This window comes from Eriocheir sinensis, chromosome 66, assembly GCF_024679095.1.
Source record: "Eriocheir sinensis breed Jianghai 21 chromosome 66, ASM2467909v1, whole genome shotgun sequence".
Classification (NCBI taxonomy): Eukaryota; Metazoa; Arthropoda; class Malacostraca; order Decapoda; family Varunidae; genus Eriocheir; species Eriocheir sinensis.
This window is the reverse complement of record NC_066574.1, coordinates 6357531-6429109: the sequence shown is the minus strand read 5'-3', so window position 1 is coordinate 6429109 and position 71579 is coordinate 6357531. Positions and strand designations below refer to the sequence as shown.

At 43.6% G+C, this 71579-nt stretch overlaps 3 protein-coding genes across 6 annotated transcripts in view; all 3 read left to right on the top strand.

The window, feature by feature from the left end:
* Positions 1–1517, top strand: part of LOC126987770 (uncharacterized) — a 79361-nt gene extending 77844 nt beyond the window's left edge. For all 3 annotated transcript variants that reach the window (XM_050845076.1, XM_050845078.1, XM_050845077.1), the window contains one exon: positions 1–1517. This exon is cut by the window's left edge and continues 2688 nt beyond it. The gene's annotated coding sequence lies outside the window, so the exon portion shown is untranslated.
* Positions 1518–14918: 13401 nt separating this feature from the next.
* LOC126987769 (troponin C, isotype gamma-like) lies at positions 14919–25859 on the top strand. 2 transcript variants are annotated; one of them, XM_050845075.1, is made up of 7 exons: positions 14919–15098; positions 16476–16500; positions 18084–19014; positions 21344–21487; positions 22470–22589; positions 24455–24586; positions 25246–25859. In XM_050845075.1, exons 4-7 carry the CDS (start codon positions 21346–21348, stop codon positions 25272–25274), a joined length of 423 nt encoding a protein of 140 aa, XP_050701032.1. In that variant the 5' UTR covers positions 14919–15098; positions 16476–16500; positions 18084–19014; positions 21344–21345; the 3' UTR covers positions 25275–25859. The 2 variants fall into 2 exon arrangements, with proteins under 2 accessions (XP_050701032.1, XP_050701031.1); XM_050845074.1 differs by lacking the exon at positions 18084–19014 and having other exon boundaries at positions 14920–15098.
* Positions 25860–38383: 12524 nt separating this feature from the next.
* LOC126987768 (troponin C-like) lies at positions 38384–68356 on the top strand. The gene is made up of 6 exons (XM_050845073.1): positions 38384–38553; positions 58021–58051; positions 59270–59413; positions 62462–62593; positions 63510–63641; positions 68285–68356. Exons 1-6 carry the CDS (start codon positions 38551–38553, stop codon positions 68308–68310), a joined length of 468 nt encoding a protein of 155 aa, XP_050701030.1. The 5' UTR covers positions 38384–38550; the 3' UTR covers positions 68311–68356.
* Positions 68357–71579: the final 3223 nt, after the last annotated feature.

Here is a 71579-nt window from a genome sequence, read left to right as displayed (position 1 = left end):
TATTTGTAGTAGGTGATGCGGGAGAAGATAAGGAGCTGTGGTGAGTGAGGGATAGTGTGAGGTGAGACAAGGGATGGAGAAGCTGTGTGTATCAAAGTCTATATATACCAAGTCAAGTCACTTTGCTTCAAAACTGCGACCGGTACGCGCAGGAGGCGGTTTTGGGGCGGAGCAGCGGGATGACGTCACTTGGAGCCTTTCCTCGTTTTCTCTAAATCCCTGTTTCTACATTCTCTAGTTTAGTTCCAAGCAGTGTCACGCATAAACCATGACTCGGCCGTGTCTCCTCCCACAAACCTGCGTATGACTTGACTTGCTGTATATAGACTTAGGTGTGTATGGCGTAGGGCGGAAGGAAGGTGCTGTTTGGGAAAGGTTACAGATGAGATGTGACCGGAGAACCTTTATTGTGTACGCTCTAGGCAGGAGAAGACGCTGTGAGAGGAGATGGTGGTGTGTCCAGGGGGAGGAAAGGGAAGGTACCAGGATTGCAACACGCGAACCTCTCATCCACTACTGTCACGTAACGACGGGCAGAGGAAACAAAGAAACTGGAGAAAGGTTAACCTGGTAGCTGCGGGGATCATGTTTCTTAAAGGCCTCTCTAAGCGAGAAAAATGAGAAAAAATCCAATCACGCAAACCATTTCATAATATATAAACGCATTTGGGATCAGTTTATGCATCATCTACTTTTTGGGGGTTTATATCATGGCAAAACTGTGGCCCGTCGCTGGTACACGGTAAAGCCACAAATTTGGCCCGTCGCTGCTACCGGGTTAATGAATCTCGACCTCGCCTGGAACGAATCTGCAGCCTTACGATTGTGCCTTGGCCGTGCTGACCCGTCTCGTGCTATCCCCTATTACAACAACCCAATCCCAGCAGCTGATTGGAAGATGGGGTCACGCACACGCACACACACACGCACACCATCCTTCCTGACCATGCTATCTTTTTTTTTTTTTTTTTTTTTACACCAGAGGAGACAGCACAAGGACACACAAAAAAAGGAAGCAATAAAAAAAGGACCGCTACTCGCTGCTCCTGTAAAGAATCCGAAGAGGTGGCCGAAAGAGCAGTCAATTACGCTATTTCGCGACCTACTTATCCTATCCTGCTGGTTTTCCCGTGTGGAGGGGGTGGGGAGAGTGTGGGTACCGGCCCCTTCCACCCCTTCAGAGGAGCCTACAGCGGAACACAATAGCTTCCCCCTTCTCTCTCTCTCTCTCTCTCTCTCTCTCTCTCTCTCTCTCTCTCTCTCTCTCTCTCTCTCGCATCTGAAGGTCTGCCGCGGCGCTCTGATGTAGGAGCTCCGGTGAAGGGTCAAAGGTCACGCGAGGGAGGGCACAAACAGCATGGTCATCCCCCCTCTCTCTCTCTCTCTCTCTCTCTCTCTCTCTCTCTCTCTCTCTCTCTCTCTCTCTCTCTCTCTCTCTCTCTCTCTCTCTCTCTCTCTCTCTCTCTCTCTCTCTCTCTCTCTCTCTCTCTCTCTCGTTCAATAAAGTGCAGCATTACCATATAGTCTTTCATTCCCCCTTTAATTTGTGTCTAAGAAAAAAAAAAGGGAAGAAGAAGAAAAAGAAGAAATAAAAAAAAAGCTTGATTCTGTTCCTGCAAATAGTGGATAACGCGAGCTTCTGAAAGAGAGGATCAGATTCGTTTATAGAGGATTGGCAAGGATTTTTTTTTCATCCTCTGCCTTCTTCCTTCCAGACTCGACCACAACGACAATAACACACTCCGCCTCGGCTCATCACAACAAGACGCAATTGCACTAACAAAGAGACAAAGGTACAGACTTACAGGTAAAAAGAGGAAGGTAAGTATAAAACAAAAGGAGGAGAAAGAATGCCTTAAAGCTACCTAAAATTTATAAACGAAAAAAGAAGGATGGCAGACTGAAATATGTTCAAGGCAAGAGGTATCAATTTAAACCCAGACTTCTTAAAAACAAAGGCAAGTAAGTATGGTAAGTGAGTATATACGAATCATGAGTCCATTAAAATCCATGAACTTCTCAGCATAAAGGAAGGAAGATACTCTGTCACCTGTAATATAAAAGAGGAAAACTCGTACACCAAGAAGCTAAAAACGGGGACGCGACCATCTCGAGTTTCAAACAAGTCAGGCTGCCAACACGCATTAATTATTCCTCCTCCTCAAAGCTACCTCGTCAAACCCTCCCGTCTCCGCGTCCTCCTCCTCCTCCTTTGTATCCGTCTCCGCCTCCACCCCCGCCTTTGCCCCCTCCTCCTCCTCTTCCTCTGCCTCCGTATCCGCCCCCGCCTCCTCCTCCTCTTCCTCCTCCTCCTCTTCCTCCAACTTGCAATAGCCACGCCTCTCTCGCAACACACTGCCATTTCTCAGGCGGTCCATCCTCCTGACAACACAAATTGCATGCAGACATTTCACCCTCGTGGCACCAATCTGTGTTCCATTGTACATGGGTTTTACTTTGCCTCCGTGGTGTAATGGTTAGTGCGCCTAGGTAGGAATCCGTTGGCCTGGGTTCGATTGCGGTTCTGAGCTATTCGCCTTTCCTTCGAACTGGTCGATTAATGGATAGTACATGTAAGACGGGAGCGTTGTTATGAGGAACACAAACTCCTTCATTTGTGTATAACGAGAATGGGATAACAAGACGAAACAAGTAATGGATAACAACGCAAAGGATAACGAGAGTTCTGAGGCGGGAGAAACAAACAAACAAACAAACAAGCGGGCAATAAATAAAATAAATAAATAAAAACGTAAAAAGGCGAAACAATAAATAACTGGAAACAAAAATATAAAAAAAGAGAACAAAGGAAAAAAACCCGGAATGTAAACGCGAACTGACACTATTAAAACACCGATAAAACAAACAAACAAACACAAAAAACATGTCCATACCTGTTTCAGACAAGCGCACAAACAAACAAACAAACAAACAAACAGGCAGACAGACAAAACTACCCCCTATAAAAGCAACTTCCACGCTATCACCTGAACCCAAAATGAAAAATAAATAAATAAATAAATAAAATAAATATGAACTGGGAACGCGCGCTGGCGGCAACATAAACTCAATGGGAGGCAATTAAGCGAGCGAATCATAATTACAATTTGTATATTTAAATGGTAACGCAGAGGTGATGGTGGCGGTGGTGGTGGTGGTGGTGGTGGTGGTGGGGACAGTGAAAGTAATAGAGGTGTTTTGTAGAGGTAGTGGTTATGATTGCCAGGAACAGTGGTAGTGGTGATTGGGGTGGTGATGGTAGATGTTGGTGGTAGATGTTGGTGGTGATGGTGGTGGTGATAGTGGTGGTGATGGTCGTAATAATGATAACGGTGGTGGTTGGTGGAAGATAGTGGTGGTGGTGGTGGTGGTGGTGGTGGTGGTGGTGATGGTGGTGGTGGTGATGACGCTAACATACGAGGAAAAAGGAATAAAAAAAAAACGAAAAAAAAAAAAAAGTGTTCCACATCCTCAATTTTTGGCAACAAGGTTTCAACAAATAGGTTCTAAAGATTAATGGCGCGCGAATACCTCTCTCTCTCTCTCTCTCTCTCTCTCTCTCTCTCTCTCTCTCTCTCTCTCTCTCTCTCTCTCTCTCTCTCTCTCTCTCTCTCTCTCTCTCTCTCTCTCTCTCTCTCTCTCTCTCTCTCTCTCTCTCTCTCTCTCTCTCTCTCTCTCTCTCTCTCTCTCTCTCTCTCTCTCTCTCTCTCTCTCTCTCTCTCTCTCTCTCTCTCTCTCTCTCTCTCTCTCTCTCTCTCTCTCTCTCTCTCTCTCTCTCTCTCTCTCTCTCTCTCTCTCTCTCTCTCTCTCTCTCTCTCTCTCTCTCTCTCTCTCTCTCTCTCTCTCTCTCTCTCTCTCTCTCTCTCTCTCTCTCTCTCTCTCTCTCTCTCTCTCTCTCTCTCTCTCTCTCTCTCTCTCTCTCTCTCTCTCTCTCTCTCTCTTCATAGTCATTGTTCACGTCTCATTTTTCCTCTTCCTTTAGATTTATTGTATGATTTATTCTTCCATTTTTCTTTCCTGAGTTGATTTATTAGTTCATTTCCACTCCCCTCTTAGTTTTCCTTCTTTTTGTTTGTTGATGTATTGCACATATAATATTCTCAAGGTTCGATCTGTAGCCTTATTTTTATTTTTCATTTCCTTTACTCTTTCACATTTTGCTCCTTTTCCCTTTTCTTCTCAAACGTTTTCTGTTCCTTATTTATATGTAAACTTTCTTTCGGATTCTGGTATGTTTTCTGTCTTCAATTCGCTTGTAATGTATTTATAATATATGCTTATACTATAATAATTATCCGCTTTTTTTAATTTTTAGAATGACTTGTTCCTAATTCCTTCAATTAAAAAAAAATGCTGCGGATCACATTTTTCATCCTTAGCAAACGCCATATTTAACGTGTGTCAGTGTAGAGGGGAAGTTATTCGTCAGTATTTATCGATGTCATTTAATAATCCTCTCTCTCTCTCTCTCTCTCTCTCTCTCTCTCTCTCTCTCTCTCTCTCTCTCTCTCTCTCTCTCTCTCTCTCTCTCTCTCTCTCTCTCTCTCTCTTATTTGGCACAACATATAACTATTTTTTAATAATTTTATTACTTTGTGTCTGTTTTGATTGATGACATTTTTTTTCTTGACCTTTGACCTCATTTTCCTTAAACCTTACTCCTCTTTCAAGTTTTCTTTCATATATATTTTTTAATCACTATGAATCCGCATGTTTACCGTAATTCTCTCTCTCTCTCTCTCTCTCTCTCTCTCTCTCTCTCTCTCTCTCTCTCTCTCTCTCTCTCTCTCTCACCTGGCTGTCAATTTAGGTCTCGCTACCCACCCGGGGCCGGCATGGCAGCGTAATTATATATAAACACACACACACACACACACACACACACACACACACCTTCGCATGACTATAAGCGACAGGACGCATTCCGAGCCGCCCCATTGGTCAGTCGGGGCACCACGTCATCAAGTGGCCGTGACGTGAACGCCCGCCATTGGTCAGCGCCGGGCACCAGGGAGGGCGGGCGGTGGTTGGTCACGGCGGCGTTATGTGGCTTATAGCGGGTTTCGACGCCTGGCTGCCAAGTGCTGGGCGGGGAGTCAAAGATGGACTGCGCGGCGTGTCCTTCACCCGCCTGACCGTCCGCGGAGGGGGAAGCAGCAATAGGGTGGCGGTGGTGGTGGTGGCGGCGGCGGTAATAGGAACACGGAGACTATGGGCCAGTTCGACAGTCCACCCCAGCCATTGTTGTAAGCGCCCAAACCAATCCATATCCACCACAATGATCCGTTATTTCTATTCAAAACCAGATACTAATAAAGAAATTTCCTGTGTGGTTATCGAAAATTCCCTCCTCCTTTTTATATCAACGCCAAACACAAGAACTACAAGGAATTTCGTCGTATTTTGTGTTTGGTTAGGGAGCTTACGAACTTCCTCTATTGGACTGTAAGACTGGCCCAATGAGCCGGTTTTACAGTCCAACACAGTGTCTTCGTAACAGCCCGAACCAAACTATAGAATCCCATACAATCCAAAACGGTGAGGTCTTCGATGCCACACTAAATACACAAGACTTTTCCTGTATAGTTTCATCAAATTTGTGAACTTAAATACAAACACCAGACACTATACAAGGAAATTTCGAAGGCTCTGGTATTGGTTTGGGAGCTTACTAACCCATCATGGGGAACTGTGAAACTGGCCCTATGAGCGTAATAATGATAATAATTAGGATTGCAACAACAACAATGATAATAATAACAACAATATATTTTTGTCATTCACAGTTATTTATATTTTCAGAAGTGTTGTTACCATTCTGATTCATATTCTTATCATTATTAGAGTTGATACTATTTTTCATAATGTTAATATAAACAAATACAACCAATGCAACAACTACTGCTACTACATCTATTTGGCACTACTACTATTGCTATTACTACTACTACTACTACTACTACTACTACTATTAATACTACTACTGCTACTATTACTACTACTACAATAGAATAATAATAATAAATAAATAAATGATAATAATAATAATAATAATAATAATAATAATAATAATAATAATAATAATAACAAAAACAAGAGCAATACTAATAATGGACACAACATGAAAAACATCACATAACACAAATCACACCAAGGAAAGACAAATACGACTTAGTGGACTAAAATAAAAATAAAAATAACAACGAAAAACAAACAAAACAAAAAAAACTGTACATATACGATGATAAATAAACATAAAAATACCCTCGACACTCTCCGCTGCTTCTCCCAAAACTTCTATCCGTCTTAATCGTCTGCCTCAGCACCCCGACCCCTCCCCCAGGCGCAGAAAGGAGGGGGGGTCACGATCTATAGCGGCGGCCTTGTATTCTCCGCGACGCCTTGTTCTGCTTGTTAATGAAAGGCGTCAGTTAAGCGTCGGCTAATAATACATGTGATGGCCTACAGGAAGGGTCCGTGGGTGGTGGTGGCGGCCGGGGTGCGGAGACGAGCATTATGTGTTAGTGATGATGATGTTTGTCCCAGTATAAGAATAATATTGGTGATTACAACAAGAATTGACAGGGGACGGGAAAAAAAGTTGGAAAGTTTCGTTTAGTCGGCGCAACATCTGTGGTCATATGCCAACAGGGGATAGGGATGTCATGATCACCTTGCTCATCACAATCCCCACCCCCATCACTACCCCATCACTCCCATCAACCCAAAACAACAACAAAAATTAACAGGGGATGGGGCTGTCATGACCACCTTCCTCATCCCAATCCCCACCCCATCACTACCCCATCACTCCCATCAACCCAAAACAACAACAAAAACTAACACTAACCCAACCTAACTCATCACCTTCCTCATCCCAATCCCCACCCCATCAGTACCCCATCACTCCCATCAACCCAAAACAACAACAAAAACAAACAACAACCCAACCTAACCCATCACCTTCCCCATCACAGTCCCCATCACACACACACCCTCAACCCCAAACCTTAACAAATCTAACAATAACCTCACGAAAAAAGTAACAAATATTCACATGATAAAATAAAAGATGCCTAGAAAAATATATCACGACGAATTTTATTTTTTGGTATTCGTCTGCGTTGGTGTCTATCACGGCGACGGGTCAGCATTTCAGATTCTCTTCATATAAATATATTTCAAGCTATTTATATCAACGCTTATTTAGTTCCGCATTTTTTAGAGGGGAGGGGGAAGTAAGGGGGGGGGGTGTGAGCATCCTTTTTAAGACTATTATTCACCGGCGTTAATATTTTGGTTGTAATATTTGTTGCTATTAACCTGATTGGGTAGTTTTCATTTTGCTTTCCTATGTGTGTGTCTGCTTGCCTCTCTCTCTCTCTCTCTCTCTCTCTCTCTCTCTCTCTCTCTCTCTCTCTCTCTCTCTCTCTCTCTCTCTCTCTCTCTCTCTCTCTCTCTCTCCAATACATCCGAGAATATCTTCACCCCACTGTAATGAGTCACGGCTTCTCCTCCTCTTCCTCTTCCTCCTCTTCCCTCCCTCAGTACCGTTGTAAATAGAGCAGCAAGCCATATGGGGAAGGGGGGGAGGAGGAGGGGGAAGGGAGGAAGGGGGAAGGGAGGAGGGAAGGAAGGAGAGAGAGAGAGAGAGAGAGAGAGAGAGAGAGAGAGAGAGAGAGAGAGAGAAGGGGGGCCTGGGGGGGTCGTTATGAATGCCAAGTATCACGACCTCGTAACGTCAGGTGTTTTACGTTACCCCCCCCTCCCCCCTCCCCCCTTTCTCCCCCCTCCTCGCCCCCTCCCTCTCCCATTCCCCCCCACCCCTTTGCTCCCCTTCCTCCCCTTCCCCTCACTCTTACCCTCCTTCCCTCTACCCCTCTCCATCCCTTCTTCTTTTTTTCTTTTTTCTTCTTCTTTTTCTTCTTCTTCTTTTTCTTCTTCTTCCTTTCCCCTTACATTTTTTTCCACTTCCCCCTCCTCCCCTCTTCTTTTCCCCCTCCCATTTCCATTCCTTCCCTTCCCATCATTTACTCTTCCATTCACCTCCTCCATTTCGACTACCATCTTTACTCTTTACTCTTCACTTTCCCTCCCTTTTCCTCTCCTTCTACATCCCCTTCTCCCTTCCATCCACTTGTTCTTCCCCTCACATTCCCTCTTGATTTTCCTCTCCCTTTCCCCCCATACACACCCATCCCCTGTTTCCTTCCTCTACGTCTACCCCCAAAACCCCTTTCTCATCCTACCTTCTTCCCCATCCCCGTCTCTTCTCGTCCCTTCCTATTTTCTCCCTCTACAGTCTACTCCATCACACCTCTTCCTTCTTCTTTTTCCTCTCCTACATTGCTTATTTTCACCTTCTTCATCATTCGCCATCTCTTTCTCAGTCCCTTTCCTCCCTTCTCCTTCTATTTCATCTCATCCCTTTTCTTATTCCTCTCCTACATTGCTTCTCTTCTCTTCCGTACCTTTCCTTCTTTCTCCTTCAACTCCACTCCTTCTCCTTCCTATTCCTCTCCTACATTGCTTCTCTTCTCTTCCGTACCTTTCCTTCTTTCTCCTTCAACTCCACTCCTTCTCCTTCCTATTCCTCTTCTACAGTGCTTCTTATTTTCTTCCCCATTCACCGTCTCTTTCCGTACCTTTCCTTCTTTCTCCTTCAACTCCGTCGCTCCTTCTCCTCCTTCTTCCTCTCCCACATTCTCTCTCTCTCTCTGTCTCTCTGTCTGTCTGTCTGTCTGTCTGTCTGTCTGTCTGTCTGTCTGTCTGTCTGTCTGTCTGTCTGTCTGTCTGTCTGTCTGTCTGTCTGTCTGTCTGTCTGTCTGTCTGTCTGTCTGTCTGTCTGTCTGTCTGTCTGTCTGTCTGTCTGTCTGTCTGTCTGTCTGTCTGTCTGTCTCTCTCTCTCTCTCTCTCTCTCTCTCTCTCTCTCTCTCTCTCTCTCTCTCTCTCTCTCTCTCTCTCTCTCTCTCTAATAGTTCATCAATCAGTCAATACTTATATGTATGCATGAATCTATCTATCAGTCTATCTATCTATCTTTCCATCTATCAATTTGTATTTGTCAACCGATCGCCCGTCAATTTATCCATCATAATAACTATCTATCGTTTTAATTCTATCTATCAACCTATCCATCTATTTATCTATCAAGGTGCAGAAGGAAAGCGCAAAAAATATATATTACACCGACAAAGGTTTAGCAAATAATAATAGGAAGGAAAGAATGCGGATCTTGTTGTTGTTGTTGTTGTTGTTGTTGTTGTTGTTGTTGTTGTTTATGTACAAGTGTAGGTGGTGGAGGTCGAAGTGATGGACAGCGTCGGAAATGACTGTGAATGCCTGTGTGTGTGTGTGTGTGTGTGTGTCAAAATATATTGTTGTATTTGTTTTACTTTTCTCTGTGTGTGTGTGTGTGTGTGTGTGTGTGTGTGTGTGTGTGTGTGTGTGTGTGTGATCCTCGGTAAGTTATTCGTCTATAAATATATATAGCTTGAAAGATACACACGTGACACTATATGTGTGTGACACACACTTTAACACACACACACACACACACACACACACACACACACACACACACACACACACACACACACACACACACACACACACACACACACACACACACACACACACAAGAACAAAACAAAAAATTTCCACAGCAACTTTATATAAAATAGAAGTAAAAACACACCTGGTACTAGAAAAAAAAGTCGTCAGCCAGGTGAGATTTAAGAGAAAACGAGCAGGTAGATTCATACAAACCAGGCAGGTGAGAGAGAGACAGACCACACAGACCCCATGGTCCAGACTTGGTGGTCTGTCCTTAAACCTAAGTGATTTTACATTAATCAGAAGACTCCAAAACGTTGCATTTCTACTCTAGTTGATATTAAGTTGAAGGAGAGAGAGAGAGAGAGAGAGAGAGAGAGAGAGAGAGAGAGAGAGAGAGAGAGAGAGAGAGAGAGAGAGAGAATGCTATGGGGCCTGCACAGTTACGGATGGTTAGGAATATGTTATTTTGGAGGAAGAAAAGGAGGAGGAGGAGGAGGAGGAGGAGGAGGAGGAGGAGGAGGAGGAGAAAGACGAGGAGGAATATAAGAACAATAACTTTTAATGCCAATCTTAAATTAGTCATGTGTTAAATTTTATTCTCATGCTCTCTCTCTCTCTCTCTCTCTCTCTCTCTCTCTCTCTCTCACGCAACAAAAACGATAAAAAAACGTATATTACATCCGAACGTTCCATTTTCATCGCTGGAGTATTATAACAAATTTAACGTTTTTTTTTATCATTACTTTTTACGTTTTTTTTCGATTGAGGTAAAAAAAAAAAAAATTCACGTGTGGGTCACCTGTACATGTTTTCATCGCTGGAATATCATGACAAATTTGGCGTTCTTTTTTATTGCATTATTTTTTTACGTTCTTTCGGTGGAGGGAACGAAAAAAAATCTACCTCACCTGCGGGTCACCTACACGTTCTACAGACAGGTGAGTTAGCGGCGGCGACATTATCTCAGGTGGTTGCATTGTTTCGCGTCATTCACACGGAGTTTTATCGTTCATTCTTTTCATTATTCATTTATTTCATGCAACGCTTATTTTATTTTTATTTTTTGTCGCTGTCACGCATTGCTCGAGTGTTTAACGAGGTTCGTTGGTTGGCGATTGGACCATTACACGAGGAGGAGGATTAGGAGGAGGAGGAAGAGGAGGACGAGGAGGAGGAGGACAAGGAGTTAAATGGCCAGTAGAGATTCTATGAGTTGACAACCTGCTATAAAGTGTCGAGAGAGAGAGAGAGAGAGAGAGAGAGAGAGAGAGAGAGAGAGAGAGAGAGAGAGAGAGAGAGAGAGAGAGAGAGAGAGAGAGAGAGAGAGAGAGAGAGGTATTAATAACAGCGGCTCTCTTGTACCTGGCATGAGTGAGGGGATCATTGCCTCGGTGCGCATGCGGAGGTGTCGGAGGACTGGCTGAGGTTGGGGTGGGTTGGGGGGAGAGCGAAGGAAGGGGAGGGAGAGGGGAAAGGATGGAAGGGAAGGAGGGTGAGGAGGATGGAAAGGGAAGGAAGGGAAGGTTGAGGGTAGGTGTGGGAAGGGGAGGGGTGTAAAGGGAAGAAAAGGAAGAAGGGAGTGGAGGGAGGGGAGGGTATGGAAGGGAAGGAAGATGGTGGTGGAGAGTGGAAGGGAAGGAAGGGAAGGAGGGTGGAGGTGAAGGGGAGGTGTGAGGGGAAGGAAGGGAAGGAAAAGAATGTGCATGGAGAGTGGAGAGGAAGGAAGTAGTAGGGGTGGGGAGGCGGGGAGTTGGGGAATTTGTAAAGGATAGGGACGGGGGGAGAGAGAAGGGAAGGAGGAAGATGTGAGCGAAACCAGATAGAATAAAATAGTAATAAAGGGAAGGATTGGGAGGCACGAATGTTAGAATAGAAGGAACAAGGATATACAAGGGTGGAAAGAGAAAGATATGATAATACACGAGAAATACACGAAGGGAATAAAGGAGAACGAAGAGGATAAGGATGAAGGGAATGGGAGAACAGAGGAGAGGAAGAGAGTAACAGAAAACGAAGGGAGGATAAACAGGCAAATAAAAGAGAATGGGAGGAAAATGGGAGGATAAAATAATGCTAGGAAGACGAAAGTACAAACATTGAACCAAGAAAAAAAACAAAAACATCTGAAGGAAAAAAAAACAATAAGAAATAAAAAAAAAAATTAACGTTGCTACGAAGAGAGAAAAACAGCAACAGATATAACGGAAGAAAAAAGGAAAACGAGGAAAATAAAGAAAATAAAAACGAAGATGTAAAAATTTAGGTAAAACAATAAATAAAAAAAGACGAAAATAAAAAAGAAAATTAAGAGAGAGAGAGAGAGAGATAGACACAGAGAGAGAGAGAGTGAGAGAGAGAGAGAGAGAGAGAGAGAGAGAGAGAGAGAGAGAGAGAGAGAGAGAGAGAGAGAGAGAGAGAGAGAGCAGAGGAGGGGGCAAAGAGATAAGCGAGTAAAATCCTGCTGCCCTGATCCTGCTGGCTTTAATGCTTCATATTCGAGGTGGAATTGGCAATCTGGGAGCGCGTTCTTACCTACCCTTCCCGCCATCACAAGGGATCCAAGCGCTTGTTACTTTTTTTTTTTTTTTTCGTCTCCCCATCCAAAAGTTGTTAAGAGATGCAAAGTGACCAAGTGGGGTGATAAATTGCGCCCTCCTCCTCCTCTTCTTCCTCTTCCTTCTTTTTTTTCTTTTGCTTCTTATTTCTTGGTTTTTCTTTTTCTTTTTATTTCATTCTTTTTTTGATATTTTTTTTTTTTACCGTTTTCTCCACTTTTATCTTCTTGTTAACCATCATCATCTTCTCATCCTCCTTCTTTTCTTTTTTTTAATAAGTTTGCTTTTGTTTGGTAGTCAACTTATTCTTTTTCTTTGTCCCTTTCTTTTTCTCTCCTTCTTCCACTGGTTTCTGCTCCTCTTCCTCTTCCTCCTCCTCCTCCATCTTCTCTTTTTTAATCTATTCTCTATTTTTCTTCTTATCAATCAATCATTAGTCTATTATTTTTCTGGTCCTTTTTTTTTTTTGCTTCTTCTTCCGCTGTCTCCTCCTCCTCCTCCTCCTCCTCTTCCACCTTGTCGTACCCTTCATCCTCTTTGTCCTCGTTTTCGTCAGTGACCTCTCCTCCACCTACGCCTTATGCCCCTCCACCTCCTCCTCCAAACAACACACTTGAGAGGGAAAATTCCACTCCCTGACACGCTGACTCATTAGCGTCATGACAGACAGACTTATCACGTGACCGACTGATAGATGGGCTCCGTGATGCTGTGACGGATTGGCGGGTGTGAGATGAGCGTGTGACGATAATGCGAACGGTGGCCATTATTCTGCCGCGGCGAAGAGAAGTGAGACCGAGGAGGAAAATAAGGCAAATAATACGAGAAAAGGTCACTATTTTGGCAAGGCGAAGAGAAGTGAGACCGAGGAGGAAAACAAGGCAAATAATACGAGAAAAGGTCACTATTTTGGCAAGGCGAAGAGAAGTGAGACCGAGGAGGAAAACAAGGCAAATAATACGAGAAAAGGTCACTATTTTGGCAAGGCGAAGAGAAGTGAGACCGAGGAGGAAAATAAGGCAAATAATACGAGAAAAGGTCACTATTTTGGCAAGGCGAAGAGAAGTCGTGAGGAAAATAAGGCAAATGATACGAGGCAAAGAATAAGAAGCAAATAATACGAGAGGTCATTAATTTGGCATTGCGAAGGGAAGTCGGGGAAGGAAAAGGTGGCTAACGGATCTGCTTTCATTCCCTCAGTCATTAATTTATTTGGGCATTCTGTTATTGCGAATTTGTATACGATTTTAGAAGGGAATAATGGTGTTGGTTTTCCTTTTTTTTTTCCTGTCTCCTTTCCTTCTCCTTTTATTTTCGACATGGTTTTAAGAGAGAGAGAAAGGGTGGTGAGTTTTTTTTAATCGTGGAGTGTATATTATATTTTTATTTTTTCTTTTGTGAGTGCTTCTTATTTTCTTGCATTCTTGATTACTATTGACGGAAGCAAAAATGATAAGAAAAAAAATACGAACAATGATAATAACAATAAAAATAAAGTTCAGATTTAAAGGATGAATCACCAGGCAGATGCTGAGTGACAGACAGACACGGAGATCACCCCCAAGCCTTCTGCTGTGAATGTCTGGAACGCAGGTGACACACACACACACACACACACACACACACACACACACACACACACACACACACACATGCACACTAATGTAATATGAATCCTCTCTCTCTCTCTCTCTCTCTCTCAATCCATCATTTCCATCCCTTCTTTAATTTCTAATCTTTCCTATTTGTTTACTGCTCCACGATTTCACTTTTTCCTTTTAAATTACAAGCTCCCCTCCTCCTCCTCCTCCTCCTCCCGTACACACAGTTAAAAGATTCATGGCAGCCGGAATCGTAATAATTCCTGTCCGTATAACATGAATCGAAGGACTTCATGAAAAACGTAAATTAGCGTCAAACACGGACGCAAGAGTTATTTGATAGAAGGTAATGATCTATTTAGAGAATGTATGTATGTATGTAATTTAGCCTCCACACGCCCATCAAAGGCCTGGGAGTATGATGGAGGCGCCCTTCCTCAACACGCTTTTCCAAGGCCTGTGGGCGTTATGGTGTCTGGTTCGATGCGCCCAACTGCCTGGGGGCTTTTCTCTCTCTCTCTCTCTCTCTCTCTCTCTCTCTCTCTCTCTCTCTCTCTCTCTCTCTCTCTCTCTCTCTCTCTCTCTCTCTCTCTCTCTCTCTCTCTCTCTCTCTCTCTCTCTCTCTCTCTCTCTCTCCTCTTCATCTCTCATTACCCTCCTCTCCTCCTCCATGATTTCCACCTTATCTTCTTTCATCTCTTCCTTATTTGCCATCCAATCCCACTCTATCCTCTCTCCCTCTCCCACTCACCCTCAACACCTCCTTCCTTGTCTCCCCACGGTCACATCCCTCCCCTCTCCACCTCCTTAACTCCCTTCCTCACTTCATCCTTCTGTCCTCTGCACCTTCTTCCCTTTCTCCTTCTATTATTCCTCTTTCCTCTTCTTTTCTTCTCCCTCCCTCTCGTCGTTAGTCCTTCCTCATCTTCCCTTTCACCCCACTCTGCTCCCTCCCTCTCATTCATCATTCTCTCCTCTCTCCAACCTCTCCCATCGTCCTTCCTCCCTCCCTCCAACCAATCGCTTCTCTCTCCCTCCTCCTCCTTCCCTCCCCCCTTTGATGCACCTCTTTTCAGCCGTGTTTACTGTGGGTTACCTGCCCAGGGTGACGTATTTAGCACCGCTCCACCTGAGGCCACACGTTCAGTTCTCACCTACAGCAGGGAGGCTCGGGAAGGCTGCCCCGCCACGACCACCACCACTGCCACCACCTCCACCTCCACCTCCACTACCACCTCCACCACCACCTCCACTACCACCTTTGCTGCTGTTGGTGCTTCTGTCCCTAGCGTCTCCATCACCACCACCACCGCCGCCGCCGCTCGCTATCGCCTAGTCTCGTTTCACTTGATACTCGACTCGTCTTCTCTGCTTATTCTCCAGCGTAGGTGTTGTGTGTGTGTGTGTGTGTGTGTGTGTGTGTGTGTGTGTGTGTGTGTGTGTGTGTGTGTGTGTGTGTTTGAAGTTTGATGTGTCCGTGTGGTTGCCTGTTTTCTGTTAGTCTGTTCGTTTGTTCGTCCACGTGTGCATCTGCCTGTCTTGTCTGTCCATTTGTCTGTCTGTCCCCTTGTCTAGTTGTATGTCTGTCAGTCTGTTAGTTATTGTCAAGGTCTGTCCCTCTCTCTACCTTTGACTGTCTATATGTCTGTCTCTATCTCTTTATCTATATATGTCTGTCTGTCTGTTTATGTCTGTCTGCTTGCCTGTCTTCCCGTCCCTGTCGTCGTCTGGCTGTCTGTTAATCTCAAGGACTATAAATATGACTGTAAATTTATGACACCAGGAATACCAAACAGCAAAACAGCAGCAGCAATCTGGTCATGGGCTCAAACTACTATCTTGACCGAGCACGTTTTATTTATTAATTTATTTATTTTTTTACAGTAAAGGAAGCAGCTCAGAAAAAAAAAGAGAAAAAAAAAAAGAAAACTGAAAAAAATACGCTACTTATTTTCCTCAATTATCATTCACCATCATTTTCTTTTTTTTTACTGCGGTTACACGAAACTCAGTGCAAAGCGAACGTAGCAGCGGGACACGATATGGACGATGAACGGAGTATGCATATTTTTTTTTTTGGGGGGGGGGGAGAGGGAGGGACACAGTCATCTAGCCTTAATTATAGAGACCACTTAATTATAGAGCAAAGTCAACCAATTTAACTTCTTTACATGGGACAGATGAGGCACAGCACGGACTATATATGAAAAAAAAAGAGAAAAAATGCCACCCCCAAAAAAACAACACGCTGCCCTTGGTATAAAGAAAATGGACGCCTGAAGGGAAGTGTCAAATTATAAACTGAATGTCGGGAAGTAAATAATAATTCTCTCTCTCTCTCTCTCTCTCTCTCTCTCTCTCTCTCTCTCTCTCTCTCTCTCTCTCTCTCTCACTACAATTCAATAACCATTTTAACTTTTAACTTCGAACCTTTTTCTTCCTTTTCTTTGTTTTCCTTTTGGTTTGTTTATCTTATTCTCTTTTTTTCTTTCTCTTTCCTTCTTTCTACCTTCCCTTTTCTTTGTCTCTTTGTTTTCCCTTTCTTCCTTCTTCCATTATTTTTCTTTCTTTTCATTTCATTCACTCTTGTTTTCTTTCTATATTTTTCTATTTAACTAATTTATTTTTTCTTTCTTTTTCTCTATTTTCTTTATTTTTTTCAGTATTTTTCTTTCATTCTTTTTTTTTCCTCTCGATTTCTAAGTGTTTTTCGCTTTCTTTTTCATTCATTATTTCTCATGTTCTCCCTTTCCCTCCACAGGCCATGGATGAGGAGCAGATCGCCAGTGAGTACATTGAAACCTTCCTCTGTCCTGCAATGCGTTCCTTATAGTGCCCCCCATAGCAGAGGTTTAGAATGTTTAGTTAGCCGAGATGCCTTTAATGTCTCGCTCGTGGCGGCGCTGGGAACATGGAAAATAAGATAACAATAAAAATAAGAAAATAATAATAATGTGTTCCAATAGTCTTTAATGTCACGGGTCCTTTAGATTTTGGGGTTTAGTCTCGGTATTAGTTTTCTTATTTCAATGTTTCCTTCCTGCAGTTTAGTTCCGGAGCTGTGAATTCAGTTTGAGACGAAAAAATATGCTTGTAGATTTGAAAAAAAAAGTATTCATGTAATCAGACGTATTTTATCACAGCTCTTTTTGAGAACTGAGTTAGGCCAATTTTTCCATTTTTTTTTTCAATTTACTTTGGCCAAATCTTTCAAGTTTTTTTTTTTTTTGAGAACTGACTTTGGCCAAATCGTTTCACTCTTCATTTTTTCGAGAATTAAGTTTGGTCAAATATTTCTGCCTCTTCTTTTTTGATAATTGAATTCGACCAAAACTCTTAACTTCTGTATTATTTGAAGAATTGAGTTTGGCTATTTTTTTTCTTTTAATTAACTGAACTTTAACTTTTTTATGAATTGTGTTTGGCTATTTTTCTATTTCTTTTAACTGAACTTCAACTTTTTTACAACTCTCGGTATCATTTTCATGGATATGTGACACGTCCTATGAGGCCCCAGCATGGACACTAAAGGCATCTTCTCCGACTGTTAAAATGGAGTCCCTTGAACCACTTAGTCGAGAAGCGTTTTGTCGGCAATGCGAGTGGGGAATGACGGAAGTGGTCTAGAGGAGATTTAGTTTAGAATGCAACAATTGTCCTAGATCAGAATCCCTCATGTCCCCGTCGCCTAGACAGTGATGCATGGGTATATAATAGTGTTTTTCAGTCACTTTTTTTTCTGTGGAAGGGTATTTTTTTTAGTTAGTGTTGGTTCATATTTGGCGAAGGAATGGAGGGGACGCGGAAGCAGACGTCTGGCACTACTGTCACGTGACGCGGCCCTCTGGTGGCTAGTTCCGGCGATGGTATCTGTGTGTGTGTGTGTGTGTGTGTGTGTGTGTGTGTGTGTGTGTGTGTGTGTGTGTGAGAGAGAGAGAGAGAGAGAGAGAGAGAGAGAGAGAGAGACGTTTTATTTTAAAGTCACATAAATACTGAATTGCCTATGACGGAAACCATTATAAGGATGTCATGTTGATTTTCTTACATGATTCCGTTATTTCGCTTGTCTGCTTCAGAAAAAAAAAAATATATTGAATTTTCTTTGACAAATAATATCAGCCGCGTTCCATACTTAAACATGAATGTTCTTATAATTAGTAAATATAAGTATAGCAAAGTATAAGCAGTAAGTAGCGGGCTTTTTTTTATATTTTTCTTTACGCCCTTGAACTGTCTCCTTTGCTGTAAAAAAAAAAAAAAAAAAAAATTACAATGGCCAGACGTTTGCCTCCCGCCGCCTTCACATCCAAACCCTTCAGCCATGCACCGTCCACTGTTCAGCTCAGGGATCCCCCACTGCCTGTTCCAGCCCGCGTGTGTGTGTCTGCCTGCCTCATAGCGTTACCTAGCACCTCAGGACCCTCCAGGCCGCCCCTCGCCGCCTCCAGCACCACCACCACCTTCCTCCCGCCACTGCTGCAGCCAACAAGCCCACACTCGCCCCGACCCTCCACGATGGTCGGCTCTGAACAGTGAACTGCTTGGCTGAGATGACAAAAACTACCTTCCAGATATGGAGGCTAAAAGGAGAAAAAATAGATGACATGCTGGAATAAGGAAACCGTCCATTTTGTGAAGCAGCCAATGTAATCGCCAACGCAAGAATGCATATAAGGAAAGATGCAGAGAGCTTTGAGATGTGAAGAGGGAGAATACACTCATAAGATCGCGCCAAGCATAATGGATAAGAGAAAGGCGACGCTTCATCAGCCAAAGCGCAAAAAGGATCACAGTGACGCTCCACCCAACGAGGAAAGGAACAAGAACGAAGCCTGACGCGGTTTACAGACTGCCTTACAGATAATTCCCACTGGCAATTATTATGTAAAAGATATGAAGGGAAAAAAACAGCCTTGAGAAAAGAAACACACTTGCATTCCCTCCGGTATATTGCACTGAGTGGATGAAGGAGAAAAAAAACCTTGAAGAAACAAACTTACATTCCTTTGATATAAATATAGCACCGAGTTGAAACGAAATACCATAAAAAAGAAAACGGAAAAAAAAACTCGCATCAAGAACTCGTAGAAAGGAGGTGAAGGCAACTTATTTTGAAGAAGTCCCTAAGGATTCCACATGCCAAAGGGAAGAAGGGACGAGGAAGATTTCTGTACATAACAACCCCACTTCGAACCCCCTCTGTCGCCTCTTAGTCTCGTGGGAGGAGGGGTGAAGAGGAGGAAGATGAGGAGGAGTGGGAAGAGGAAGAGAAGTTTGGAGTGGGCATATAGGAGGCCGTCGTGAGTACTACATTTTCGTTAGTGACCTTTATTTACTTTGTTCACATTAGCTTTGAAAATATGCCCCGCCCCTTTTATAATTAGGTGTACATCATTGGCCAATCCACGAGTAGGCCACGCCCCCTCTCCGACTCTGGCTGCGTGTGATTGGTAGATTTCTGGACGGGTGAAAGCCAATTGGGGCGGGGCTTATTTTCCAAGTTATCGTGAACAGAGTATTGCTGTCTTTATGGAGTGTTTCTTTATGTTCGCCATTTTATTTTCTTCGTTATTTGTTGTTGTTTTCCCTTATAGACGGTTTAGTTTGATTCGTTTTATTGTTTATGATTCGACTTATATTTAATTTTGCCATGCCTGTTGGAGTGGTAGACTAGTTTTATTTTGTTGCTTATTATTATTATTATTATTATTATTATTATTATTATTATTATTATTATTATTATCATCATTTTTGCTATCATTATTACTATCATTTGCCATTATTGTCATTCCATTGTTCTTAATTTCTATTCAGTGTGTTTAATATTTTCAGGCTTATTTACGAATTTATTTCCCACGTGTTTCGTTCATTTAGTTCCTACAGACATACCTCCTTTCTTTTTCAATTTCTCTTTAATGCACAAACACCTGAGCGAAGCGAGAGTGAATGCAAGGCGTCAGGTGGTATTTAATAAGCGCTTCCTCCACAACTCGCAGCTTCGTCCCCCTCACAGACTAACACTCACGTCTTCAAAGCGAGGGAAACATAAGGAGGAGGAGGAGGAGGCGGAGGAGGAGGAGGAGGTAAAAGTGACGCATGGTTCGAGATGATCAACGGAGGAATGCCATGAAGGAACCGTCGATAACTTGCGTCGGGGAAGGATGGAAAGAAGGTTGGAAGGAGAGAGGTAGAGGCGGTGAGAGATAAGGGGAGGTGAGGCAAGGAATGAGGAAGAAAGAGAGAGAGGGAGAGAGAGGGATAATGGGGTGAGATGGGGGAATGTGAAGATTAATTTAGAAGGACAATGGACGGAGAGAAACATAGCAAGAGACAAATATAGATAGAGATATATTGAGAGAAAAAGAGAGAAACAGGAGACGAGGAGAAGTGAAAAGATAGAGATGAACGAAGAAAAGAATGAAGAAAAGGAGGAAGAGGAGAATAAAGTTTAGAAAAATGGTAAAGAGGGAAATAATAAAGAGAGGAAGAGAGATAAGGAAGAAGGGGAGGGAAGAAGGGAGGAAAGATGAGGAAATGAGGCAAGGGAAGGAGGAAGGGAGAAGAGGAATAAAAAAAGGAGGAAAAGAGCTGATGTAGAAGGGAGGGAGAGGAAGGAAAAGAGACTAGGAAAGGAGGAGAGTAAGGAGGAATGAAGGTAGGGAGAGGAGGAATAAGAAGCAGGGGAAGAGGTGAGGAAGAAGGGAGGGGAGGAATGAGATGGGGAAGACGAGAAGGGAGGAAGGAAATGGGGGTAGAGGAGGGAAGATGGTAGAGAGGGGAAGAAGGAAATCAGGCAGGAAGGGAGGGAGAGGAGGGAGGAAATCATGGGGGGGGGAGGAGGGCGAAGGAGTCTCAGTGCCAGCAGCTTCCCAACATTCCAACGTCACTCTTAAAATACTCTAACTTTGTCAAACTTTTTCACCTCGAAGCTCGACCCGAGGGAGGACAGTGAGTGTGTGTGTGTGTGTGTGTGTGTGTGTGTGTGTGTGTGTGTGTGTGTGTGTGTGTGTGTGTGTGTGTGTGTGTGTGTGTGTGTGTGTGTGTGTGTGTGTGTGTGTGTGTGTGTGTGTGTGTGTGTGTGTGTGTGTGTTCAGGTGGACGTATTCCTAGGCTCATTAACCTTCTTTATTTTTAGGTTAACATAAGTGTTTTTTTCTTTGTCGTCGTTCATTTGTCTGTCTGTCTGTCTGTCTGTCTGTCTGTCTAGTTGTCTGTGCGGTTGTTCTCTTTCTCTGTCTCTTCTTATTTTTGTTTGGTCTTCTCTTCTTTCTTCCTAATCCATTTTTAACTTTCTCTCCATCTTCCTTTCTTTCTATCTATCACATCCATTCCTTTCTACTTATCCTATTACTTCACTCCTTCCTTGTTTTCTTAGCCTTGTCTCTCCTCCTCCTCCTTCACTCTTCTTCTCCTTTCTTCATTCTCTCTGTCATCCTTTCTTTTAATTTCGTCCAACCCTTTCGTTATTCCTTCTAATCCCTCCTTTGATATCCTTACTCCCTCCCTAACGCTGTCTATTCCGTCTCTTAACACACACGCCTCTCTCCGCACTTCATCTTCCTGTACCCATTCTATTATCGCACTAACGCGTCTCTCTTCCCTCTTCGCTCCTCCTTCTCCCGCCGGCAGCGATGAAGAAGGTGTTCGCGATGTTCGACCAAGGCAAGACGGGCTTCGTGGAGTGCAGCAAGTTCGTCAACATCCTCAACACACTCGGCCAGGCCTTCGACGAGGATGAACTCAAGACCAGAATCGCGGAGAATGACCCAAATAGTGAGTTTTTTTGTTATCCTCACCACCTATGCCATCTCCCCCCCCCTCTCTCCTCATTATCTATCATTACCCTATTATGCCTTTTTGTTATTGATTTGGCAGCATTCATCATCTTCGCAATCAGTATTATTCTTTCCCTTCAGTATACCATCATATTTCAGCCGTAACTCACGAGGACTGGCAAATCATACAAGCACAACACATTCGGTCAAAGATAAGAGACAGTCACCGTGCTCAATCTTGTGCCACTCAACAAAGGGGAGTAAAGCAAATAATATAAAAAAAAGACAAACGAAATGGCAAGTCACAAGTCTCACAACGCACAATTCAAACACAAAACAACAAACATAATTCTATCCACGTCTTTTCTTCCTTATCGCTCATAACGTAGCCAGGCGAGGTGGACTAAATTAAACAAGTACAAAAGAACAAATGAAATAGCAGGTAACAAACAGCAATAAACACTAACGAAGGCAATGTCATCCACGTCCTTTCTTTCTTCCCACCAGTAACAAAGTGGGGAAAAAAATAATAAATAAACAAAATATCAAGTCGCAGCAAAACAATCAAACGCAAACACACAAAAATAAATCACATAAAACAACACGTAACTCCTTCCTTCACGCCTAAAGCAAAGTAAACATTAGTAACAGAATAATAATAAATGACGAACAAACTCACGGGTCGTATTTCAAGACATTTCGGCGCCCAAGAACACGTATTTGACAAAACTTTCGTAGGAGTTGTGGGCATTTCCTAGAGTAGTTGTATGACCCTGGTGGTAGTCTGACCCTTCTTCTGTAACATGAACCTGAAGAAACACTCATTAGAACCCGACTGACCCACTCTTTGACCTCTAGAAATAGCTGATGTGAGAAGCGAAATTGTCTTATAATGCCAATCTAAGTGACAAGTCGAAACAAACGAAGCAAATAACACAGTGCCATCCATGTCTTGTTTTCTTCCTTCCCGCCCGTGACAGAGGAAGGCAAGGTGGACTTCGATAAATTCTGCGCCATCGTCATGCCCTTCCTGGAGGAGGACGACGACGAGGCGATGCACGAGGAGCTCAAGGAGGCCTTCAGACTGTACGACAAGGGAGGTGAGTGAGTGAGTGAGTGAGTGAGTGTGTCTGAGAGCGAAGTGGAGGATTGGGGAGAGGAAAGAAGGTTTAAAGGGAAGGAGGAAAGCGTGAGGAGCGAAGAAGGAAGGAAGAAGGTTAGTGTAAGGCTGAAGGAAGGCAGGAAAGAAAAGAAAAACAACGAAAGACTGAAGAATGAATGGAGGAGGGAAGGAGGAAGGGAGAAAGTTAGTGTAAGGCTGAAGGAAGGCAGGAAAGAAAAGAAAAACAACGAAAGACTGAAGAATGAATGAAGGAGGAAAGGAGGGAAGGAGTGAAGAAAGTGTGAAGCCTGAATGAATGAAGGAATGAAGGAGAGCGGGTGGAGGAAGAGGAAGGCCGGAAAGAAAGGAAGGAAGGGAAGGTGTGATGGAGGGAGGGAGGGAGGAAGGAAGGAAGCAAGTGTGAAGCTGAATGAAGGAAGGAATGGTGGAAGGAAGGAAGGAGGACCAGGTAATAAAAATGAAGGAAGGAAGGAAGGAAATAAAAGAAAGAACGAAAATGAACAATGAATGGGTAAAGGAAGGAAGAATGGGGGAAATAACGAAGAATATATGAATGAAGGAAGGAATATACGAATGAAAGAAGGAAATGGAGAAAGGAAATAAAAGAAGGAAGGAAGGAAACAGAAAAAAAAGGTCAGAGTGAATGAAAGGAAGCAGACAAAAAAAAAAAAAAAAAAGATCAATGTAACCGACTGACCAACAAAATATAGAAAAAAAAAGACAAGAATGAAAGAAACGAAAAATGAAAATAAGAAAAATATAAAAGCTGCCAAGGAGAAAAAAAAAAAGAAGCAAAAAGCGAGGAGGGCGGACGCAATGCACTTCAGGAAAGCTTAAAAAGGAAAACATAAATGGTGTTGAGAGAGGAAAGATTGGGAGGAGGAGGAGGAGGAGGAGGAGGAAAGAGGATGCAAACCGTGATGCTGAGGCGAGGAGGAAAAAAAAGGGAGGAAGGACCTGAGAGAGAGAGAGAGAGAGAGAGAGAGAGAGAGAGAGAGAGAGAGAGAGAGAGAGAGAGAGAGAGAGAGAGAGAGAGAGAGAGAGAGAGAGAGAGAGAGAGAGAGAGAGAGAGAGAGAGAGAGAGAGAGAGAGAGAGAGAGAGAGAGAGAGAGAGAGAGAGAGAGAGAGAGAGAGAGAGAGAGAGAGAGAGAGAGAGAGAGAGAGAGTGTAGGACACTGACGGCGAGGGTTAAGTCCTGCCGGAAGGATATGTGCAAAAAGAAAGAGATGGTATATAACAAGGGAAGGAAAATAACAAGACGAAGGATAAATAGACATGGAGAGGCTGGGAAGGAGTAGGAATGAAAGTAAGTTTAACGAGTAAGAAGAAGAGAGAATAAGAGAAAATAGAGGAAGGGAGAGAAGGCGAGGAAGGCAGAAATAGAAAGATAGATATACGAGTAGACAGAGAAACAAAAAGAAGGGAGAAAATGGGAAGAAAGTAGAAATGGTTAGTGAGATAAAGATAAACCGATAGGGAAAAACGTAGAGGAAGGGAGAAATGGATATAGAAAGATAGGTAGAGAGAAAAAGATAGAGGAAGGGAGAGGTGAAGAAGGAAGAAATAGGTTGACAGATAAGATAGAAAAAAAAGATGAAGATACTCCTCCTCCTCCTCCTCCTCTACCCATTTCTCCTCTGTGCTCTTCTTTCCTCTACCTCTACCTCCTTCTCATCCTCTTTTCTTTATTTTCCTCTTCCTCTCCTCTCCTCTCTTCTCTTCCTCTACCTCCTCCTCCTCTTCTCTTCTCTTCTCTTCTCTTCTCTTCTCTCCTCTTCTCTCCTCTTCTCTCCGCTTCCTCTTCCTCCTCCTCCTCCTCACACTCCTCTCATCTTCCTCCAGGCGACGGCTACATCACGACGCAGACGCTGAAGGAGATCCTGAGGGAGCTGGACAACAAGCTCTCGGAGGAGGACCTGGACGGCATCATTGAGGAGATCGACGAGGACGGCTCCGGGACGGTCGACTTCGATGGTGAGGAACTACTGATAGGTTAGGTTAGGTTAGGTTAGGTTAGGTTAGGTTATAAGTATTAGGTTGGTATTCTTAGTCCCTTCCGCCTCTAACACTAACTATTTTCAAAGGCCAAAGGGGGATCAGTCGGGTCCTATTGAGTGTTTCTTTTAGGTTCATGGTACAGAGGAAGGGTCGAACTACCTCTATGGTCATAAAAGTACTCGTGAAAATACCCTGAAATCTCACGAAAGTCTTGTCTAATATGTGTGCTTGTTTCCCATCGACGGTGAAGAGCTATCAACAGGTTAGGTTAGGTTCAGACGGGGAGGAACTATCAACAGGTTAGGTTAGGTTAAGTGTTAAGTATCAGTGTTTCCATTCGAGTTCAGACGGTGAGGAACTATTGCTAGGTTGAATTAGGTTTTAGGCATCTCTCTTCTCTTCGACTGCGAGGAACTATTGGCAGCATATCCCCTAATGAGTCAGCCTGTCCACCCCCCCCCACCCTCCCCCCCTTCTTGTGTATGAGCGAAGTAGGAAATACTGAAGTGGTGATATAGATTCATTATTTCCATTTTTATCGTTATTATTGTTGTTATTACTTTTATTATTCTTTTTGTTATGTCTACGAGGTCAACATCATTTCTCTGACCTAACTTGACCTTTGTTCCCCGCAGAGTTCATGGAGATGATGACCGGCGAGTGAGGACAAAGCTCACCCAAGGACCGCCTCAGCCCCATACCCCCCCCCCCCCCTTTTCTCTGTCTCAATTTCGCTCTTGCTCTACTTTTTTGTCTTTCGTTATATTGTGGTTGATTTTAATTAAATAAATCCGCAGATATTCCTGGACTAATTTTTAATGTTATTTTTTTTTGTTTCGTTCTCATAATAGTTTCATTTTATTTCCCGCACTCATTTAATTCTTCCAAATACCACCTTTTACGTCTTCATTTTCTTTGGTCATAATTTTGGTTTAAGTTTTCCCTTCTTGCTTGTTAATTATACGCATAATCTTACTTTTTTTACTTCTTAAATCTTTCTCAATTCCGATCTCATGTTACTCCTTATCTTTAAATATTTTCTGCATATCTTAATATTAAAAAAAAAAGTGTTATTCCTCAATGCGTTGTTCTAAACGTATAAATGCATATGTATACACAGCTTCTAAATTCTACCTCATAAATTCTAAATGCTACATGTGATTCTGTTTTGATGAAGGAACATCTAACATCACAGTCTCCTTCAGACAAAAACATCATCACGTTTACTTCATAAATCTTCAGACACCAACTGAGTATTATTTCACCCTTTGATGTATACGGCTAAGGAGCTTCTGGCGAGGGGCGCGTTGCCACGGTGCCATGTTCTCCTTTGACTCAGCAGGGTTCCCACCGCGTCGCCCAGCGGTGGGAACGGGAGGCGTGTCCTTGAACACCGCTTGGATGCAGTTGATGCTGTGGTATTGGCAAAGGGGGAGGGGCGGGGGGAGGTCAAGGGTTAACTGTATAAGTTATTGAGCTTGTCATCTTAAGTATCTCTCGAAATACGGAGGACTAACCACACTATTTTAACTGTTAGTCATTATTATCATTATTACTTTGAATAAATAATAATAATAATAATAATAATAATAATAATAATAATAATAATAATAATAATAATAAAATAGTATCATTATCATTATAATTATTAATTATTAATTATTATTATTATTGTTGTTGTTGTTAAAATATAACACATACTATAATGCTTTAGTAATACAACGAAATAATAATGTAATACAATAACAATATCATCATCTTTCTATGAGCAGGCCCACAGTGGCAAGAGAATGGAAGTAATGTGAAAATTTTATGGCAAGATTTGGTTTGTATCTACGAAAGCTTTGTGAGACACAAGGTGCCAGTTTATCAACAGAAGGGTCCATTCACATTACATTTGATTTTTGTTTAAAGATGACTTTTTAAATGGAGATTTTCAGCAGGAACAGGAATACCTGCCTCAAACTATGAACAAGTTCACTGCTTCAAGACAAACACGAGCTTTGACTCCGACAAACTGTATCTAAACACAAAATGATTGCGACAAAGTTTTGACAAAAGGTCATACATAACTCATAATGCCATCAGTGTGCGAAACACCGAGATGTATAAAAAAAAAATAGCACTCCGTTCTGCAACTTAACCCAATGTAGAATAATTGCATGTTATAACGAGATAGAACATAACTAGAATGGGCAGTATGATGCGGTCCACTATACCAAATACCAAAATTATAGTTTTCTTATTTCATTGTCGAAACTTACTACTTTCCAAGGGAAAAAAATAACGTGCATAAAAATTTACTGTAATTTTACAGTCAAGGGCAATCACTCGAGTTGGCAATGAGAGGAGTGCCTCCAGTTCGGCCTGGGATTGGTCCTAATTTCTCTCGGGGCTCACACTTTTCCAGACTTGGTGAATTATACGCTCGGGGAACGAAACCGAGATCTTTGGCACTGACGCATTACGCTTGCTAACCACAGCACGTTATCCACTCTACCGCAGGAGCCCTGGCCGGAGCGCCACCAGGGTCACGGCGGGGCGGCTACCTTTTAGGAGGTATTTTTGAGCCGCCCATTCATCAGGCGCGGGAAGGAGCATCGCCCGGACGTACCCTGACGAGTCTTGACAGACAGGTCGGCAGACACTTGTATAGGCCAACCGGCCTCTTGCAGACTCCTTACGTTCTTGAGCGTTGTCTGCTCCAATAAATATCTCATCCCTTTCAGTTCTTACTTTCCTATATTTGTGCTTCTTTGTGGGATCTTTTAATTTTTCGTTTTTTTTAAGTGTACTGACACTGTTCGCTGGTACCTTTCATCTTTCTACTAGTGATGTTTTCATTACAGTGTTACCTCTTATAATTTTCTACCTCAACTCCTTCAGCTTCATCGAGCAGATTAGGGAACGTGTTTTGAATTTTTAAACTAAACACACATTGCCCAGAAAAAAAAAAACATCCGGGGTACAAAATCGTATCTGTTCTTAAGACTCATTACTCTGGGAGCTGTGGGAGGGAGTTTCTCAATAACGTCTCTCTCTCTCTCTCTCTCTCTCTCTCTCTCTCTCTCTCTCTCTCTCTCTCTCTCTCTCTCTCATATTCATATTTTACAGTGCGAACAGGACACACACACACACACACACACACACACACACAGTATCCGGGAGCGTGACCTGCCTGCCTCCTCCCCCCATCGTTGCCTCACTATGAACTCTCACATCTGAGTGTTAGAACGCGCCGCGGTAACTTCACGACAAGCTAATCTTCCTGGCAGGGCGGCGGGGTGGGACACGAGAGGGGGAGGGGGAGGGGGCGGGGCGGGGAAAAGCGAGCTGTTTCATGCAAAGATATCAGCTGAGGAGACCATCGCCTTCTCCATCCACTGTATACATTTGAAAATAAATCTAGGTCACATTAGCTCCAAAAAAGCTTCAGTATTATTTTAACCTTTCTACTTTATTCATCAATCACGAAGCCTGAGTTTGAGTGAGGCCTGTAAGGTAACGCAACTGTAATCTGTGTTCATGATAACTGCGAAAATGACCGCGCCTACCTCAATCCATCAACCACCAATAGGCTTTCACCTTTCCCAGCATAAACTAATCACATAAATCCAAAGTTTGACAGGTGCGTGTAAGATAACGAGACTGTAAGTTCTGTTAACGATAACTTCGAAAATATCCCCCAAAAGATTTTACCTTTCCAAGCAGACACCAATCACAAACAACTTGAATTGGAGAGGGGCGTGGCTTGCATGTGATATAAATTTGATGAGGGAGTGAGTTAATTATTTTAATCTAATGTAATAAAATGGAGTGAGTGACAATGACTGAATGATTGACGGCAAGACGGATTCTTTAATATATGGAAGATGAATCCCTTAAAACAAATATAACGCTTTTTTTTTTTTTTTTTTTGAAACGATAATGATAAATGATAATATATACCAAATATCTTACAACACAACCCACAAATAGTAACACAATCTCTCTCTCTCTCTCTCTCTCTCTCTCTCTCTCTCTCTCTCTCTCTCTCTCTCTCTCTCTCTCTCTCTCTCTCTCTCTCATGAGGGCGGCGTGACCAGGGCTGACCAGGTGCTGAGGAAGAAAAATAAATACATACGGGTGATATAAAGAATACTTAATTAATGAAGAATATTACAAGACATCTCTAATAGTTCTGTAATAATTATCTGTACATCAATAATTAAGCTCATACTTGCGTGATACTTCTCTGCCGTACCTGTGTCAGCATTTAATTATATAGTTTACGTGCTTAAGGTGTTGAAAAATGAAGTAAATAAATGAGCCCTTCAATTAATTAAAGGTCTCAGTTGTACCCGGAGGCGGCGCAGCGGGGGGAGGGTGGCAGGACTCCCCCTCCCCTTGCCTCCTCCACCTTACTCTACTCCACCACTCACTACCATGCCCACACTCCACGGACACCACACCCAAGCTACAGGGCCTTGCTAGTCACTGCTCTCCCTCTCAGACTGTTTACCGGAAGCAACTCTGAAGCGCCTTATTTTCATTATAATGCGCGCTCTCTTCCAACTTCCCCCACCCCAGTGAAGCCAGACCTCCCCTCTCCTCTTATCCCCACCCCAGTGAAGCCAGACCTCCCCTCTCCTCTTATCCCCACCCCAGTGAAGCCAGACCTCCCCTCTCCTCTTATAAGCCAGACCTCCCCTCTCCTCTTATATGTAGTAATTCCACAATGAGCCACCACAAGACTAAAATATTTAATTATGTAAAGGTGGAAGAGTTCTATGCAATTTAAAGTAGTGTGTGCTGAAATATACAAGTCTCTAGGTTTTGCAGAGCGCTTTATACCCCCCCAGCCCCCCGCCATGGTAGCAAGCCTTCCCTCCTTCTCTTATATGTAGTAAATATCATAATAAACTGTCACAAACCAAAAGGATCTAATTCTGTAAGGCTGGAAGGAGTATATGCATCTTATAGTTTACGCTGAAATATACAGTTCTCTGCGGTTCTACACACTAAGAAAATGAGCGTTACGGAGAGGAGGGGACTCTTCACTATCTTCCCATTTATTTATCCATTTCCTTATTACTATAGATCCTTCGTGTTCTCAGTTCATCTCATCACACACAAACATACACAGACAAATAGAGCCGTACAGTTATTCGGAATGCGCTGCCTACCGCTGAGGAGGTGCGCCACGAGACAGGGGGTCATTAAAATACCTGTCAACACGTAAATCCACATTGCTGAGCGGGACCTTAAAAAACAGACATTCAAGGTGGCAGGGTTAATTACACTCGGGAACACACAACAGACGAGCGGCAGGTACGTAATGTTGATGTGCTTACGTTATGACATGTAGAAATGATTAGAGAAGATTTATGACATGAAGAAATGATTAAAGAAGGGGGATAAAAAATACGGATTCAACGATGACTCCGCTAGGGCTGTAAGACATTCAAGGTGGCGGGGTCAGTTACGCTCGGGAACACGCAACAGACGAGCGGCAGGAGCGTAATGTTGTAGTGGTATTATATGACATGTAGAAATGATTAGAGAAGGAAAAGGGGGATGATAAATGAGGATTTTAACGATGACTCCGCAAGGGCTGTAAGACATTCAAGGTGGCAGGATGGAGCACACTAACATCTGGCAGAGAAGCAGGAAATGTCTTTGTCCTGCCGCTAATATTCAACGCATCGGGCAGGAGGAGGTATCGGAGGGCATTCAGTGCTGGCCGGTGTCTGTTGGCCGAGCTACTCAGGCTACGAAACACGACGCCCAAGATCGGAATGCAGGAACTAGAGCGGCGGTGCGGGGCGGAAATGCATGTTCTATGTGCGTACGTGCGTGTCCACCCAGTAGTGTAATGCTCTCTGCACGTGCATACTATCTATCTATCTATCTGTCTATATCTATCTCGTTACAAACGTTGTCGAGTCTAATGGTATGATTTAATGACAGTGGTGCACCTTCTTATACTCCAGCAGAGGAAAAACAGACAATTAGCGCAGTTTCAACAGTGAGGAAATATTTACAAACAACGAGCCAATCACTGTTACAGAAATATAAAAAAAACATTATTTACCCATCTTAATATGCGAAATAGATAAATAAATAAATAAAATATGCGAAAACAATCTATCTCCACACTGAAATACTGAACAATGTCATCAACACTTCCCTTCAAAGAGTAGCGGCTCCTGATGGCGACGTCCTCTCCGTCACACAGTCCTCTGCAGAGTCAACTCATCCTCAGCCGTGTGAGTCGGAAACTGGATGGCCTCTACTCCCCTGGTCTGTGCCCGTTCCGCTTAAAGGCTTTGAAGCTTCGAGACGTGCTTCATTCGGACAGGGCGGAGTACAGCTGGTGATTAAGTGGTTGGAGGAGGAGGAGGAGGAGGAGGAGGAGGAACAACGATCGTGTGTGTGTGTGTGTGTGTGTGTGTGTGTGTGTGTGAGAGAGAGAGAGAGAGAGAGAGAGAGAGAGAGAGAGAGAGAGAGAGAGAGAGAGATCAAAATGACAAAATTGAATTACAAACTTCCGGAGCAACGGAAACATTTCATCATACGCTTTATTCAAAAACACAAAAAGTCTGTAACAGCGTAATTTGTAGGCCGTTCTCTGCACCTATATATATGGTAAAACTTGTGCCGCATTCGTCTCCATACATCCAAGCTGTCCACCACCACAACATCACCATTCATATCGCTGTGACCATCGTGCTGACTGTTCTGCCATCGAATAAAAGACTGCGAAACTCTGACCTGAAGGACGTAGACGCAGGGGAGAGATATATTACCCCATGAATTCGCGAAATGCGGAAGTGAAATGCGTGACTACTGACATCTACCGCCAACTACTGAAACCAAATAGGCTCCACCACCTCTGCCCTCTGACGGGAAGACTTTGAACCAGGAGAGCGAAACCGCGATGGGTATCAAATTGTTCTTCGATCTCGCTGCCAAGACGCGTCCGGGTGTAAGTTTAGAAGTGTTGAAGGGCTGTCACCTATTGCGTTATAAATGAAGTGCAAATGTCGAGTCCTGTGGAGAGAATTATTCGTGGTCAGGACAGGTTGATTTACGTAATAGTAGTAGTAATAGTAGTTTTGGTATTAGTGTTCTTATTAGTATTGTTGTAGTAGTGGTGGTAGTAGTAGTAGTAGTAGTAGTAGTAGTAGCTAGAAGAAAAAGAAATAGTAGTAGTAGTAGTAGTAGTAGTAGTAGTAGTAGTAGTGAGAGGAAGTTGAAAAAGAGTAATGATTTGGATGTCTTGGTTTCCTGTCCCCCCCCCCCCTCCCCCTCCCACACACCTACTCACAGTGAGGGAAAGACTCGTAATCTAATCCGTCACTCCACACGGTGACTCGAGGAGAATACCATAAAATGTACCCTCAGAGCGTACCGTACTGGTCTGGGAGCCCTCGCTGTATTAGTAACGATGGGACGCTGTAGAGTACGGTACACGATGACCCGAGTGACATGACCGTACCTTGATGCGGTCCACAATGCACGCACGGGTTGGAGGATACACCATTACCACACCTTGACTCAGATGGACACAATGACATGGAGAACGTCTTTTTTGTGTAGGCGGTGGCTGAGTGGTAGTGTGCTGGGCCTACATTCACCGCGTGATGGAGGACGCGGGTTCGAATCCCCACGCTACCACCTCGGATTTTTCAGTCACCGCCGAGTGGCCTAAGACTACCCACATGCTGTCCTGAAGACCACCCATCAAAAAAAAAACCACCGTGGTGTGTTTTGAGGAATCTATTTCGGGTATGCATAAGTGATAGGATATATGGAGGAACAGAAGCTGATAAATATATTAAGGTAAGACACAAATACATAAATAAATAAACAAAATATATGAACTATAATTTAATGGATATATATATAAAAAAAGAAAAAAAGCTTAATCAAAATACTCAATTCCAAGCATTCCTATACATAAAACAATCAATTCACATATAGAAAACAGCAAAGCAGCAAGAAAAAAAGGTGCCATTACTATAAAAAAAAATTCGCCCGCGCTACACAGAACTGGGGCAAACTAGACCATCAAAACACACAGGACAGCGTAAAAGAGCAACGGGCCTGCACAAAGAACAGATAAAAAGTTCAAAACAGCAAGAAAAAAAGATGGAATCACTATAAAAAAAAAATCGCCCGCGCTACACAAAATTGGGGCAAACTAGACCACCAAAACCCACAGGACAGCCAAAAAGAGCAACAGGCCTGCACGTGGAATAGATCAAAAGTTCAGATCCACTCATATTTGTTTACATTTTAGCTCCACTTTAATCCTATACCTCTAATCATAACTCAATCCGCGCAATCCCTTACAAATACGGATCGTGACTCATGGGACAGAAGGGGATCAGTGCACACAAATTAAGGGATATGTATACTCTTTAATCTGGGGCCGGTCAGTGTGTGTGTGTGTGTGTGTGTGTGTGTGTGTGTGTGTCCAAAGTAACCACCCGCTGACCCCTAACCATTTATATCAGCAATTACTCACTGACACACACACACACACACACACACACACAGACAGACAAACAGCTGGTCACTCCGGGCCTGGCGACACACTCATCACACGCACCACGGCCGGCGACACACACACACACACACACACACACACACACACACACACACACACACACACACACACACACACACGGCCCGTCACATGGCGTCGCATAGGCAGCCAAGTTCTTATTGGCTAGGTGTTCCGCGTACCTGTAAGTGGGTGATCCAACCGGAGATCATGTCTCTCTCTCTCTCTCTCTCTCTCTCTCTCTCTCTCTCTCTCTCTCTCTCTCTCTCTCTCTCTCTCTCTCTCTCTCTCTCTCTCTCTCTCTCTCTCTCTCTCTTAAAAATATTGATTATCCCTCGAAGTATCAGGTTTATATATAGGTCTACATGTGTCTTATCTATACAATCAAACTCTCTCTCTCTCTCTCTCTCTCTCTCTCTCTCTCTCTCTCTCTCTCTCTCTCTCTCTCTCTCTCTCTCTCTCTCTCTCTCTCTCTCTCTCTCTCTCTCTCTCTCTCTCTCCGTGGCCATCTCTTCCCGGAATCGCCTTAAAAGAGCAATTTACTGGAAATACTGCAGCGACCCGCATGCCACTCACATTCAGAATCAAATAGAAATGCGGGGCTCAGGGAAACAGGTGCCCGCTTTGAATTTTTGCGTGTGTGTGTGTGTGTGTGTGTGTGTGTGTGTGTGTGAGGGACTAGTAGACAACAATTTTCGCCATTAGGTATTTGGATGGAAGGGAAAACTCAAACGATCATGCATCAAGAACTTCAAATAAAAATCACGTCAATTTAACGAAACACAAATTAGGGTCACTTCGCCAGGTTGGAATCTTGGTCGCATCTCCCGTTGTTTGCATTTGCTCTTTCCTCCAGCGCCTTGATCGGGCAATATAAATGGATCGGGGACGAGAGGCAGGAATCTGGATCGCATGTTTTTCGCTTTTTTCTCTCTCAGGTTGTTTGCAAATTGTTCTTTCTCCTTTCCCACGCTGGTGACGGACGAGAGACGGGAAGCTTGACTATCTCTTTCGTTTTTTTCCATATCATTTGCTTATTCGCCTTTTCTTTAACGCTAAAAATGGACATATAGAAATGGACCTGACATATGATTCTGGAAGGTGAGATTCTGTAAAACTAACCCCCTCAAAAAAATAATATAAATAAATACATAAGAAGGCAAAAAACAAGGAAACTCTCATTCATTTTTTCTTCCCCGACATTTGCAACTGTTATTTTTCTCCCACGCATAGAAATACAAATAAAACGCAAATACAAATGGATCTTACATGGGATTTTGTAGAGTGAAATAATATAGAACTAAACCCCTTGAGGAAAAATAAAAATAAAAATGAATAACAAGGACAGAAAATAAAATAACGACACTTAATTCTGCCGTGAAGGTAAATTACTATACGATAAAAAACGAGCGTAAATAAATCAGATTCCTTATTCTATGTAAATTACTATGCGATAAAAAACGAGCATAACAAATAAATCAGATGACACTTCCTTATTCTATCACACAGGTAAATCATACGAAGTCATTTAACAAGTCTGGATCCAATACATACATTTTATATTCCTTTGTTTCATCTTTCTATAACTCATGCACGCCCGCGTTCATTATCTTCCTCCTCCTCCTCCACGCGTCATTACCAGAGACTTAACGCATTACATAATTACCATTCTTTTGTTCAAGTGTTGATAATTTGCATGATGTTGTTTCCTCCTTCTTGCTTTGTTCTGATTTCAGCGATGGGAAGGGAAGGAGGGGTGGGATGCGAGGGTGAATGGAGGTAGAGGTGAGGGTAGGTTCTGTGTATGGGTGTGCGTGTGCGTGGGTGTGTGGGGGGGTCTGAGGGTAAGGGAAAGGGGGTTGTACAAGGGAGGGTAGGTGAGGTTTTGGAGGTGGTGAAGGATAAGGGCATGGAAGGGGAAGGAGGTCATACATTCCTTCTTCTTCTTTCCCCTCCCTCTCTCTCTCCTTCCTTCCTTCCTCCTCACCGTCACTTCTCTTCATCTCTTCTTCCTTTCTTCCCCTTCCTCTTTCCCTTCCTTTCGCCCTCACCTTCCTCCCTCTCTTCTTCCTTCCTTCCTTCCTCTTCGCCCTCACCTTCCTTCAAATCTTCTTCCTTTCTTCCTCTTCGTCTTCACTTTCCTCCATCTCTTCTCCTCTTCCTTCCTTTCTCTCCGCCTTCAAACAAATTTTCCTCCGTCTTGGTCATCATTTTCCTTCCTCACTCTTCCCGCTATCTCCACTTTCCTCTCTTCCTTCCCTCCCTTCCTATCTTCTCTCCTCCCCTCTCTCTCTCTTCCACACATTCTCGTCCCTCACATTCTCACGGTGAGGGAAGATTCCTCTCCCCCCGCTTCCTCTCTTCCTCTTCCCTCTTCTTTTTTTTCCCCTCTTAATCATGCCCTACTTTTCTGGCTCCTCTTCCTTCTCTTCCTCTCCTTCCTCTTTTTTCTCATTCCTCTCTTCATCCTTCCAATTACCTATCTTTCTTTTCCTCTATCAGCCTCCATCTCTTCCCCTCTTCCCTTTCCTCCTCATTCTCCCTTTCTCTCCCCTTCGCCTCCTTTCTTCTCCTCTACTCCATTTCCCTTCCTCTGGCCTTCCATCTTCTTTCGCTTCCCTTTATCAGTTCCAATCTCTCCATCTTCCCCACTCTTATAGCTCTTCCTCCTTCCGTCCTCTACCCCTCCACCTCCTCCCTTCTTGTTCTCTCCTACTTCTCTTTCCCCCTCCCTGCCTCTCTCCTCTCCTACTCCTCCTCCCTTCCCCGGCCTGGCACGCGGCATAGGCCAACAACACATGACCTGCGCGGCAATGCGATGAGATCAGTGCGCTGCGCCGCGGGCCGAGGGACGCCTTACAGCTGTTTGGGCACGGAAAGCATTATAATCGGAGAGCTTAATGATGACCTTTAGTGTTTTTCTTCGTTTGTCTTTGTCTATCGATTGTTTTCCTTTATTTTGAACTTGGCTTTTATATTTTTTTGTAATGTTTAATGTCTGGTTTTATAGAACTAACCTCTTTTTTTTTTTTTTGATTCAAGAGCATTTTGTGTCTGCCTTTTATTTTTTCTTACAATCTGTCTATTTCTGTCTTTCTTTTGTCTGCCTTTCCGTCTGTTCTGTCTTTCAGTTTGTCCGTCTGTCTGTATTTTTGTATGTATTTCCGTCTGTTTTCTCTCTCTCTCTCTCTCTCTCTCTCTCTCTCTCTCTCTCTCTCTCTCTCTCTCTCTCTCTCTCTCTCTCTCTCTCTCTCTCTCTCTCTCCACAAAGCTGCCTCATTACGGTAGCGCTCCTCGTTAACATTCGCTTCGCTGGATATGAAGGATCCAACATAGTCCAGGGCTATCGGTGAAGGAAGAAGGGTAATGGAGGCTGTCGGGGGTGATGAGGCCGTCGGTGGTGGAGCTGTCGGAGGTGATGGTGGTGAGCGATGGGGGTTGTCGGGGGTGATGAGGCTGTCGGTGGTGGAGCTGTCGGAGGTGATGGTGGTGAGCGATGGGGGTTGTCGGGGGTGAAGGACCTGTCAATGTGTAAGGGTGATGGACTCTCGGTGATGGAGCTGTCGGTGGGTGATGGGGTAGTCGGGGGTGATGTTGCTGTCGGAAAGTAATGGGGTTGTCGAAGGTGATGAGAGCTGTCGGGGGTGATGGTGGTGGGTGATGTACCTGTCGGGGTGATGTGCCTGTCGCAAGGGTGATAGGGATGGTGACGGGGCTGTCGGGATGGAGACAGAGCTGTTGCAAGAGATGGGAACTGAAGGGACTGATGGGGTGGTATTGGAGAGAAGTTAAGTCATCCGTCGGGCATCAGGAAAGCGTTGGATCTATTGGTAAAGTTTATGGGAGGTTTAAATGTAATTACGGGAAGGGAATGGCTATCGGGAAAGCGTTTGGTCTGTAATGAAAGAGTTAGGGGAGACCAGGATAAACTGTTGATCCTGGGGCTTACAGACTACCTATTGGGAAAGCGTCGGAGGTCTTTGAAGTAGTTTGGACTCTCGGTAAGGAGTTAGGGAGGCGTTCAAGCAGTTAGGGAGGAGGAAGAGGAGGAGGTGAGGTCCAGAAGATGAGGGGGAGGAGGAGGAGGCAAGGTGCAGAGGTTGGGGTGGAGAAGGAGGAGAAGGAGGAAGCGAAGGGCATAGGTTGGGGAGGAGGAGGAGGAGGAGGAGGGGGCGACATCCAGGAGATAGGAGGAGGAAGAGGAGGTGAGGTCCAGAAGATAGGGGGGAGGAGGAGGAGGAGGTGCAGAGGTCGGGGTGGAGAAGAAGGAGGAGGAGGAGGAGGAGGCGAAGGGCATAGGTTGGAGAGGAAGAGGAGGAGGAGGCGGAGGAGGGGGAGGGATCCAGGAGATAGGAGGAGGAAGAGGAGGAGGTGAGTTCCAGAAGATAAGGGGAAGGAGGAGGAGGCAAGGTGCAGAGGTTGGGGATGAGGAGGATGAGGAAGCGAAGGGCATAGGTTGGAGAGAAGGAGGAGGAGGAGGAGGACGAGGGGGCAAGTTCCACGAAGATATGAGGAAGAGGAGGCAACGTGCAGAAGTTTGAAAGGCGCTCACGTTATTTGGTAGAGCGAAGAGGCCGTCGACGAGATGTGGAGAGCTTCGCGCCAATGGGGAGGAAGAATATATCGACTGAGTGAAGCCATCGGTGAAGTTTTAGTGGAGACATTCAAGTTAAACGGTTAAGAGGGAATCGGAGAAACGGGGGAAGAGGAAATTAAAGAAATGGATGAAGAGGGAATCGGAGAAACAGGGGAAGAGGAAATCGAAGAAAAGAACAGGAAAAGAGGAAGTCGGAGAACCTGGGGAAGAGGAACTCGAAGAAGCGGAGGATGAGGGAATCTGAGAAACGTGGGAAGAGTGAACATGAAGAAACGGGCCAAGACGGAATCGCAGAAAGTTTACGCTAATCAGGAAAAAGAGTTGAGATTGTCGGTATGGTGGTGGTGGTGGTGTTGTGTTGTTGTGCTGATAGTGGTGGTTGTGGGGGTGGGTGGGGGGAGGTCGGCGTGGCGGGAACAGGTGCGGTGTGAGTCATTACCTTCAGGGCCTAATGACGCCGCCCCGTGATTCGCCGCGCGGTCGCCACACACCAGGTAAGCAACGCACACTGGGCAACCGCGGCGATCCTCCAATGGCAGGCTTATCCTTCCGTGACGTCACATATCAGCGGTGACACGAGCGATTACGTCACTCTTTTTCTATTAAAGCCCCAGGGTGTGGTAAGCGTGGCACAGACTTGATACAGAAGAGGAGACGGCGGCGGCGGCACAGCATCTATAAAACGCGTTCCCATCACAGCATTTGTTATCGCGGTGGTGGTTGTTAGTGGTGCCGGTGGTGAAGCAAGTTGTGATTTTTTCGTGGTAGTTGTGTTGGGGGCAAAGAGACATCATGGTAAGACGTTGTTGTTGTTGTTGTGGTTGTTGTTATAGTGGCGGTGTTGGTAGATGTTGTTGTGGTTGTTATAAGGATAGACAGTGACGTGCTTGTGATGGCATGGTTCTTGTTGTTGTTGTTGTTGTTGTTGTTGTTGTTATAGTGGTTGTGTTGGTAGATCTTCATGTTATGGTTGTTATAAGGATAGACAGTGACGTGGTTGTGATGGCATGGTTCTTGTTGTTATTGTTGTTGTTCATGATGCTGTTGTTATTGTTGTCCTTGTGTTGATGTTGATGATACACGTGATGGCAGTAAACATGCTTCAGGGATCATGTTGGGGAGGCGATGAAAATAAAGTTGGAAAGTTTCGTTTAGCCGGCGCAACATCTGTGGTCATATGCCGGAGAGAGACAGAAGGGGAAGGAACTATAGGAGAAGTGAACAGATCCCAGGAGACGGGACACAACCCCCGATTAATACCTGGTACCCATTCACTGCTGGGTGGACAGGGGCGTAGGGGGGAGGCGATGAACAACAGCAGTATGGTCGAGGTGGTATAGTTGTGATGTTGACGAAAACAGTAATAGTGGAAGTAAAGTAGACGTAGAGATGACAGAATATTGGCAGTAGTAGAATGATGGTGCCTGGAACATAGATAGGCGGAGCAGTGGTTGAGGTAACATGAGAAGTGTTCTGAAATTGGTCTACGGTGATGGAGTGATGAGAACCTTTACCGGAGCAGGATGGAGAACACTTACATCAGGCATAAAAGAAAGAGAAAAACGTTGACTAGAGTCTTCGTGCTGTTCTGAACTAACACTCGTAATGCCAGATGATAATGAGGATATTGATATGGGACGATAAGCAGTGCGTTCTGGTGATGTGTTGAAGGCAAAACATAATAGCAGGCAATCACCAGTGCATGTAGCAGTGAGCCAGTGACGATCTACTACAGGCTGTACTTAAAAAAAAAAAAAAAAAAAAAAAAAAAAAAAAATCCAAAGTGTTGCATAGGAAAAGTGAATGCATGTTTTGTAGGAAAAGTGAATGCAATCTGATGGAAACTGGAAAGTGAGGGAAGAGGAAGCGACAGGAAGCATTACACACACAAAAAAAAAAAAAAAAAAAAAATGTTGGTAATGTTCAAAACGCAAATCGAACCCAAACTAAATCTTTCCTTCCTTCCTTCCTTCCTTTCTTTCTTTCTTTCTTCGTTCTTTCCTTACTTTCTTTCTTTCTCCCTTCCTTAGTTTCTCCCGTCCTTTCTTCCTTCCTTCCTTTCTACCTTACTTCCTTCCTTCCTTCCTTCCTTCCTTCCTCTGTTTATGTATGACGGCATCCTCGGTACATTCTGGAAGTGGTGACCGACAGGAAATGATGAACACAGAGTCGCGGCAAGAACAAGGTAGCCAACTGAGGAATCTTTCAACACGACTCTCGCTTTTAACAAGAACGTGAACGGAAAATACAAGAACGAGAGATTGGAAAAATTATTCCTGTCTCACTCCGGTTCTTTGACTCCACACTTTTCTGAGACCGAGACCAACAAGACGCACAATGTTTACCGCAGTCGATGTTGATGATACTTCTTTTTTATCTATTAGCGGTCTCGGGCTCGTTCCTGTAGTAGAAGTCCACGCATATAACAAAAAAAGGGGAAAAAGCAGGGCGTTCAAACTGTTATATATATTCCCTGAAGGCGAGAGCGACAATAGCAGACACATAAGGATGACCACAACGAATTCAAATAGCGAAGAAAGGAGAAAAATCAGTAACGTAAAGAAAGCAAATAGAAAGAAAGAAAGTACAGGCTATTTCATATATTTCCAGGAGGCGAGAGCGACAAGAGTAGACACATAAGGATGACCACAACGAATTCAAATGGCGGAGAAAGAAAAAAAATGAGTAACAAAAAGAAAGCAAATAGAAAGAAAGAAAGAGCAGGCTGTTTCACATATTTCCAGATGGCGAGAGCGACAAGAGTAAACACATAATCATAACCACAATTCAAATAACAAAGAAAAGAAAAAGAGTAACATAAAGAAAAGAACTAGAAAGAGAGAACAGGCCTCCTTCCCTCCTTCCTTTCATGTTTTCCTCATTCTCAGTTTTCCAGAAGCAGAAATAACAACGCCATTCAATTTAGTCCGATTCAAAAGGCGCAGAGATTTACATTTTATTTAGAGGAGCGAGGAAGGGGAGAAGCAATAACCGGTGTGCTGCGGGGAGCCACCAGCGAGCAGGCGGCCCTCATAAGCAACGCCCCAACGAGCTCCCAGGCAATTCAATGGTTCGTATCCCCGCCATTCCTCCGCCCTATCGTTTTGTTATGTTATGTTATGTGTGTGGTCATTTTGAGTGTGTGTGTGTGTGTGTGTGTGTGTGTGTGTGTGTGTGTGTGTGTGTGTGTAGGGGGTGGAGGGGGGGTGTGTGTGTATGTGTGTGTGTGGGGTAGAATGATGGACTGTGTGTGTGTGTGTGTGTGTGTGTCTTTAAAGCTGAGCGGAACAGAGGAGTTAACCAAGCATACTTATACATCCATCTATTACACACATACACACACACACATACACACACATACACATGCATATTTACTACACTCACTCAAACACATACATACATACACGCACATTCATTTTCATACATAACATCCAGACAGACAGACAGGCCGACCGACCTCTCCCAGTATATACAGTTTTCATTGGTCTGTCTATGTTCATTTATCTCCGTCGCTCACTCACTCTCTGACCGGCCCTCGAAATGCCCCCCCTCTCCCCCCCCCCGCTCCCTTCCCCCCTCCCCCCCTTAGTCGGCCTAATTTTAGTACCTTATGCTTGTTTCCACTTGGTCTTATAGTTTCCTTTAGCTACCTGTTATATCTCTCTGCACACTCCTAAGACAAGAAAATTATGAAAATGCTATAAAAACTCTCTCTCTCTCTCTCTCTCTCTCTCTCTCTCTCTCTCTCTCTCTCTCTCTCTCTCTCTCTCTCTCTCTCTCTCTCTCTCTCTCTCTCTCTCTCTCTCTCTCTCTCTCTCGTAAGCTATATCATTTCCAGCAACTCACAATTCGCAGTTTACTATTATTACGACACGAATATACACCGTTTCCACTACTACTACTATTACTACTATCACCACCACCACCACCACTACTACTCCAACTACTATTACTACTACTACTACTACTGCCTCAAAAATAAAAGGGGTTCCACCGCTTGCAAGGTTGGTTAGATCCTTCCTGCTGACACTCAACTCTTTGCGTTCAGTCATTAAGGAGCTTCCACGCCGCCCCTTGAGTCTTCTGTACGCTCTAGTTCCTCCATGTCTTCATTGCCGCCTCCTCCTCCTCCTCCTCCTCCTCCTCCACCACCTCTTCCACCTCTTGCTTCTGCTTTCATATGTTATGTTGTGTGACAGAAAAAGATTGTTCATGAGTGGCTTCCATCTGTCATCACACATACATATACACTTTCATACGTACACATATAAATAAATAAACAAACAACACATACATAAGAGAGATAAATCAAGTTAACGTAAAAAGAGAGAAATAATGAAACGTTCATGAGTGCCATCCGTCTCCTCTCTCTCTCCCACACACATACACACAAACACAAATAACACACATACACACGAACACACAGCACCACCACCAACAACAACAACAATAAAAGACAAATAGAAATAAACAAATACAAAAGCGTTAAAGAGAAAAAAAAGAGAACATCACCATCACCACAAAACAAGAACACCATAACATAAACAAGGAAAAATAACACAGAAAAAAAAATATATATACGAACGCGTTAGAGGAAGGAAAAAGAAAAGGAAAAAAGAAATAACATCACATCGAGTGGCCTCATCTGAGTCTCCCACGCGATGACCCCAACTCAAAACACTTCAACTCAAGGAAACGAAGAGGGGGGGAAGGGGGGAGGGGAAGGGAAAAGAGGAGGGGGAGAGGGAGGGTAAAGGGAGGGGAGAGGAGGGGGGAGGAGGGGAGGGGAAGGGGGAAAGGGAGGGGTGAGAAGGAGGGGGGAGGAGGGGAAGGGGGGAGGAGGGGGAAGGTAAAGGGAGAAGAGGAGGGGGAGAGAGAGGGGAAAGGGAGGAGAGAGAAGGAGGGGAGGGGTAACTATTAGTGCCTCAATTTGCCCTACATTCCCTCTGCACCCCATCACCTTCTCTCTCTCTCTCTCTCTCTCTCTCTCTCTCTCTCTCTCTCTCTCTCTCTCTCTCTCTCGGTAATGATAAAAAAAACATCGTAAGAAAATAAAAGAAAACAAGAAGAAGAATATGAGACGCAAATTTTATCTCGCTCTGAAAAAAAAGAAAAAAGAAAATGAAAAGTGACCTTGAAAAAATGTGATGGTCTCGGTGGTGCTTCGGGAGCTTATGAGAAAGGAGGAGGAGGAGGAGGAGGAGGAGGAGGAAGAGGAGGAGGAGGAAGAAGAGTGGGAAGAAGAAAAAGAGAAGCAGAAGGGAAGAGAGAAGCCAAAAGATGAGAAGGATGATAAGCAAGAAGAGAAAAAGGAGAAGAAGGAGAGAGGAGGAGGAAGAGGAGGAGAAGAGGAGAAAGGGAAAGAGTGCAGTGGAAATGACGGAAATGAGATGCAGGGAGAAGGAGGAGGAGGAGGAGGAGGAGGAGGAAGAGGAGGAGGAGGAGGAGATGGAGAGAGAGCAGCCGAATAAGGGAAAATGAGAAAGAAGGAAAGAGGGAGATAGAGAACATAAAACTGTGAGTGGCAAGAAGAGGAGGGTAAGGAGGAGGAGGAGGAGGAGGAGGAGGAGGAGGAGACATGAAAAGCAAATACGGGTTAAAAGGAATGGAAGGAGGAAAAAAAATAAGCTTTGAGAAGAGAGAGAGAGAGAGAGAGAGAGAGAGAGAGAGAGAGAGAGAGAGAGAGAGGATGAGAGAGAAGGAGAGAGAGAGAGTGATGAAGAGGGCAAGAGGGAAGAGTTAATGGAGGCTCTCTCTTTAAGGGCAGCAGCCGGGGACGAAGCGATGCCAGAGGAACTGTGTAAAATATGTGTGTGCCATCCTGCGCTGCACCTGTGTTGATCTGGGCTTGTTTGAACACATCTGGGGCCTTCCTGCTTACCTGCCTCTCCTTTTACGTGCCTGCATCCCTGCCTCTCCTTTTATCTGTCTCCATCTCCCCTTCATCCCATCTATATACATACCCAGTCACGTATCTGTTCATTTTTACCCTTTACCCCGTGTTCCCAGATGTTTTCGGCTCTTACATTAACCATTTTCAAAGACCACAGAGGAGAAAGGGAGATTAGTTGGGTTCTCATAAGTGGTTTTCAGGGTCAAGGTGCAGAGGCATTATCAGACTCTCCTTGGGTTCGTAAAATTCTACCCATGGAAATACTAACACAACCTCTATGAAAGAAACATTGTCAGAGTATTCTTGGATTCAGAAAACTCTACCCATGGAAATACTAACACAGCCTCTACGAAAGAAGCATTGTCAAACTATCCTTGGGTTCATAAAACTCTACCCATGGAAATACTAACACAACCTCTACGAAAGCCTTCTCAAATGTAGGTGTGTAAGCCCGGAAACGTTTGAGAATATGGTCTTTTGTATCTTCCCATCTGTCTTTCTCCACACCTTTATTCAGTTAGTTTATTTACCAGACTACGTGGCCACATTTCTATCCACGTGAGCGCCTTTTAATCATACCTTTGCGTACCTATTCACCCATACAAAAGCGTAGTCCTATCCGAGTCCAGCTGAGCCGAGCCGAGTCTTTCACTCACTACCAGAAACCAGCCGACGTTTTTTTTATATATAGCCGCGTCCAAACACAGCGTATTCAACCTTTACCTGTCTCATATTTGCAGCGAGTCACGTGTCTGTCGCAGGTGACCTCACATCTAGCTACCTGAACTCCATGTATTGCAACGTTTTCTGTACTTGTTTGTCCATGCGAGGATTTTTTTTTTTTTTACAACAAAGGAGACGGCTCAAGGGCAACAAAAAGTGTAAAAAAAAAAGCCCGCTACTCACCGCTCCCACAACAGACAAAAGTAAAGAGTGGCCAAAAGAGAGGTCAATTTCGGATGGAGAGGTGTCTTGATACACTCTTCTTGAAGGAGGTCAAGTCATAAGAAGGAGGAAATGCAGACGAAGGAAGGCTGTTCCAGAGTTTACCAGTGAAGGGGATGAAAGAATGAAGACGCTGGTTCACTCTTGCATAAGGGGTTTAGACAGTATAGGGACGAGCTAGAGTAGAAAGTCGAGAGCAGCGGGGCCGCGGGAGGGGAGGAGGGATGCAGTTAGGAAGTTCAAAAGAGCAGTCAGCGTGAAAATATCGATAGAAAATAGAAAGAGAGGCAACATGACGGCGGAATTTAAGAGGTAGAAGACTATCGGTATGAGGAGGAGAGCTGATGAGACGAAGAACCTTAGACTTCACTTTGTCCAAGAGAGCTGTGTGAGTGGAGCCCCCCCACACGTGAGATGCATACTCCATACGAGGGCGGACAAGGCCCCTGTATATGGATAGCAACTGTGCAGGGGAGAAGAACTGGCTGAGACGGTACAGAACGCCCAACCTCGAGGAAGCTGATTTAGTGAGAGGTTTAGGTAAAGGTTGATTAAGTTGAGTAAGGTTAAGTTTAGGAAGAGTTATGGATAAGTTTAGGCAAATGTTAAGTTGAGGTAGGTTTAAGTTAGGGTAATGTTAAGGTGAGGTAGAGTTAAGGTTAAGTTATGGTGAAGGTTAAGTTAGGGAAAGTTAACGTAAAGACAAATATCAACATCTTAGTCTACCTTTACCTAAATGATTAACTTCCCTACCTGTTCTCACATTAAGGGGTCAACCAATTCTCTTTTCAACCCTCATACCCACGTTCGAATCCCCCTCACGTGTACAGGCTATGGAGGCTAACTTTAGGTAGAGACATATATCCACATTTTCGTCCTCTTTTACCTGACTAATTAATTTCCATACCTGCCTCCCTCACATAAAGAAGTCGACCCATTCTCATTCCAACCCTCACACCCACGTTCGAGACCCCCTTAGAGGACATTGACCCACCCGCAGCCTCTTGATTCCCTTAATTACACGAGGATCCCCAGACAAAAATATTTTCTTCATTAACTCACATTTTCCCTTCAGGCCTGTCCCGGTTGAACCCACCCGAACTTCTCCTTTTACTGCCTCTTTTTTTCTCTTTTTCCATTTTCTTTTTCTTTCCCATCTTCTATTTCGTCGATATCCTTCTCCTTCTCCTCCTCCTCTTTCCTTTTTTTCTTCTTTCTTTCATTTTCTTCTTCTTCTTCTTCTTCTTTCTCATCTTCTATTTCTCCTTCTTCTTCGTCTCCTATTCCGTTGATCTACTCCTCCTCTTTCTCCTCCTCCTCCTCCTCCTTTTCCTACTCCTCCACCTGGTCTTCTTCTTCCTTTTCTTCTTCTTCGTCTTCTTCTTCTTCTTCCTCTTCTCTTTCCTCGTCCCCTATTTTAATGATCTCCTCCTCCTCCTCCTCCTCTTCCCCCTCCACCTATTCTTCTTCTTCCTTTTCTTCTTCTTCTTTTTCTTTTTCTTTTTCTTCTTCTTCCTCTTCTCCTTCCTCGTCCCCTATTTAAGTGATCTCCTCCTCCTCCTTCGCCTCACACTCACTCCTCATAAACACTGTTATTTCAAAGTGGAAATCTGTTCCCTGTTTGTCCTTAACTGTGTCAATTCAGACCCAATGCCGTTGATTCTCATTCCATTAATCGGATTCAGTGTCCCGTAACTAAGCCCTCTCTCTCTCTCTCTCTCTCTCTCTCTGAATGTGTGTGTGTGTGTGTGTGTGTGTGTGTGTGTGTGTGTGTGTGTGTGTGTGAAGCAGCAAGAGATATTAAAGAAAAAAAAAAAAGTTATTCGTGTCATGCTTTTGTTGTTGTTGTTGTTGTTGGTGGTGGTGGTGGTAAGGAACAAGAAGTGAAGTTGATAGATATGTTATGATTATGTGGTAGTGGTGGTGGTGGTGGTGGTGGTGATGGTATTGGAAAAAATATTAGGAGGAAATTCAGGAGGGGGAGAAAACAACGTAAATTACCACGAAAAAGAGGCAGTGAAGATAATGGTGATGGAGGTGGAGGGAGAAAATGATGATAGTGGTGGTGATGGTGGTGGTGGTGGTGGTGTGGTAGGGAAAGGGAAGATTATTGCACTGATATTTTTGTTATTACTGGTGTTGGTGGTGGTGGGGAAGGGGTGGGGGTGGGGGGGGGAGAAAAGTGATGATCCTGTTGTTGTTGTTGTTGTTGTTGTTGGTGGTGGTGGTGATGGTGGTATTAACGAAGGAGTTGCGTCTTTAAGTTGTACTCTTGATAATGGGAGGAAGGAGAAGAGGGGGAAGGAGGGAGGGAGGAGAGAGAGAGGAGGAGGAGGGAACAAGGATAAAGAGAGGAGGGGAGGAGAGAAGGAAGAAGAGAGAAGAGGTATATGAATTGGGCAGGGAGAGGAAAAATAGGGAACACCGAAGGGAGATAATTATTGCAGAGAGAGAGAGAGAGAGAGAGAGAGAGAGAGAGAGAGAGAGAGAGAGAGAAACTGTAATAATTCCGCTCTCCTCTCCTCCATTTTTTAAACTACTATTGATATAACAGCTCCTCCTCCTCCTCCTCCTCCTCCTCCTCCTCTTCCTCCTCCTCTTCTTCTACTACATCAAGCGTAACACTAAAATTACCAAACACTAAAATACACAAAAAAATACAACTGGAATAAATGAAAAATACTATCAATACGATTTTACGCACTAATTTGCAATCTTTCACACGCCCAACGATCCGCTTGATTCTTTTTCCGTGCCCCGCCGCGCCAACTTAATTAGTGTTCGCTCATTATGATTACCTGTGAGCCATTAAGAGTCACAGCAGCATTTCATTGTCACTATTATCATCATTATCATCATCATTATCAAAGGCGTGTCGACATATTCATCATTGCCATCATCTTTGCATCTTCTGTCATCATTATTAGTAAGTCACCATCACAGTTCTCGTTAGTGTGCCATCACCATCATCCTTAAGAGCCTATCACCATCATCATCAATACCATATCCACTTCATTGTCATTATTAGATCATTAGAATATCAGTCATCATCCTTAGCATATCATCACCATCACTATCATCATCATTATAAGCATACTACTATTATCATTTTTGTTAGTAGACTGCCTTCATCACCATCATCAACATATCAGTATCATCTTCACTTACATCACCCTCCTCCTTCTCCTCCTTTTCATCATCATCATCATCATCATCATCATCACCATTACCACCCAGAGGAATGCGTAACATGCCTCTGCGTCAATATTAAGTACAAACGCTTTTAATCTAACGAGCTCGTGACTCTCTCTCTCTCTCTGCTAAGCCTAAGAGAGAGAGAGAGAGAGAGAGAGAGAGGGGGGGCGGGGGGGGGAAGCAACAGTCGGCCGTCAAGATTGATATACACCCGTTTGATTGAACACACTACGTCAAGTAACGTCAAATCAACGTCGCAGGGCATGGTTTATGTCTCTACCTGTTGCCCCCTTCTCTCTCTCTCTCTCTCTCTCTCTCTCTCTCTCTCTCTCTCTCTCTCTCTCTCTCTCTCTCTCTCTCTCTCTCTCTCTCTCTCACATGGTCTACTTCTATCTGTCAACCAGTGTACTTCCTCCTGTATCGCCTGTCCATATATCTTTTTTTTTTTTGTTGTTGTTCCCTTATGTTTTTCAATACTGCTGTCGTCGTAGTCATCGTCGTCGTCGTCGTCGTCGTCGTCGTCGTCGTCTCTCTCTCTCTCTCTCTCTCTCTCTCTCTCTCTCTCTCTCTCTCTCTCTCTCTCTCTCTCTCTCTCTCTCTCTCTCTCTCTCTCTCTCTCTCTCTCTCTCTCAAAACTTCTATTTATCCATATCTCCGATCATTTGTTATTTGATTTTTTTTTGTTAATTTATTTGTCTGCCTGTCTTCTTTTTTTATATAAGTGTCTAAATATGTGTGATTGTTGTCTATGTCAAACAATCTATCAATAAGGGCATGCGTCGGCGGATGTGTTGCCTCGCCCACCCTACGAAGCCATCTCTTGGGGTCAGTCGGAGTAAGCTTCCATGCAGGACACTTCCTCGTTATTAACACATGCCAGGATTTATCGACTTGCTGTGTGGGCACCTTCTTGGCCTCCTCTTGACAGGAATGTCTCTTACAGAAACAATCCGGTGAGCAGGGTCGACATCTGGGAAGCGTGCCACATGCCCGCACAGCCAGAGTTGGCGCTCACGGATTCGGCAGGTAAAGAGTCTCGATTCAGTCTCATGAAGTAATCGTCGCTTTGACACAGTCATTCCAGCGATCTCCCATGATTCTGCGTAGAAAGTTATTACCAAAGACGTCCACGCCACTTTAAATCACTGTTTAGTGCCCATGTCTCATAGAGATAAAGTAAGACAACTTATAGACTCGTGCTGGGCTGAGTCAAAACACCTTAGTTAAAGCCAATCGGACAAAACACTTTTTAATGAGACCCGCCGTTGTCTTGCACTACGATACCAGAGAATGTGAAAATTTCCACTATTTCAATGTCCTTGGCCCTGTACTGTTACACATTGCTAATCTCCAAACACCTGTACCTTGGTCCAGGCCTAACGAACCTCATGTCCGAAGGGCTTCACCTCCTCATGCAGTGCCTCAAGACCCATCACTATAACCTCCAGTGACTCCGCGAGGATTACTGCATCATCGGCAAAAGCAATGTCGGTTACTCTAGTATTATCAACACAAGGAAAAGTCTTTGCCTAATACTCAGTCACAACAAGTGTTGAAAAATGATGGGGCAAGGACGATGCCTCACTCCCATGTCAACAGGAAAGAAGCTGGACACAAACCCTCCCCGTTCACCGCACTTTCTGCCCGAGAACAGGTCAGTCAATAGACCACCAGTCCTTGAAGGAATCCCGAAGGGTTGCAGGAGATCCCAGAGTGCCTCGTAAAGCACTGAATCAAAAGTCCTCTTGAGATCAACATAGGCAGCAAGCCTCCTTTGTTAAAACTCGCGCTGGCGCTCCACCAGTACGCGAAGCGCTAGGATACGGTCAGATGTCGACTTAAAGAGTGAATCCGGACTGCGCGGGTCTCTACAGCTTCAGCACCTGATTGCGAATACGCATGAGCATGGCAAGCACCTTGACTGGCAGTGGAATACTACGGTAATTGTTGCAGCCTTGACGGTTCATTTTTCCTTTCCAGATAAGGACTACCAGCCAGTTCTTTCAGTCTAGATGAATGGTACCACAATGCCCTCCAGCAGTCAAGACCACATGCAACCTGCGGATCATGACATCACCTCCAGCTTTGAGCAGCCCTCACGATGTTACAAACACAAACTGCCTTTCCACCCCTCAACCCTACCACAGCCGCTCTGACTTCATCAAGAGAGGACTGGCTTTAGTCAATGAATGGATCAGTATCCGCCATTTATAACCCAGCGTTTGGGATCCACCCTGCGGAGAATTCGCCGTGTACAACTGCTCAAAAAACTCAGCCCATCTATGTCTGACAGGAGGCAGCCATCTGATGTTCGGATAGCGCTCACCTGAGAGGGAGAGCTTCAGTCTTACATGACAAAGCCTTCTATGTGTTCCAATTCCCAGCAGCCCTGGCACCGCTACTTTCCCCAATATTCTCCAGCGGCCCTCCGGAGCAAATCAACTCTTTGATCTCGGGAGCTCTCCCTTGTAGCTCAGCACATCACGTCTGAAGGCATCACACGGTTCTATACAGGGTCTTCAAGGACGCTGAGGACATTGAACCTATTTGAGACCGACACTGCATAAAAATAACCACAAAGCGTCTTTCAATAGTTCAAGATGAAACACAATATGGTTACATCTTGGACACGCATATCTGTTTTTCATTCCATTCTGACAGCATCGTATAAACACGCTGAATCCATGCCATCACGGACTTAATCTCCCTGTTGTTGCTCGTAGCGCAAGAGGAATAAGTTTTAAGTATTCATTCCAAGGTAAATAATGCCAGCACACACACACACACACACACACCTACACACACACACACACCGTCACATCAAAAGGAGACTAGTTAATTAAAATGTAAATGTAAAAGGAAACTAGGCTATGCCATTAGGGAAGCAGACGAGGAGGAGGAGGAGGAGGCGTGTCAGGAATAGCAGGGCCTTTTTTTTTTTTTTTTTTTTTTTTTTGAGGTCATGTCTAGTTTGGATGAATGTATGTGTGGTAATCTTGCTGCTGCTGTTTGTTTGTTTGTATGTTTGTTTGTTATAGTTGTTATTGTTGTTGATGTTGATGATGATGATGGTGTTTGTTATTACTGCTGTTATATGTTGTTGTTGTTGTTGTTTTTGTGCTAGTTCGGTTGTTTCTTGATCAGTTTGTTGTTGCTGACCTCATTGTTGCTTTCGTTGTTTTGTCATTGTTTTTCTCATGTTATGCTGAGAAGTAAGTTAACTGTTTTGATGTTGTTGTCGTTATTATCCTTAATGTTGTTGCTGTTGTTGTTATTGTTGGTGGTGGTGGCGTTGATGTTTCTGTAAAGTTTAGACGTGGTTAAATTCTTTTCTATGTGTTGTTGTTGTTGTTTTGGTAGCGGCGGCAGTGACGGCAACAGAATCTGAGAGCAACGTATTTTTCACGCCTCACCGCCTCTACCCCGTTATGCTGTTTGGCGCGCTGTCGTTTTATTTTCCCCCGCGCTGCCCTCCGTGCGTTAAAAGTGACAGCGGTGGGCAGACGTTATTCTATTTTCATCAAGTTTAGACGAGGCGCGCTACGGGGAGCCTGCGGGCGTGCGTCACGATGGAGATTTAGTTTAGTTCCCCCATCGCTGCATACTTTTCTTTCTTTATTGTGGACGCCGTGAATCATTGGGCGAGTATGTGAGGGACGTTCATTTCTTTTTTTTTGTTGTTGTTCTCTCTCTCTCTCTCTCTCTCTCTCTTCTAAGTACGTGCGTGTCAGATGAGGTATTCAAGGCACGGTCGCTTCTATTTTTTTTCCTTATCATAGAATACGTGAATCTCAGGAGCGTGTATTTACAAGATCGAAATTTCTGCACGTTTTATTTTTTTTCATTTTCTTTATGTGTAATACTGTCAATCGTCTCTCTTCTTTTTTTATATTTTTTTATTACCATTAGTAGCAAGATTCATGAAAGGGCATCAAGGGGGAAAAATATATAGATCCAGAATGAGCAGAGGGATATGAAAAATAAGAGAAAAGAGTGACAGTAAAGTAAAATAATGTGAGGCGCAAATCAGATATCAGGACACCTCTCCTCACGAAATTGACCTCTCTTTTGGCCACCTCTTTTGATTCTTTTTTTTTAGGAGCAGCGAGTAGCGGGCTTTTTTTATTATTGTTTCCTTTTTTTAGGAGCAGCGAGTAGCGGGCTTCTTTTTATTATCGTTTCCTTTTTTTGTGCCCTTGAGCTGTCTCGTTTGTTGTAAAAAAATAATAATATCTCATGAGCTAACAGGTAAGGGTTAATTTTTGCTCTAAACTTATCAATGTCAGCAAGAGAAACGTTCATGTATAATGGTCCTGCTTCTCAAACACACGCGCCGCTCTGCTGATTTACACGACTGTATGCAAAAGTCTCTCCCACTGCATAAACAGGTTCTCAACACTAACGCATAAACACGTCTGCTGCATAAATGGTTATCTTGTCCGTTACCTTTATTTATTTGAGCCATGCGTTTCAGTCATCATACATAAAGATGTTTATTTTAATATCAGGTATCTTGTTTATGGCCACGCGCAGCTTAGGACTTATTTTCGGAGCTGGAGAAGAAGGGGGAGCATATTCCGGGAGTTTCATAATTTCCAGTGCGTGCGTGCGAGCCTGTGAGCGTGTGTACGTGATTGAGTGCACACGAAATGATGCAACCGATTTCTCCTTAAATAAGGCTAATTGATACGAGGCTGCAAAACATATCATTAGAGAGTTATTGAGATCCTCGTGAAAAATATTGCCAAAAGTAATAATAATAATAATAATAATAATAATAATAATAATAATAATAATAATAATAATAATAATAATAATAACAACAACAACTCAAAAATAAAAGTGTACTCGTCCGCGGCAGGTGAAAAACAAACGGTCAAACTCTATCTAGCAGGCACTACCTATATCCCTAAGACGCTCGCATGTGTTTGTAGCTCCAATGATCGTTTAATATTGGCAGATTGATGAGCTGTGTGGCAACGGAGAAATTGTGTTCTAATTCTTAAAAACGAAGTAAAAGTGGCAGTATTGATAAAGTGACAAAGTATCAAGGCTCCGAACTGAATCCCACAGGAGCTCCGGTCTGTTTATCACGAAGGCCTAAGTAAACACGTCCACTGCGTAGTCTTGTACTAAACACGCGCGCCTTGGTTGCTTCACTTGAATTATGCATTGGTTGAAGTGATCCTCTTGTTTGTCGCCCCGCGCAGCTGAGGAGTGTTATGTAATCGTGTTTGTGGTTCCTTTCCGGCACATCGGGCATCGCATTTCCCGGACAGTCGCGCGTGCCAAGGCTCGGGGCTCAAAGGCTCGGAGGCACGCGTGGAGGCTCTCTCTTCCTGGGAGCGCCGCCAGCCAGACCACGGGAGATCACATCACAAAGCGGCTCCCCCCAGGCTGCGGCAGTACACACATACATATACGCATACACACATATATACATACACATACATGTATACATATGATTTGCGTGTTTTTTCCCATTTATTTTTACCCTAGAGCTGCTTCATTAACTGTAAAAAAATACATACATACATATATACATACATACATACCACATTTGATAACGGTAATGTTTTCTGTTATGTTTAAAGGCAGACTAAAAATTTTACATTGGATGCTAAAAAAAAAAAGAAAGAAAATCATTAGACTACTATTGTCATTATTATTATTATTACTATTATTATTATTGTTACCATTTTTATCGACTGTACAAAGACTCTTCAAACCACTGAATGTAGGACTAACTAAATAAGAAAGAGAAAAACCGAACCCTATTATGATTCAGTTCGGTTCCGTTGTCAGTGAAAAAAAAATAATAACATCAACAACAACAAAAAAGTCTACAGTAACATACGGTGCCAACAACAACAAGAACAACAGTAACAACAACCATGGTAACGAGAATGAGATAAAGAGAACGAATGGAACTACGCAGGAGGAGGAGGAGGAGGAGGAGGAGGAGGAGGAGGAGGAGGAGGAGGAGGAGGAGGAGGAGGAGGAGGAGGAGGAAGAGAGGTGCTTATTTAATTAACAAGAGTCGGCGTCCTCACATTAATGAAGACGCGAATTAAATGTAAATTAACTGAAAACTACGGACACAAAAATCTTCTTAAGTAGTTTCACGTGTACTTGTTATAATTCTCTCTCTCTCTCTCTCTCTCTCTCTCTCTCTCTCTCTCTCTCTCTCTCTCTCTCTCTCTCTCCTCTCCTCTCCTCTCCTCTCCTCTCCTCTCCTCTCCTCTCCTTTCCTTTCCTTTCCTCACCTCTCCTCTCCTCTTCTATTTTTCTAACAATCTATCGATCTATCTATTTTTCTACCTACCCATCTATCCGTCTATCTATCTACTTATCTATCTACATGCGGCGTGACGGACTTTCAATATTTTCTCCACAAAGTTCTGCTGCCGCCATTGTTTGCCGCGGGATATTGGGCGCATTAAGCAGTCTCTTCCCGCCCAATAAAACGCGGAAGCCCCAGCGAAAGAGGAGTGTAGTATTCTCCCGCGGCAGGCAGGCAGACAGGGGGGGGGGGGGGGGTCAGTGACAGATTATTATTGTTATCCGGGAGACTAAGAAATAATGTGTGTGTGTGTGTGTGTGTGTGTGTGTGTGTTTACTCCTCCTCCTCTTCCTTCTCTCCTCCTCCTCCTCCTCCTACTACTACTACTACTACTACTACTACTACTACTACTACTACTACTATTACTACTACTATTGATAAAAAAAATAATAATAATAGTAATAATAATAATAACAGTAATGATGATAATGATAATATCGGGTATGAAGCAAAATCCTTTAATGCAAACTTATTTCAAAGACTCATACGATGCACTCGCCTGGGAAGTTTGGTCTGGAGAAAGTGGATTTGAAGAGGAGGAGGAAGAAGAGGAGGAGGATGAGGAGGGGGAGGGAGGAGGAAAAAGAAGTGGAGGGAAAGGAGGTCGAGGAGGAGAGGAGGAGGAGGAATAAGAAATGGAGAAGGAGGCGGAAGGAGAGGAATAAAATAAGGAATATAGAAAAATTATGGTTGAAGATGAGTCAGAAAAGTTGGAGTAGGACGAGAGGAGGATTACGGACAAGGAGGAGGAGGAGGATTACGGACAAGGAGGAGGGGGAGGATTACGGACAAGGAGGAGGAGGAGGATTACGGACTAGGAGGAGGAGGAGGAGGAGGAGGAGGAGGAGAAGAACACTATATGAGGGCGCAACGTGTTTACTAAAAGCGTGAGACAATTAAAATAAATGATGATAGGAAATGTGAAAAAAAACTGATTTCTGACACACACACACACACACACACACACACACACACACACACAATGGCCAAGAAAATGGTGAAAGGAATGTTAGCAAAATAGCAGAATAAGGTCAACAATTTAATAACAAGAGAAAGAAAAACAATATACCTGGTTAGAAAAAAAAAAGAATAGAAAGAAGGAGGAAGAGAAGAAGAAGAAGAAGGAGAACAAGAAGAAGAAGAAGAAGAAGAAGAAGAAAGAACAATAACAACAAGAAGGAAAAAAATGAGGAAGAGGAGGTGGAAGAGGAGGAAGAAGAGGACGGAAGACAAGTCAACTAGGAAAATATTAATAAATCTAATAAAATGGTGGAGTTCCGGGCGTGGGTGAGCGTTAAATAAGAGCGCCTGAAGGAGCGTCGCGGCACAGCGTTCGAACCCCGGAATGCCTCTGATGGACATCGATATGCCTCGCAAACTCATGAACTGCATTAAGGGAGCGGCCGCGGCAGGAAGGATCCCACGGCGCCCAGGGAGAGGATGCAATTTTCCTTCTCATTCATTAACTTATTTACCGCGACGCATGACTCCCTCGCGCCTGACTTCGATCCAATATAGTTTTCTTGGGATCGCGATTGCAAAATATCAGACGCTCGGTAAACAATTATTCCGCCCGCTTCTCCCGCCGCGCGCTGGTCATATCTGCGGCAGAGCTTGTGTCTATTTTAAGCGTATTTTTGAGACGGAGAAATGCCGCTGGAGGTTATTGACAAAACTTGGCGCCGCTAAGTGGAAACATTGTTCATGGAGTCGTGTGTTTTCAATATCGCCTTCTCGCCTTATTATCAAACTGTTTTCACGAGGAAGCGTTGAAATCTGCCACGTGTGGACACTACGATGAAAAGAAATATTTTGTCTGAAGTAATTTAGGACGAGGGGATATTAGAGGATGAAAAATGTGACAACGTGAAAGGAGAGCATCGAGGGCGCCGCACAAACAAGAGCCGCGCAGGGCGTTGACATCATCCATCTTCAACAAATTTATGACACGTGCGGCTGAACAACCAATATGTTTTGTGCTTTTTTGTGCCATTTTTCATAGGATAAGAAACGGAAATTTTTACTCTGACAATCAAAATGTATCTATTCTAAATTCTGGAATTATAAAAAAAAAGTAAAGACATTTCAGATCCGAAATCTATATTCGATTATGTGCGTGTTGCAAGACCACACGACACAGGTGGGGGTGGGGGTGGGTGGGTGGGTGGAGGGGGGAAAGCACAAGGGATTAAAACTTACGATTTTCTAGAGTTTTGCAAAGGGGTCGAGGACACCACACAGCGCCATGGGTCGGGCCGGTCCGATGAATGACCGCTCTGAGGACAACCATTGTTATAAACAACACTTCCAAGCTGTCTGAAGTTTTGCAAGATTTCAATGGACTCGGCACAAGCACGAACATACTCCACTGCCTCAGGCCTTTAACTGCCTGAATAAAGTTTGTTTAAGAAACTTTAACATCATTAACTTTTCTTCCTCTTGTTTTACCTTGCGAGCCATTTCCACAACCCACACCGATTCTGCAAAATCTGAAGTTGTTGACAAAAACAACCTCGATTGGAAACTGTGATATGGATGTAAGTGGAGATATGCAATTAATAACTTGCAACGTGTATCATTTGCTCGATGAAAGACTGAATTGTTCACTGATTCATGAAGCCTCGAAATAATGACCTCAGTATTTCGAGGCTTCATGAATCAGTGAACAATTCAATCTTTCATCGAGCAAATGATACATGTTGCAAGTTAATAATTATATTTCTCCACTTACATCCATATCACAGAAACCTCGAAACTGTCACCATATGTCGTGGGATGAGTGACCGACGGTTGATTCTCCCAAATATTCTGTCCAAATCAGTGTCAAAAAGCGTTGGAGAAGGACGCACCTCCGCCTCATCCATGAATTCAAAGGAGATGAACACCCGACCCGACACTCACGAACGCCCAGTCCCAGGAAGTCACAGATATCAAGTGACGCCTGATGCACTGTGGCTCACGCAGTTGAACGTCACGCCACCGTTTCTTCAAAGCGTCACGAGTTCAGAAACCCCCAACAGTCAATTATTTCGTCATAACGCTCGACTGAGGCTTTTGAAATTTGAGAAGGTTGCCGGGTGAACAGCGAATGTGATCTTGCTCGGGACACTGGTCAGAGCCATTCCGTGATCAGCGTTGCATTCACGCCACTCCCGATCCACTTCCACGCACGGCATTTGATCATCCCAGTCAGGAGGGAGAGGGAGGTTCAGGCGTGGCGGAGTGAAACCCACAAATACGAATCACACTCTCAGTTTTCAGCAACTATTCCATTATTTCTATGTTACTATGACTGTTGCTGATGATGCTAATGTTGCTTTTGGTACCACTGTTGCCTTTTTTTCATATAGCAAAGGAGACAGGGCAAGGGCGTAAGAAAAAAAGAAAACAATAATGAAAGAAAAAAGCCCGCTACTTACTGCTCCTAAATAGAGTAGAGTGGCCAAAAAGATAAATAAAAATTCGGGAGGCCTACTGAAAATAATCCTTCTGCTGTTGCTACAAAATTATGATATACAGTAATGCAATGTAGTAAATGTTAATACCACTGTAGATGATTCTGTCGTATTTCCTGTTTACTGTTAGATGTTCAACGTGACAGTAATGTTTTTTTTGTCAGTGATTAATACCTATTTCAGAGAATTTCCTTATGCTCTTATTAATTCTCTCTCTCTCTCTCTCTCTCTCTCTCTCTCTCTCTCTCTCTCTCTCTCTCTCTCTCTCTCTCTCTCTCTCTCTCTCTCTCTCTCTCTCACCCACCCTCCCTCTCTCTCTCTCTCTCTCTCTCTCTCTCTCTCTCTCTCTCTCTCTCTCTCTCTCTCTCTCTCTCTCTCTCTCTCTCTCTCTCTCTCTCTCTCTCTCTATCTCTCTCTCTCTCTCCCCACAGGCGGATTCCATGAATGATGAGACGAAGCTTAGTGAGTATGAGTCATTATTCACTACCACCACAACCACAATCACACACCACCACCACCACCACCACCACTATTCTTACCACCACTACCACAATCGTCATCACTACCACTATCACCACAACCACAATCACACACCACCACTACCACCACAACCACAATCACACACCACCACCACCACCACTATTCTTACCACCACTACCACAATCGTCATCACTACCACTACCACCACAACCACAATCACACACCACCACCACCACCACTACCACAATCGTCATCACTACCACTATCACCACAACCACAATCACACACCACCACTATTCTTACCAAGCTACCACAATCGTCATCACTACCACTACCACCACAACCACAATCACACACCACCACCACTACCACCACTTCCCCTGCCTTCTAAAACCAGCACCACCATCACCATTACCATAACTTCTGCCTCACCACCATCATCACCACCACCACCGCCATCACCACGGCCATCATCATCCCTGTTATTGTTCGTTTTCGGCGCAAAATGGCGCAATAAAACCATGAACTGTAAATTTATAGCAATTCTTTTGAGCGTGAAGCAAAATATGATGTGCTTATCTCTCTCTCTCTCTCTCTCTCTCTCTCTCTCTCTCTCTCTCTCTCTCTCTCTCTCTCTCTCTCTCTCTTATCATGACCCTCCCGAACCCTCTCTCCTTTTGCCAACGTTCATTCCTCCTCCTCCTCCTCCTCCTCCTCCTCCTCCTCCTCCTCCTCCTCCTCCTCCTACTTTTCCTCCTCTTTCTTATCGTTCTTTTCCTTTTTTTTTCCTTTTTCTTTATATTTTTCATCTTTTTCTTCTTCTTTTTGTTTTTGTTATTTTTTCTTTCTTCTCCTTCTCTACCTCTTCCTCCTTTTATTCTTGCTCTTCATTTTTTTCTTTTTTCTCTTCTTCTTCTTCTTCTTCTTCTTCTTCTTCTTCTTCTTCTTCTTCTTCTTCTTCTTCTTCTCCTCCTCCTCCTCCTCCTCTTCCTCCTGTTATTCCTCTTCTTTCTTATCGCTCTTCTCTTCTCTTTCTCCAATTCTTTCTTCTTTTTCTTCTTCTCCTTTTTGTTCTTGTTCTTGTGTTTTTTTTCTTGGTATTCTTCATCTTCATCATCTTCCTCTCCTCCTCCTCCTCCTCCTCCTCTCTTTCACTCGCCACCTTCTCCTCCTCCACCATCTCCTCCTCTTTGCTCACAGTGCTCAGAAAGGCGTTCGCGATGTTTGACGAGAACAAGACTGGCTTCATCAACACAGACAAGCTGCTCGGCATCCTCGGGGACCTCGGGCAGACCGTGGACCCCGACGAGCTGCGGAACGCCATCAAGGAAATAGACTTGGACGGTGAGTGGTGAGGCGGAGCGAGGTGGCGTGAGTCTTCGAGGGGGAGAAAGAGAGAGTTTGTGAGGAGGAGGGAGCAGGGGTCGGAGGGTATGGAGAGACGGATTTTAGAGAGGTGTGGTGTGTTGTGTATGTGTGTGTGTGTGTGTGGGGGGGGGGGGGGATGAACGGGGTGATATATGGGTGGTGTGGTGTGGTGTTAACGTGAGGGGGGGGGTTGGGGGGGGGGGGGCGTATGTTTGTATGTGTGTATGTATATGAGATAGAACTAGGCAGATATATGGATAGATAGATAGACAGATAGGCAGACAGATAGATTTAGAGAGAGAGAGAGAGAGAGAGAGAGAGCAGGATGAGGAGGAGAATGAAGCCGGGTGGTGGAATTTCAATAATGTGATATTAAAGGAGCGGAATTTCACCGCCGGGAGACAATAACACATTTTCATAGGGAGGCAAATTAGGGTCTTACGATGAAAATGAGGAGAGAAAAACAACAAGGCAGTGAGTAACAACAACAACAACAACAGCAACTTTAGATTTTTTTTTCATAACAAAGGAGACAGCTCAAGGGCACAAAAAAAGGAAACAATAATAAAAAAAAGCCCGCCACTCGCTGCTCCCAAAAAGAATCCAAGGAGGTGGCGGAAAGAGGGGTCAATTTCGGGAGGAGAGGTGTCCTGATGCCCGTATAAAGCAGATATTTCCCAGACCATTTAACAGAACCATGAATGCTAAGCTAAAAGGACAGTATCAGACACCTCTCCACCCGAAATACTCCCCAGACAAAAGAATAAGGACCGTATTTTAAGACACCATCGCTTCTCACGTCAGCTATTTCTAATGGTCAAAGAGGGGATCAATCTGTTTTTCATGAGTGTTTTTTAAGGTTCATGGCACAGAAGAAGGGTCAAACTACCACCGGGGTCATAAAACTACCCCTGGAAAGGCCTAAAGCTCCTACGAAAGCCATGTCAAATATGTGAACTTGGGCGACGAAATGTTTTAAAATACGACCCTAAGCCCTCTAAACACTATGTCTATACAGCGCCACCAAATTATCGCACTCAAAACATCGCATTTATCAGTATCAGACCCCAAACTGTCTTACGGACCCACACAAATAACGAGATCTATTTAAAATTATCGTTAAAACCGTTTACTACATGCGTTTTGTTTTCTTGCACTAGTTATGGGTCAGACACCGCTCCGCCCAAAACTGACCTCTCTGCTGACCTCTCATTCCGTTTTCTTTGATCGGAGCAGCGTCTTAGCAGGGACATTTTTTTATCTTTTTTTCCCCCGTGAGCTGTCTCCCTTGCTCTAAAAAAAAGTATTAATAAACTCAAACGCAAATCTATCGTCATCATTGCGGTATCTTGTGTAAGTCAATTTGTGTTTATTGAGTGAAAATATTCGTTCTAATAAGCGGAGGAAGGATCGGTTGAGCAATGCAGTGAGATCAGACCTTCAGTGATGACAAATGAAGGAAGGGGAGGAGGTTGAGGAGGCAATATTCGGCTGATTAAATTTACTTTTTTTTAGAATATTCAGACAGGCAATATTCGGCTGATTAATTTGACTTTTTTTCTGTAGTATATTCAGACAGGCAATATTCGGCTGATTAATTTTACTTTTTTTTTCTGTAGTATATTCAGACAGACCAACCAAGTGATTTACATGCAAGAACGGATGACAAAATACTCGAATTATGCAACAAGAGTTCTTCCAATTTAACACTTAACTTCATAATTCACAATTTATGCAGCTAAACTTCACTCACAATATGTCAGCTTCATTACATTCACAAATTTATGCAGGTAAACTTCTTCCATAGCTGTCAACTTCATAGTCACAACTATTCATGATGTTAAACTTTTTCCACTATAGCTGCGAGCTTCAATAGATTCGTTGTTCATTTAGCTAAACTTCCTCCACTATATTGGCTGTCAACTTCACTACGATCACTATTCATGCTCCTAAACTTTATTCACCATAACTGTCAACTTCATTACATTCACAATTATCCATCCTGCTAAGCTTCTTCCACAATAACTGTAAACTTCATTAGATTCACAACATATGCAGCAAAAGTTATTTCACTATAGCCATCAACGTCACTACATTCATGCCTCTGAACTTTTTTCACTATAAACATCAACCACTACACTGTCAGTTCACGCAGCAAAACTTCTAACTCCGGTCAACTTCACTGTATCCACACTTCACGCTGCTTAACTTCCTTCACACTAAATATCAACAACTACACTGACAAAGCTTCTATATCCTCTCGACTTCACTTCGTTCACAATTCAATTTCACGCCAGCTTCACTCTTTCCTTCTCTTCAGTCACTTTCCAGCTCGTCTCGTCTTTCCTCCTTCCAGTTCTTCAGCTATTTCCGTCGTTCCATTCCACCGACACAACGAGATGCATTAAAAACTCTTACTTTCCTCTTATAATCGCCTGTCAGGGTACGCTCTTTTTATCCCGCACACCTGAGCCACACCTCGATTCTCACCTGCACCGTGCGTTTCCAAAGAAGCCCCGTGTGTCAAGGCGTTCAGTCCATTCTTTTCATCATCCTCGCCGCTTGGGTTTAAAAATTATGCCACACGTGTCGAGGCTTTACAGAAGGGTCGTCGGTGGTAAGAGCTTTTAGGGTATTGTTTTTTTTTTATGGCGTCTAAGTCTGCTCGCCTCCACCTCGACAGAAACCTTACTTTACGTTCTCTGTTTCCGTTTTCATTGGACGCCTTTTATTTTTTTCCTCATTATAGTTTTCCTTTTTCTTGTTTATATATTTTCTTTTCTTTTTTTCAATCTTTTACAACAACCACCACTACCACCACCATAGCCACCCTCCTCCTCCTCCTTCTCCTCCTCATTAAATATAGGCCGTTTCCTTTACCTGCATTTCATTACACACCTTCACCTTGACCCAACAATTCCTATAAACTAACCAATATTCAGTTTCTTAATCGAACTACTACTACTACTACTACAACTACTATGACTATTAACTAATCCCGTGTTGTTTCTGACCACACCGCAGGGAAGGCAGAGGCGGAAGGGAAGATCAACTTTGACCAGTTCGTGAGCGTCGTCAGCTGTTTCATGCAAGATGACGACGAGGAGGCGATGGCGGAGGAGCTGCGGGAGGCCTTCAGGCTATACGACAAGGAGGGTGAGCGAGAGAGAGAGAGTTATTACGTACATTGTTAGTATTATTACATTTTTTTCATTGGACGCCTCTTATTTTTTCCTCATCATAGTTTTCCTTTTTCTTGTTTATATATATTTTTTTCTATTTTTTTCAATTTTTTACAACCACCACCACTACCGCCACCATAGCCACCCTCCTCCTCCTCCTCTTCCTCCTCCACCACAACCACCTCTTTCTCCTCCTCCTCCTCCTTCTCTTCGTCCTCCTCTTAATCCTCCTAAACCAAATATCAGTCAGGAAGGCAAGAGGGTCAATCGTAGAATGTAGAATAGTAGAATAGTAGAATGCTCTTGGCGGAATTCGTACTGGCGATCTGGGAGAAGATGGAACTCTGACAGATACTCAAGAAATTTCCTGCTGAGGGCTGTTTCATGAGCTTCAGAAAGACGGGAGATGTTGAAGGATTAAAGCCTCATCATATACTGTTCATTTTAATATCAGGAGTAGTAAAATCGTAGGGATGAGTGGAAGGAATAATTTCTGTATCGATTTTTCAGAGGATAGTTAAGCGCAATGTTCAGGGTTCAGCTTGTGAGATGAAAGTGACAGCAAGGGGGTAAAAAAAATAATCTTCCTTGTTCCATCGTATCGCTTTACTTTCCCCGTATCCTCTCTCTCTCTCTCTCTCTCTCTCTCTCTCTCTCTCTCTCTCTCTCTCTCTCTCTCTCTCTCTCTCTCTCTCTCTCTCTCTCTCTCTCTCTCTCTCTCTCTCTCTCTCTCTCTCTCTCTCTCTCTCTCTCTCTCTCTCTCTCTCTCTCTCTCTCTCTCTCTCTCTCTCTCTTCTCATTTCTTTCCTACCTGTAACATCATCCCCTTTCTCCTCCTCGTCTCGTTTTCCTTCATGCTAATAGAACTCCGCCTTCTTCCTCTCCCCCAGGCAACGGTTACATCACCACGCAGACGCTGAAGGAAATCCTGAAGGAGCTGGACAACAAACTTTCTGACGATGACCTGGAGAGCATCGTTGAGGAGATCGACGAGGACGGTTCAGGGACAGTCGACTTCGATGGTGAGGAGCTCGGGCTGGTGCTGGTCATTAGGGCTTTGTATTGATGACTGATATCTTGTATGACTGTGACCAAATGACGTGGTGACGCAGAGGTTGGGTCTCGTTTGATCGTCCGGATGGGAAGGCGCCGGCTGTTTTCGGAGCGGGTGTAGGATATTATGACTGGTATTCAGATTCAGTAGCACAACAGTATTTAAATTCTCTCTCTCTCTCTCTCTCTCTCTCTCTCTCTCTCTCTCTCTCTCTCTCTCTCTCTCTCTCTCTCTCTCTCTCTCTCTCTCTCTCTCTCTCTCTCTCTCTCTCTCTCTCTCTCTCTCTCTCTCTCTCTCTCTCTCATGGTCTATTTCTATCTGTCAACCAGTCTACCTCTTCCTGTATCTCCTGTCCATATATATAATTTTTTTTTTGTTCCCTTATGTCTTTCAATACTGCTGTCTTCATCTCTCTCTCTCTCTCTCTCTCTCTCTCTCTCTCTCTCTCTCTCTCTCTCTCTCTCTCTCTCTCTCTCTCTCTCTCTCTCTCTCTCTCTCTCTCTCTCTCTCTCTCTCTCATTTAATATTCGAAATCGCTCTAAAAAATTTCACTACACTCCAGCAGGACGTGATAAGCCTCCCTTCAGCATTCCTTCAGCCGGACTCCGCCGCCGAGGCAAAGGCGCAAACAGAGGCAGATTCAGTCTCGCTGCGATAGTCAACACCAAATACCTGATGATACCCGGGACTGCGAGCGAGATCAATAAAACTGCGAAATCCGAAGCTGAAACAGAAAAATGTGAAGAGCGTCAAATATTCTCCGTATTACATTCACAGTGACGCGAGCGATGCCGACGAGGAGGATATTGAGGATGATCTGAAGGTGTTTTTTTTTTCGCCTCAGGTACAGATTGAACGCAGCCTTACCTCATTCGTTGTAATTTTGTTTTGTTTTGTTTTTTCATCGAGTGGTAAGACCGTGGTACGAAGTCAAACATTAACCAGCGTAACTTAAGCCGGAAGCTGCGGGGATCATGTTTCTTAAAGGCCCCTCTAAGTGAGAACAATGAGAAAAAATCATCACTCACGTAAACCATTTCATAATACATATCAACGCACTTGTGATCAGTTTATGAATCATCTATTTTGGGGGGTTTATATCATGGCAAAAATTTGGCCCGTCACTGGTACACGATAAAGCCACAAATTTGGCCCGTCACTGGTACACGATAAAGCCACAAATTTGGCCCGTCACTGGTACACGATAAAGCCACAAATTTGGCCCGTCACTGGTACACGATAAAGCCACAAATTTGGCCCGTCACTGGTACACGATAAAGCCACAAATTTGGCCCGTCACTGGTACACGATAAAGCCACAAATTTGGCCCGTCACTGGTACACGATAAAGCCACAAATTTGGCCCGTCGCTGCTACCGGGTTAAGGTGATGGTTACAGAACAGTCGGTAAGAACATGTTATTACGCAGTTTCCCCTCGTTATAGTAGGTCTAATCTTTCATCCACGCGGCCGATGTGATTCGAAGTAGGAAATTATCGAGTGTTACTAAAACTTACAACACAATTATATATCGGGTGTTCCGTAAACTTTGGAATACAGTTATTGAGTGTTACTGAAGATTCTCAACACTATATATTTGCAACATAATTATCAAGCGTTACTGAAGATTCGTAAGACAATGATCGAGTGTTACTAAGCGCTTGAAAAAAATTATCCTGTTACTAAATATTTGCAAAACAATTATGGAGTGTGACTAAAGATTCGCAACACAAATATCGGTTGTTACTAAAGATTCACAAAACAATTATCGGATATTACTAAAGATTTGCAAAACAATTATCGGTTGTTATTAAAGATTTGCAAAACAATTACCGAGTTTTCCTAAAGACTCGCTAAACAATTACCGAGTTTTCCTAAAGACTCGCAAAACAAGTACCGAGTTTTCCTACAGATTTGCAACACAAGTATCAAGAGTTACTAAAGATTTTCAAAACAATTAGGCAAAAAAAAAAAAATAACTGTGGGGTGCCTGACTGGCCTCCCTACAACAGACATCGGCGCTCCTGTTGACCACACAAACAACGCCACGAACCGAGCTGAAAGGCAGGACGAACAGGCAGGAATAAGAACCAAGAACTCGTTACTAAATTGATCGTATTTTTTCCTCTCTTTTAAGCGTCTTCCGATCATTCTTCCCTCGCCTTTTGTTGAGTAATCCCGCGCTGAATCTCTTTACTTTTTCCCTCTGCTATTTCTCTCTCTTTTTTTCCTCATTAAATCCGCGTCCTTTTTACCTTTTTATCTCCATTTTTTAATCTCACTCTTAAAGCCTCTGAAATCCCTGGAGCTCGATTATTCCTTTCCTTTATATGAGAGAGAAAAAGAAATCTGATTGCCGCTGTAAAAACTCAACGGAGAAGAAATACGAACACACACACACACACACACACACACACACACACACACACGCACCGGTTACCAAGGTTACATCCGCCATCAGTATTACAAAACAAAGGAGCAAAAATCGGCACTGGACAGTCATGGCGATGTGCAATAACAAAGGTGATGCGTCCCTTGAGCTGCGTGTTGCGCCATGAGTCCGGTAGAGTGAGTGAGTGACCTAAAACATGTATATAAACGTTGTAAGGGACACTGGTAGGTGGAAAGTAGTGTATAAACGTTGTAAGGGACACTGGTAGGTGGAAAGTAGTGTATAAACGTTGTAATGGACACTGGTAGGTAGAATGTAGTGACAGGTACTTAGCGAGGTAGAATGTGTATAATCTGTAGTGTTTTGCGTTGTTGCAGTTCATTACAAAAAAAAAAAAAAAAGTTGAGAGCATTTGCTATAAGTGCGCGTGGCGGCGGTGCTGATCTCCGTTTCAATACCTGTCACCATATTCTACCACCCGCACCCGCTATCAGTATCGACAGAAAGGGATTTGAGGCCCATATTCTTAAACATTTCGGAGCTTACACACCCTCAAGTTTTCTTTAACCTCTGTTTGTGTTTATCTCACGCAGCAGTTTCCGTTAATCTGCACTGTGCTTACGAACACGCTTATGTTTATGTCGTCAGCTTGGGGCAGACTTAAGTGAATAGACTATAGTATTAAAAAAGAGAGGAAAGCGTTTGGTAAGCTGGGTATTACATCATTTCTCAATTTTATCTCTTCCTTTTTTTTTTAGTAAGAGGTATTTTAATAGCTAATCCCCGCACCCGTCCCCCTTTCATCCCTCCCTCCTCCCCTTCTCCCCCCCCCAAAAAAAAACCGCTGCTTCCAACATTAAAAAAAGAAAGAAAAATATGATAATCCCATCCCACATAACACTCGCTCGGCGCCGCGTTGCAACACACCACAACACAACGCTTGCCAACGCAGCGTGCAGACGAAAAATAGGGAAGGAGGAACGTATTTCGCGGGAACGCAGCGCCGAGACCTGGATTCCTTTGTGGGTAAATGTTAGGAATAGCGGCTCCTAGGGGGTGTACATTTAGGGCCCGGTGTGGTGGTAATTACAACATTTCTAGCACGTTCGTCGGGGTTTTGACAAGCGGACAGACGTGTTTATGTCACAAGGGTGTATTTTTCCACGTGGGCTCTTCCCTTTCTTCACCCCGGAGCTCGCAGTCTCATCGCCCATCGACCTGGAGGAAATCGTGAGCTCAGCGTAGAAAAATACACCCCTTGTGACATAAACACGTCTGTCCACTCGTCAAAACCCCGTCGTACGTGCTGGAAATGTAATTACCGCCACATCATGCCCAAAACGCGAACCCACTAGGAGCCGCTATTCCTAAGATTTACCCCTTTGTGTTCCAGGAGGTGGGGATTGGGGAGGGGCGGGGAATTGTTGATACATGTCTGGGTTCAACGGTGTCGTGATAGGCGGCGGAAATGAGCGATTCTTGAGGTTTGAGAATTTTTCCCATTTTCCATAAAACTCGAAAGAAATATCATATGACTTTTTGGACTCTCCGCTACCATGACTTAGCGGGAACTTGGGCCACGGATGATGATGATGATGATGATGATGATGATGTTCGTGATGTAGTTTAGTACTTTTCCACCCACTCTTTTTTTTTTCTTTTCTTGGTGAGGCGTCTAGCAGGCTTTTTTGTTGATGTTTTTGTTTAATGCTCTCAAGATGCCTCCAGTGCTGTAAAAAAGTGATCGGTGGAAAAGAAATATAGTGTTCCATGAAGATCTGAAGCACACAAATATTTATCTTTGTTAATGAGAAACGGAGAGATTTCAAAGACAATAAAACTTACATAATATAAAACAACATATAATACCGTGCGAGAAGCTTGATATGATCCCGACCGAGGAACAGAACGCGCACCATCACCATAACGGCCTTAAATGAAAGCTTCCTGACTCCAATTAACCTGCGAGGCCTGAACACCTGACGCGAGGAACAATATTAACAAATGACTAACGAAGGCTCAGGAATACGAGACACGACCTCTACGCGTCCTTTGGAAATGATTGTTAGTATTTATTTTTGTTATATTTATACATTCTTCTAAAACTTGGCAAACATCGCATTGTCGGGAGTTTTATTATTTATCTTGTGTGTGTGTGTGTGTGTGTGTGTGTGTGTGTGTGTGTTTAAATGTAAAGGTTAATTTCATGTACAATTTCAGAGTTCATGGAGATGATGACGGGATAATAAAGAAGAAGAAGAAGAAGAAGAAGAAGAAGAAGAAGAAGAAAAATTTGTGTATGTGTGTGAGAGAGAAACATAATCGCATCAATGTTATCTTTAAAGTTTGGAAATGTCTGAAACTAGAACAAGTCTGTCTGTACGTCTCTTCATCGGTCTGTCTGTCTGTCTATTTGGCTGCTAAGGTGCGTACGGCTGTCTCTTGTTAGTCCTTCCTTCCTTCCTTCCTCCCTTCCTTTCTTTCTTTCTTTTTCTTTTCTTCTTTTCAATCTTTTCTTTCTGTCAGTCTATTTTTCTTTCTCTCACTTCCTTCCTTCCTTCTTTTCTTTCTTTCTCTCTTTCTATCTGTCTTTTTTCCTTCCTTTCCTCCTTTCTTTTCGTCTTTTCTTTTTTTCTGTCTGTCTTCTTCCTTCCTTCCCTCCTTCCTTCCTTCCTTCCTCGCTTCTTAACTTTCATAAGTCTGTTTGTCTGCCAAGCTCAGCCTTCACTCAGAAATATACTGCCTCATAACTGTCGAGCCGAGTGTGTGTGTGTGTGTGTGTGTGTGTGTGTGTGTGTGTGTGTGTGTGTGTGTGTGTGTGTGTGTGTGTGTGTGTGTGTGTGTGTGTGTGTGTTGCTGCTCAAGTATCCCTCCCATTATCATCGTGGAATGTAATTGCGTTGAAGAAGAGATAAATGCTCGCTCTTTAACCTTTGACGGAAGATGACGCTGAGGAGGGCGCTGTGTGGCTGCTCCGGAGGCGACGAAGGGAAGAACGTAATACCACAACGAAGATGATAACACAAAGAACCCCGACAAAGAAATACACAGAACATTGAACAACACAACCGTTCTTCACTCTCAACACTTTTACTGGTATCTTAAGTCGCCTCATTCGAAGTCATGATTATGTAAGGGAGGGAAGTATCAAGGCAAGTCTCCATCCGAAATTGACCTCTCTTTTGGCCCAGTCCTATTTGTTTTTGTAGGAGCAGCGCCTAGAGGTCCCTTTTCTTTGTTTTATCTTCATTTACTGCCCTTGTGTTATTTTCTTCACTGTAAAAACGAAAGAATAAGCTGCAAGGTATGACAAACTATCCCAGCATACATGATATCTTGACAAATTACTCGAGTTATTTGTATGTATGTATATTTATGTATGTATGAACCCGGACACATTCACACACTCACACATATTATAATTGCACGTATTGTCTTCCAAGCACAAAGGCGACGAGGAAAACATTCACACATTTATTACGCTGCCTGCACATGTTTCCTTTTTTTCCCTTCCTCTCTGTGCCGGGATGAAATTGTTGAGCACGTTGGAAACAGGAAAAAAAGAAAGGGTGAAGCGGCCTTTGTGTGTGTGTGTGTGTGTGTGTGTGTGTGAGAGAAAGAGAGAGAGAGAGAGTAACATGTAATACTAATTTTAAGTGCACTATTGTTATTACTACTATTACTACTACTACTACAATAATAATTACTCCTATTATCATTACTATTATTAACATTATTGCTGACTTTACTATCATTATTATTATTATTATTATTATTATTATTATTATTATTATTATTATTATTATTATCACTAAGCTCATTAGGACCCCGCGTCGTTCTTGCCGAGACACTATTCAGGCAGTACAAGGAACCCTGTTACCTCCCCTTTCACTACAACAAGTAACCTAAGAAAGACATGAGTGTTCCTGGAGTCGCCCCCCCCCACTCACCCCTCCCTTTCTGTTGCCCACACGCGCCGTCCTGTTGCTCCGCTGAAGGCTGCTGACCTGTTTGTATTTATTGTCTGTTCCTGCTCCTGCTGTTGTTGCTGTGCCCCGTCTGGTGCCTTTTATTCCAATTCTCGTTATCCGTTCTTCTTCTCATCCTTGGGTTCCTCTGTTTTCTCTTCTTTTTTTTTCCTCCTCTTTTTCCTTCTTATTTAGCTCCTCCTCCTCCTGCTGTTTCTTCTACTTTTCTTCTCCTTCATTTTCTTCTTCCTTGTTCTTCCTTCTACCACTCCTCGTCTTCTTCTTTTTTCTGTTTCTTCTGCTCTTCCAACTACTCCTTCTCTTCTTTTTTGTCCTCTTCTTTTCCTCCCTATCCTCCTCTTCCTCCTTCTCCTCCTCTTCATCGCCATTATAAATTTCATCATCATAATTGGATTTCCCTTCCCGTCTGTCCTCACTATTTGTTATTTTTACGAACTCTTTTTTTATCATTTATTTCCCAATGCATCAGTTTCCCCTTCTGAATGTAATGTTTCTTATCGCTTATGGCCACTCTCTCTCTCTCTCTCTCTCTCTCTCTCTCTCTCTCTCTCTCTCTCTCTCTCTCTCTCTCTCTCTCTCTCTCTCTCTCTCTCTCTCTCTCTCTCTCTCTCTCTCTCTCTCTCTCTCTCTCTCTCTCTCTCCTTTTCCTTTTCCTTCCTCTCCTCCATTCCATCTTTCCTACTCTCTCTCTCTCTCTCTCTCTCTCTCTCTCTCTCTCTCTCTCTCTCTCTCTCTCTCTCTCTCTCTCTCTCTCTCTCTCTCTCTCTCTCTCTCTCTCTCTCTCTTTTCTCTATCCACCATTTCCACTTTTTTCTACTCTTAACGATTACCAATATCTCCCCCTTCCCTTCCCCTCCTTTTCCATTACTATTCTTTTCCTCATCCTCTTTCGCCTCTTCTCTGCTGCAATCAATTAACTTTTTTTAATATTTCTCTCTTCCTATTATCTGTAACACTTTTTCCCTTTCATTATTATGCTATATGTTGCTTCCCCTGTCAATCACTACCATATTATTCTTTATCCTTTTCTTCCTCTTCTTTCTTTTCTGGGTTGATATTTGTACCTCGTTTCTACTGTCATCAAACTTTTGCTTATCTTCATGTTTAGTCAATTTTCCTTTTCACTTCTTTTTTTCTTTGATTCACATGTTACTGTTTTATCTTGCTGCTTTACGCTACTCAGTTGACATTCTTACAAGTCCGTCATACTCAGCTTTTCCTCTTCCATCTACTTCTTACTCACCTAATTATCACCCTTACCGTCTCTCGTTCTACTTTCTTTAATTCTGTATCGCTATCCACTTACAACACTTCCTCCCGTCCTCAACTTCCTTTCATTCTCTTTTACGTCTTTCCGCTTCCCTCCTCTCCTCTGGTTCTCATCTTCACTCCCATCTTCTTCTCTCCCTCATCTCAATTCCTTTTTTTTTTTTTTAATCCGAGATAACATTCCTCCAACCACGACCCACCCTTTCCTCTCTCCGTGATGGCATTCCTTTTCTCTCTCTCTCTCTCTCTCTCTCTCT

Coding starts and splice junctions, on each gene's coding strand:
- LOC126987769 (XM_050845074.1), top strand. CDS start 16,479: ATGGATGAGGAGCAGATCGCCA. Junction 16,501..21,343: donor GGATGAGGAGCAGATCGCCA/GTGAGTACATTG, acceptor TCCCGCCGGCAG/CGATGAAGAAGGTGTTCGCG. Junction 24,587..25,245: donor CGGGACGGTCGACTTCGATG/GTGAGGAACTAC, acceptor TGTTCCCCGCAG/AGTTCATGGAGATGATGACC.
- LOC126987768 (XM_050845073.1), top strand. Junction 59,414..62,461: donor CAAGGAAATAGACTTGGACG/GTGAGTGGTGAG, acceptor ACCACACCGCAG/GGAAGGCAGAGGCGGAAGGG. Junction 62,594..63,509: donor CAGGCTATACGACAAGGAGG/GTGAGCGAGAGA, acceptor CCTCTCCCCCAG/GCAACGGTTACATCACCACG.